The 71,719-nt window shown below is 47.1% G+C and overlaps 1 long non-coding RNA gene and 1 other non-coding gene across 2 annotated transcripts; one reads left to right on the top strand and one right to left on the bottom strand.

Annotated features, from left to right (window-relative positions):
* Positions 1-42,386: 42,386 nt before the first annotated feature.
* Positions 42,387-67,745, bottom strand: LOC118497857. The gene is made up of 3 exons (XR_004900366.1): positions 67,568-67,745; positions 54,173-54,178; positions 42,387-42,397 (listed from the first exon to the last, which is right to left on the bottom strand). It is a non-coding gene; the product is annotated as an uncharacterized LOC118497857 (long non-coding RNA).
* Positions 54,610-54,716, top strand: LOC114510524. The gene has a single exon (XR_003685686.1). It is a non-coding gene; the product is annotated as a U6 spliceosomal RNA (small nuclear RNA).
* Positions 67,746-71,719: the final 3,974 nt, after the last annotated feature.

Below are 71,719 nucleotides of genomic sequence, written 5' to 3'. Positions count from 1 at the left end.
CCAGGCACTAACTGAAAACACCTGTGGGGGGCTGAGGCGCATGGAGAGACTCCCAGCTTCACAGGAGAGGTCATTGGAAAGACCCACGGGGTGCACAAGCTTATCCACATGCAAATTAGCACCAGAGGGGCCCAGTTTGCTTGGGGGAAGCGGTGGAAGAAACTGAAGTCCGACGTAGAGCAGAGCAAGCGCCACTGTTCTCTTTTGGACCCCACCCCCACATACAACGTCACAACCCAGCAACGTGGGTTGCCCTGCCCTGGAGAACACCTAAGGCTCTACCCTTCAGACATAATAGGTGTGACCAGACCAAAGGGGAAAAAAAAAGATGGCTTAAACAGAAGAACAAATGAAAGCCCCAGAACCAATACTTTTAAGCGACTGAGAGATAGCCAACCTATCAAATGCACAGTTCAAAACACTGGTGATCAGGATGCTCACAGAATTGGTTGACTTTGGTCGAAAATTAGATGAAAAAAATGAAGGCTTAAATAAGTGAAATGAAGAAAAATGCACAAGGAACCAATACTTACGGAAAGAAAGCTGGGTCTCACATCAATGGAGTGGACCAGAAGGAAGAAAACAACATACAATCAGAAAATCATGAAGAAATAAGAATTCAAAAAAAAGAGGAGAGGCTTAGGAACCTCCAGGACATCTTTAAATGTTCCAACATCCGGATTATAGGGGTATCAGAAGGAGAAGAGGAAGAGCAACAAGTGGAAAAGTGATTTGAACAAATAATAAAGGAGAACTTCCCCAATCTGGCAAAGGAAATAGACTTCCAGGAAGTCCAGGAAGCTCAGAGAGTCCCAAAGAAGTTGGACCCAAGAAGGAATGCACCAAGGCACATCATAATTACATTAGCCAAGGTAAAAATGAGGGAGAGAATCCTAGAAGCAGCAAGAGATAAGGAGTCAGTCACCTACAAAAGAGTTCCCATCAGACTGTCAGCTGATTTGTCAAAAGAGACCTTACATGCAAGAAGGGGCTGGAAAGAAGTATTCCAAGTCATGAAAGGTAAGGACCTACATCCAAGATTGCTCTATCCAGCAAAGCTTTCATTTAGAATGGAAGAGCAGATAAAGTGCTTCCCAGATAAGGTCAAGTTAAAAAGTTCATCATCACCAAGCCCTTATTTTATGAAATGTTAAAGGGACTTATCTAAGAAAAACAGATAAGAAAAAGAAGATAAAAAACATGTATAGTAAAATGACAGCAAACTCACAATTATTAACAACCACACCTAAAACAAAAACAAAAACAAACTAAGCAATCAACTAGAACAGGAACAGAACCACAGAAATGGAGATCACATGGAGGGTTAGCAACAGGGGAGTGGGAGGAGGAGAGAGGGGGAAAAGTACAGAGAAAAGTGTCATAGATGGTAGGTAGAAAATAGACAGGGGGAGGGCAAGAATAGTATGGGAAATGTAGAAGCTAAAGAACATATGACACATGGACATGAACTAAAGGCGGGGAATGTGGGTGGGAGAGGGTGTGCAGGGTGGAGGGGAATGAAGGAGGGAAATGGGACAACTGTAATAGCATAATCAATAAAATATATTTAAAAAAGAAAAAAAGAAATACTACAGTGATCACAGTAGGCTCATGTACTGGTTTTCCTTTGAATGGACATTATTTGCTCCAGTGGGGTTTCTGGCCTCTCTGCAACCCCCATTCTATGGGGAATTTCATGTTCCCTGCCTCGGCCTGGCTCAGAACTTGGCAAGATCTCTGGGGCATTCATTTTTGTCACCCAGCCTGGGTGGGAGGCTGGACGGGTGGGAGGGAGCCATTCTGGGAAAGAGTGTTGGGGAGTGTTTATGTGTGTGATGAGTCAGGCCATGGAGCTCAGAACCTTAATCTCTGCTCAGCTCCCTCCGTGGGGGCAGTTCTCACCAGTCAGTGTGGGGTGGAGGACCACCAACTGTCTTTGGAAAGTTTTCTTAGTCATAGCTTATACCAAGTCAGCTGGAGCTTTATGTAACTGTGCCTTTATTTTGGAGACAAAAAGGCTTCCATGGGGTCAGAGTGGCTGCTGCTCTTTCTGCAACACTACTCACCTCTTCCAGCCCCTCCTAACCCCAGGGCCAGGTGCCTGGCCCTTAGGAAGTAGCACTTTGAGGGCTAAGAGCCACAGCTTCACTGGAAAAAGGTTTAGGTTATCTTCCTGAGCCCCATGGGAATACCACAATGCCTTCTGGGGGTGTTCTGTTCCATCAATTAGCCCAACATCACCTGGGGGCGATGAGAATGAATCTGGGCCCCACAGCACCAGAGGACACTGGCCTCTGTGTGAACTTGAGCAGCAGGTGACCCCTAGGGTGCTGGCTGCCATTCCCTGGCTGCAATTTCCACCCCCCCCCCCCGTCCCCCCCCCCCCCCATTGCTGGCAGCCCTATCTCTGCTCTCTTATCGCCAGGCAGAGAGAGTGCAGCATCAGGTTCCTGGCTCTGACACTGGAGCCAATTTGCCTATCGCAACATGAGTTCTGTCAGAGGCAGCTCCAGATAAGGCCTGAAATGACTGTGCACGTGCCCCTGCAAACAGGGAAATCTATTCAAAGAGAAGGAAGAAAGAAAGAGGAGAGGTCTGGATGCTGATGACTAGTCTGGTCATTGGGTCCACTGGGAAGAAAGAGCAAAGCTCAGTAGTCTGCGGAGACTCAAGGGCCTTCCACAGGGCTTCAGAGTGGCCGGAGTTTGTCCTACCTTGTTCCTTACTGGGAAGAAGGTGTTCTTTCTTGTGCCTTAGGGCCAGGAAGCTGGGGCCATTAGCTTTGGAAAGGTTGGGGCAAAGGAGCTGCTTTTGTTTGGGGTGGGCCCTAAGGAGCAGTGCCATTGCGGTAGCAGGCTCTGCCACCCCCAGAACAAGAAGGAATAGATGCGTTTCAGAAATGAAGCTGGGAAATGAGAATGAATTTCTTGACAGTGAGGGTGGCTACTCTGGCTCAATGGCCTGGGAAGGAGGAAGGTTCTTTGAAGAGAGTTACAAACTCAGGCTGTTAGCCAATGAGCATGTCTCGGACAGCAGGAGTGAGAGCTTTGCCCAGAGGGTGGTAAGGTAGGCGTGGCAGGTGGTTGGTGGGAGCCTCCAGCCTGCCACTGCAGCTGTGCCTCTTCTCCAGTGCTAGGGAGTTCCGTGGGGGCCAGAGGCCTCGCTGAAGCCAGATGGAGAGACCAGAAGGAAGGACGTCAAGGGGGTCCTGAGACTGAGCGAGACCAGCTGAGAAAGAGGGCCAGGGTCAGGTAGCAGAGAGGGAGGCTGTGAGAGAGAACTCGGGAGTTCCCAAGCTGGCTTCAGGCTGCTCCCCAGGTTTCTGAGCCACGCTTGCCAGGCATAGATGCTGCTGCTGGGTAGAGGGGATGAGAGGTACGATGCTGATGGGAAAACAAGCAGACAGTAGCCCCCTACTCTGTCCTGGGCCCCCCCAGGTACTAAGAGTCCAGGCTGGGGAGAGGCTAGGGCTGTTCCTGAACTGGAGAAGGAAGGAACCAGAGAGCGCTAGAAACCCTAGAAACTCAAGGTGAAGGAACAGAAGTTCCCTAGCCCACCACCAGGTGCCAGGCAGGGACAGAGCTGGCCAGGCTACAGCCCTGGGTGCAGCAAAGATTTCTGAAATGAGGTCTCCATTAGGGCTGCTGCCTTCTGTTTCTGGACTTGTGCTAAAAGTGGGGTAGGATCTATTTCTACCCTTACACGCTGAGCCCCAAATTCACCCTGCTCACCCCCACCCCCCATCTTATCTGCAGTGTTGGGACATAATCCATTCGACTATTGGGGCTTGGGGAAAGTCTCTAGGAGCTTGGACCCCAGGCATTAGGGATTACTGTGACCTGTATCCATGTTGCCTCGTTCTTGGCTTGAGTTTGTGCGTGTGATCTACCTCCGAGGTCCTTCTTCCCCAGATGCAGCTCTCCCTGGCCTCTTCGGGACTGCACAGAACCTGCTGTGCTATCTCAACAGCACTGTTCCCTCGCTACCCTGCTTTTAAGAGGAAGGGAGGCAACAGAGCAGAGGTCATGCCTGCAAAGGTCAGGAGCACATTGCCTGCACTCATAATTCCACTCTACTACCACTAGCTGTGTGACCCTGAGCAAGTAACGTCACGTCTCTGATTGCGTGTCCACTTCTCTAAAAGAAGGCTAGTAATAGGACTACCCGGAGGGCGTGCTGTTGGAATTGGATGAGATAAAATGGGGGAAATCATCTTTGTCCTATGGCCCCCCACAGAGTAAACTCTCAATAAATGCCGACTCTTGTTTTTATATGTGACCGGCCTTGCATATATAATCTTATTTGCCCCAAACAAAGACAGTGCATTCCAGCGTGCTGGCTCCCTCCTCCCTGTACCAAGGACAGCCCGTGCTTGGCCCCATTTGCATGCACAGAAACGTCTTCCCACCTCCAGCTGCTCACCCCCACCCCCCTTGGAGGCCTACCTAGAGTGCCGCCTCCTTTCCAAAGCCTTCCCTGATGATTCAAAGCCACGCACATCTCTCCCTCCTCTAACTTGGTGTATTTCCAGCCAGTCCCTTGAAAGTTAATGTTTAAATCATAGAGTTACAGAATTTGAGAGCTGGAAGAGTCCTTACCAATGACCCCAGTCGCTGCTCTTAATCAGGCATGGTTAACAAGTAAAAATCATTGCCACAGCCTCCTTCAGCATTCACCTTGGGCATCACTAATTAAATACAGCATTTCTGCCAAGTCTGAATGCTGCCTCAGAATCCTTCTCAACACAGAGCTCCGGGCAGAAGGGCTGCCGTCATCTGAAATCCAGACAACTGGAACTAGTCTACATGGATGAGGTGCAGGGCCCTGCCTTCGGCCTCAGGGCAGCAGGTGCAACGTGTCCAATCCCTACCCAGTGCTTTCCATACCACTCTGGTGCCTCTTGAGTGGTCGTCAGCGCTTGTTCAAAGGGGTTGGGGGATGAGGCTGTAAGGCGGCTCAGGCTCAGTGTTGCTCAAGTCTGCCCTGGCTTCCGGGTGCTTCCCCTGCCCTCTGCAAGCCACGGGGACTCTGGGCATTTACAAGCTGAAGACAGGTGCTGGGCATCAGGGGCCCAGGGCAGTCATCTCCGTTCTTCTACTTGTCTGCTGAGGGGCCTCGGGAGTCCTATGGCAACAGTGGGTTGGGCACTATGAGGGCCTGAGAGAGCATGGTAAGGGATACTCTTAAAGGGCAGCCCTTTGCGCATGGTGTGGGGGAGACTGGGCATGGAGGGGACACGGCTGACGGTCATTGGAGATGCTTTCAGCCCCAGCTAGTGCTCCTGGGGCCAAACAGGTCTTCTCTTCAGAAGCTGTTGCAAGATGGCACCACCCAGTCCCACAGGCTGAAAGCTTTGGAGCCCCCTGACCCCCCATGCCTGTTCCTCGAGCTGCTGCCTGGCAGGTTCTCTCAGTTCTTTCCTTCTGAGCCCAAGTCTGTGCCTTCCTCCTGGCCTCACAGCCACTCCAAGTCCCTCTCACGGTCTCTTGATTATCTGCGGGTCTGCAGGGGCCTCCTAATTGAGCTCTCTAGTCATGTCACATCTTTGCTGGAATTTTCTTTCCAAATCTTAGATTTCATTATGTCGTCCTCTGCTGAAAAGTCATTATCACTTCACCGTGAGCAGAACAAAGGCAGACCTCTCAGCCCAGCCTCCTTGCTGCAGCACCGGACACTTCGGAGGCACCCTCCATTGAGCTGAGGCCGCCCAGTGCGCTGCAGGATGACTGGCACCGTCTGCAGCCTCTGCCAACCGGATGCAGTAGCATCGCTCCCCCACTCCAGGCCCTAACAACAAAGAGTGTCTCCGGACATTGATAAATGCCCCTTCCCCTCCCCCAGAACCTCCAGATTGTAGCTAATGAGTGAGAGTGTCCTTACAGAGCTCCGTGCTGACAACGGTCCGTGGGCTCTTTCGTGGAACATCCAGAACATCACCTACTGGTGTCCCTGTTTCATAGATTCTGAGAAGACACCTGCTTAGAAGGTATCCAGATCTTCAGGAAAGGTGAAGACTTTTTCCTTCCATGTGGGGTAAGAAGAGAGGGAGATGATCTAAAATCTCACCTCCCTGAGGCGGGGCCACTGAGCGACAGACCAGCCAGGGCAGCGCAGGAGCCTGGGGCACAATGGGAGTGGGCTGGCCAGATCTGGCCCCGTCCCCTGTCCATCCCGCTCCTTCTCTGCCACTCTCGTGGGTACCTGTCCTAGTCACTGTCCTCTCCCCAGCCCCACACCTTCACTTAGCCAGTCTCTCTACCTCAGTTCTTCCTCCACCTGGTGAAAGGTATTCATCACTCAAGGCTCAAGGCCCAGGGGACACCCCTGTCCCCTTCTTTGTGAAGACTCCAGGCCTTAGCAGGAAGAAATAATGACTCCCACTCTGTGGTTGATGCAGACCCAGCCTCCAGCACATCTGTCTGGGCAGCTCTGTCTTCCCTGCCAGACTGAAGGCTCTGGGGCTCCTGCTGGCCCCCCATCCTTGTGGTGATGACCTGCACAGTGCACAGGCTCCTCGAATGCACACAGAACAGATGAGGTGGGTTGGCGGGTGGCTGGCCGGCTCCTCCAAGGGCTCATACCCAGGGTCCCCCCAGATACTAGGAACTGCTGAGAAACTGGACAAGGCACCCTCCTCTGAAAGGATGCAGGCCCTCGGCAGAGCACCTGGTTTGGGGAGACACATATGGCTGGGTTTTGGGCCCCTGGGCTGGTGGGGCTGGGGGCCTGGGAGCCGTGCATGAACCGTCTTAGGGAGCCGTCTTAGGGAAAGCCTGGAGCCCGACATGCTGGAATTCCCACAGTGGCCACTAGGTGTAGGCATACAGGTGTGCGATCCCAGGGGTGTTTGTGTCAACATGCCTGTCTGTGTGGGGAGGCAGGTTGGGGGCCCATGCCAGTGTGTAGTGATGTTGAGAGCACTCGTCACGTACTGAGCCTACTTCTTTGAGCATATGTGCATTTCTGTACTGTGATGCTAGCACACGTGTGCACATGCGTGGTCATATTAACATGGGATCTAGGTCAAGGGACATGCGGGTGTTCTAGAATCCTAAAGAATGCAATCAGCCTTCCTGCCTCTCCCCTTTGAGAGTGGAGGCAGAGAAGGGCACTCTGGAATGTCTTCCCTGGAAGCCACACTGGCCACTGGCCAATCTCCGCGGGGGCAGGTCCTGAGGCAGAGCAGTCTGAGCTCTCCCTCCCCTCTCTGCCAGCTTCCTGGAGCTGCAGGAAGAACAGCCTCTTTCAGCAGCGGCCAGGCCCACCAGCTCAGGCACAAGTTGGCCCCAGGTAAGCTGGATGGCTGCTGGACTGGTGTGGGTTTCAAGAAACCCAGTGTAACAGCTGGTGTTTCTAGTTCCCAACAGACAGTCAGAACAGAGATAGGCTTCCTGGTAAGACGGCAATATTTGGGGGTGAGGATGGCTAAGCAGAAAAGAAAGAAGATGCAGGGGCCAGACCCACACCCTGGGATAGGGACCCAGGACTCTGCCTGTGGCTATGTGTTCACGGCCTGTGCCCACCTGGCAGGTGCGAGGGGGCGTGGGCTAGGCTGGGTGGTAATGGTTTGAGTACCCAGAGTTCTACACTAGCCCCATCAGAGAGTCCAGGCAGATGGTGTGGAAACATCCAGGAACCTTTCTTTCTTCACTGACACTTACTTGTGAGCCATGCACAGACGCCCCAGAGAGGGATATTCTGTGTGTCAGTGCCCCGCTGTGTCCAAAGAGCCCACGCGTGGGCTTGTCCCTGCACTCCCAGGGGTTCCCACCTCTCTGCCCAAGCTTAGAGTCACACAACCTTCAGAGCCTCCAGTTCCTCCACATTTGAAAAAGACAAGGTGGGAAAAGGGCCAAGAAATGAGAGGAAACAAAAATAGTTGAAAATAGGCTCTTCAGATAAGAAACTCCCCTTTTAGTGAGTCACCAGTTTCCAGACTGAGAGCACTCACACTCACACACCCCATGAAACACAAACATCCAGGCATGCCACTGAGGCAGGCACATGTCCCCACATGGATGCCCTGTCTCATACCCTCTCACATGCTGTCCCCCAGAGTAAAAGACCTCCCAGAGGGATGCTTCTGTGGGCCTCTGGGTCGTTGCTCATATTTTCAGCTTGGAAGGCATGAACTCCTTCCCCAGCTCCCTGCAAACACATATCATATTCACCTTCCCTCTCTCTGCTTCCAATTTCTTCAGAGAAGAAGAGAGAAATCGGAAGAAGTTGGAAGAAGCCCCCACCCCTTGTAATGGGGTTCATGTAGGGACAGGGTCTTGATGTCCTGTTACAGGTTCCTCCACTCTCTTCTGGAGACCCTGACCCTGGGCTGGTCAGAGAGGTCTGTGTAGGACCTGCGGGGCTGGCTCCGTGCGTGGGGAGAGGAGACAGCATGCCATGCAAGATTTATGGATGTGTTTTGTTAATTGCATTAGTGGCTCTGCAGGAGGAGAATGTGTGCTTTGGCCTTAAACAAGACAGGTCCTACGGAGGCATCCGGAGAGCAGACAGGACTAAAGCAGTGTTTAAGAGCTCCTGAGGTCCAGTGGCTGTCATGGCCCCCTGTCCCACTCTTTGCTGATGCCGGGGCTCTCTCTCCACTGCTGCTGTTTCCAGCCAGGCAGCATGAGCCTGCCCTCGCTGGGCTGCTGTACTGTGGACGGGCAGCCCGCCTCCCGGAACCCGCTGCCTCCACCACTCTTTTCCTCTCCCCTTTCTTCTTTCTTCCTCTTCAGCTATCTCCCTCCTCTTCTCTCTCTTTCCCTTTATAGCCTCCCCTCTCTCCACTTTCATCCCTGTCTGTGAAACTCAAATCTGCTTTATTCTAAGCATCTAAGTAACTCAGGATGGAAAGGTCCTCAGCTGTGCCTCCCGCCTGTTCCAGGGAGCAGCATCCACTGTCTGTGCCTTCATCTCTCTGAGAGTCTGGGATCCCTGCTCCTTGGACAGCATGTTCCTGCGCCTTTTCATAAAATGGGAAGCGGCAGCCTGCGAGGAACAGCCAAAAATAGGGACAGCTAGAGTGTTTACCTAAAAATTTGAAGAGACTCTGAGGATGTGGCTACTGAATGGTGGGCTGAGGACCACATCACGTGTCTAGGATTATAATGAGCTCTTCAGAAGGCGGGCACACCCTTCTCGCACCTTCTGTGCCTTGGGTGGGCTGGGACATGGGTGGGGGTGGGGGCTCTGTGCCTGGGCTGCCTGCTGTGAAATCCGCCCCCTACCTTTATGGCTCTGTGAGTTTGGTGAGTTCGTCTCTGTGCCTTTGTTTCTGCAACTATTAATGGGAATAATAATAACCACACCTTCATCATTGGAGGGCCCTTTTATGCCTATGGTGCCAAAGGCAGTGAAACAGGCCCATTCTAAGTCTGTCATAAATATTATTAGGTTCCTAAGTCCGTCAGCCTTCCCAGCCTCTCTGTGTCCCACTTTGCTTCCAGAAGGGCAGGGGAGAGGAAGACTCTTTCTTTCCTAAAGGAGTTTCCAGGGTACAGAGAAGACTGGGGCCAAAATGCAGGACCCAGGACAGGGCCCTTCTTGCTCCTGTCTCCCAGGCCTGGGCCTATTTTGGGGGGCATGTGTGCCTTGCCTCACCTTTTGCCCCCCTCTGCCCCCCACCTGTGAGTTTCCTCCTCAGCTCTGCCTGGCTCTGAGCCGGACATGGGAGGAGAGAAGGCTATTTTTAGCTTCAGACAGAAGCAGCAGCAGCTGTGTAACCACCTCTCTGAGCTCATCTCTCCCCAGGAGGGCCTAGTCTCCATGGGCAAGGCTGAGGAAGGGGAGAGCTGATAACCCAGCCCCTCCTCCTCCATCTTCAGGAAGCCACCAGCTTCTTAACCTCCAGGGTCTTAGCAGCAGAGCTGTGGAGGCTACCAAGTGGGAAGGAAGGAGATGAACAGCAGATAGAGAGGCCAAGGAGTAGAAACCTGTCCTCAGATTGAGGTCTCTCCTTATCCTGGTCATGCTTAGAAATCTCTTTTTACACCTGAGAACTGAGACCCCAGGGCTCAGCCGCACAGCAGCTCCTGCTCCCAGGAGCGCTTCCTTCATGTCTAACGGAGCGAGCTTCCCCACAGGTTCTTGGGCGGCTGTGGGACCACACAAAATGTGTCAGGGGATCTGGGCTCAGGATTTGGTGGACTGCCTTGACTTCCCCAAATGACTAGTCTTTTAATAGTAGACCAAAAAAGGTCCTTTAGTTCAACATCAAATGTTAAAATAGTTCTTGCAGGTTTGGCATCAGGTTTCCCCTAGTTTGTAATTCTTGTGATTTTTGGAGACCAAGTAGGAGTGGGCAAGGGTGAGAAGTACTGTACAGATTAGGAAGTTAATTAGATCTTTATTTGCCTCAGGTCCCAACCCAGGCACTACAGAAACCTTAGATAGATGAGCAGATAGACAAATACCTTCTTGCCCTTGAAGAACTTACATTCTAGAGCTTAGAACTTCTTTCATAGCACAAAATATATACTCATAAATCCAGGGAACAATGGTCCAACACTTCTGCGTCTGTGGGTGCTGCTCTAAGGTGCCTGGCAACTGTTGGCTAAAATCTGATTTCCCATGAGCTCTGGATTCCTGATGCTTTTAAGGCAAGGATTCTCAACCTTTTCCATGTCATGCATCTGTTTGTAAATTGGTTAACACTGTGAACTTCTCTCCAGAAAAATGTCCAGTGCACAGACACTCCAAAATCCACCTGCAATTTGAGGGGCTTAGGAGCCCAGGATGCTGACGCATGGACCTTGGATTCAGAGCTGCTGTGTTAACAGTGGGACGCAGCTGCTTGGCCTGAACTGATGCCTCTGTCACTGCCTTTCCCAGCAAGAAGTATGAAGCTGAATTTTAACCACAGTACTCTAGCAGTGCAGATTAGGCAATGCTGGCCCAGATGAACTAGCCTTCTGAAAAATACTCAAGTTCTACCAACCTATGGAAAAACCCACTTGCAGGCTTCTATCCAAGATGGAGTTGTAGGTAGATACACTTCACTTCCTTGCACAACCAAAAGGATAATAACCAATTTAAAAACCAAAAAAACCACAAAACTCAGAACTGCCATAATATCAAACTGTATGGAAGTCTGACAACCAAGGAGTTAAAGAAGAAACATTCATCCAGAATGGTAGAAGGGGTGGAGACAGGAAGCTGGGATGGAGAGGATGCATGGCAAGGTGGTGGCAGGCAGACCAGGAGGTCCCATATTCGTGTGCAGAAAAGCAGGGAGGAACAACTGAGGAGCAAGACAGACTGCACAAGCCAGTGTTCTAGCATGGGAAACTAAAGCCTCAAAACTTCTGACTGGTAAAACCTGTGCAGCCTGTGGTGGTGGGAGAGGCTCCCAGCCTCACAGGAGAGTTCATTGGAGACACACAGGGTCCTAGAATGTACACAAACCCACCCACCTGGGAATTAGCATCAGGACAGCACCTGAAAGGGCACAATCTGCTTGTGGGTAGCAGGGGAAGTGACTGAAAGCAGGGCAAGAGCTGAGCAAGTGGCATTGTTCCTTCTCAGATCCCTCCTCCACATACGGTGCCACAATGTAAAGACATGGGTTGCCCCGCCCTGGTGAATACCTAAGGCTCTGCCTCTTACAACATAACAGGTGCACCAAGACAAACAAATATGACCCAGATGAAAGAACAGATCAAAACTCCAGAAAAAGAACTAAGTGACAAGGAGATAGCCAACCTTTCAGATGCAGAGTTCAAAACACTGGTAATCAGGATGCTCACAGAAATGATTGAGTACATCATAAAATAAAGGAAGAAGTGAAGGCTATAGAAAGTGAAATAAAGAAAAATATTCAGGGAACCAACAGTGAAGGGAAGAAAACCAGGACTCAAATCAACAATTTGGAGAAGGAAGAAATAAACATTCAACTGGAATAGAATGTAGAAATAAGAATTCAAAAAAATGAGGAGAGGCTTAGGAACCTTTGGGACAACTTTAAATGTTCAAACACCCGAATCATAGGGATGCCAAAAGGACAAGAGGAAGAGCAAGAAATTGAAAACTTATTTGAACAAATAATGAAGGAAAATTTCCCCAATCTGGCAAAGGAAATAGAAATGTAAGACCAGTAAACTCAGAGAATCCCAAAGAAGTTGGACCCTAGGAGTAACACACCAAGGCACATCATAATGAAATTACCCAGGACTGAACATAAAGAGAGAATCTTAAAAGCAGCAAGAGAAAAGGAGGGAGTTACCTATAAAGGAGTTCCCATAAAACTATCAGCCGATTTCTCAAAAGAAACCTTACAGGCAGGAAGGGGCTGGAAAGAAGTATTCAAAATCATGAAAAGAAAGGACATACAACATAGATTACTCTATCCAGCAAAGCTATAATTTAGAATGGAAGGGCAGATAAAGTGCTCCCTAGATAAGGTCAAGTCAAAGTAGTTCATTATCACCAAACCCTTATTATATGAAATCTTAAAGGGACTTATCTAAGAAATAGAAGATAAAAAAAGTATGAATAGTAAAGTGACAACAAACTCACAACTATCAACAATTGAACCTAAAAAAACCAAAAACAAACTAAGCAAACAATTAGAACAGGGATAGAATCACAGAAATAGAGATCTCTTGGAGGATTATCATTGGGGAGGGGGGTGGGAGAGAATGGGGGGAAAGGTACAGGGAATAAGAAGCATACGTGGTAGGTAGGAAATAGTCAGGAGGAGGTTAAGAATAGTTTAGGAAATGGAGAGGCCAAAGAACTTATATGTATGACCCATGGACGTGAACTAAGAGGGGGAAATGCTGGAGGGAGAGGGGGGTGCAGGGTGGAGGGTAATGAAGGGGGTAAAAAATGGAACAACTGTAATAGCATAATCAATAAAATATACTTTAAAATAAAAAAGGACAAAAAAAGAAAGAAAAACTCATTTGCAAAAACCCTATTGTCATCTTGGTGCCGTTGCCATGAGGTTTAGGACCTTGCTCAAGTCTTCTCCTTTCCCCAGGGGTCTCGTCTCAGCTTTCTTCTTTGTGAAGTGAAGGGGAACTGGGACACTGAAGTAGTGCTGAGGTTCCTTTCAGCTTCGATGTGCCTGCATCTCTGTCATGGTGTCATACAGGTGGGTACCCTTCAGGGGAAAGTGGGAGAAAGAGCCTCCCAATGCTCCAGCCCTTAGAGGGGCTAGGGCTGGAACCTGGGAGAGAAAAACTCCCAGCTGCTGGTCTAAGCTGTGCCCACGGCCACCCCCAGGCCTCAGGCCCTCCTCCTTGGAGAGTGGAGAAGCACCAGACTCAGTGGCTTAGCATGGAGCACCAGGAAATGCCTCTACCAGCAGGTGCTAGTTTCCTTTACATACACCCCTCACCTGTGCCTACAGGTGGGCACATACCCTCTCACCTGCACCTACACACAGGTGCATACTTGCACATACACCAGGCTTATGCTAACAAACCCAGCTGTGAATCTGTCTGTATAATTTTTTTCTTGGTTCATCCAATAAAATATATACAGACCGTGCTCATGTCTCCACATAAACACATTCTTCTTATTCTGCACACATGTTTACCATTAGTTTACATGCTACTGTAATAACTGCAGTATGAGTTATGTCAAACTCAGGATATACCCTTTCCTAAGTCAGTCTTTTTTTTTAAGTTTTTATTTATTATTTCTTCTTAGAGAGAGGGAAAGGGAGGAGAAAGAGAGGGAGAGAAACATCAATGCGTGAGACAAACATCAGTGGGTTACCTCTCATGCATGCCCCTATTGGGGACCAAACCTGCAACCCAGGCATGTGCCCTGACTGGGAATCGAACCAGAGACCTCTTGCTTTGTAGGATGATGCCCAACTAAATGAGTTACACCAATCAGGGCTAAGTCAACCTTTAACACACTATGTGTGCCCATACTGAGACTGGACTGCACAACATGTGTGCACACGCTGTGTACTCCCTGCCTTGTGCTCTGTACTTTATGCCTTCCCCAAACAACTCTGCAGTGGGTAGAAACTTCCTCCCCTAGTCCCTCTGAGGATCTCTTCTTTGCAGGTGAATGTTCCAAGCAGTGTCATGGAGGGGAAGGACTGTGACCCTAGGAGTCTGGGAGCCCAGGCTGTCAGCTCAGCCAGGTTCATAAGAAGTTATTTTGCTCATAATCTAACATGTCTTGTGAAACCTTCAATAAATATATGCTCAGATTCAGCCTTAGCTCCCTCATCTGTAAAATGGACAGAAATACCACGTGCTTTATCTCCAGCCCCGGCAGCACTGTGCAAACCTAATGTACAAGAAAAGCACCTGAGAAGAGCAAACGCATGATCACGTGGGCCGTTAGGGCAACTGGTGTCATGTGTAAGGTCTCGGAGCTGGCAAAGAAAGGGGGTCTTAGTGCTGGTCTTGCCAAGGGCCCCTGGCCCAGGGGTCAATGAGTCACAGTAAAAATTTCACACCCAGTCCCTCCTTTCTTCCTGCGAGTCTCACCCTCATCCTCACTTCTGTCTGTCCCAGACAACATGGCCACAGAGCCATCAGCTTAGTAAGGGCCAAGAGGGCTGTGGCACTGAGCCAAGCACCTGCCCTGGGCATGTGGGCACGCGTGGGCCTGGCTCCCAGACGTGCACCTGGAGAGCTCCCGTCTATTCCCCTGGCCCCAAGGCTCTGCCAAGCAGCTGAGTCTGGAACAGGAGGCTTTGTGGTTTGGTGAGTTTCACAGAACAGGTCAGGCCTGGTTCTTGCACCTATGTCTTGGACCCAGGACCCAGCAATGTATGTGGGTGCCTGTGGTGTGCCCCAACAGCACCTTGATGTCCGAGGTGGGAATGGGAAGGCCAGATTTTTGCCTAGCTCAGGGACCTCAGTACTTGCAGTGGCTAGGCTAGGGTATCCTGGAGGCAGAGAGGCAGAATGTTGGGGCCAATGCCAGCTTTGGAAGGGGGCCAGCAGCTGGCACCAAGCTGGCTTATGTCCAGCACGGGCATGCAAGAGGTGAAGGGACTGTTCTGTGGGAGGCCTATCTGGCTTTGGGGCTTGGAACAGTTGCAGATTCAACTCACAGCTTTATTTCTTTAGCTCAGCATTAACAAACCCAGGGTAGTGCCCATCTACCTCAGTTACCCTTGCCTGGAGTAGTATTCAGAGAAGAAAGTTCAGTGGAACCCTTTGCAGTGGAGAAGAGCATTTCCCGATGTGCTGTGGGTTGAGAAGGCTGGGGTACCAGAAAATTGGGGTCCTGCCAGCTGGCTCAGGGGCTTTGGAAGCTCAGGGCTCCACTAAGTGAAATTGGGAAAGAACGTGGATGTGGTAGATGAAGGCCCCAGGTAAGCCCAGCCCCTGCTTGGGCCCTGCTTTTGCAGGTGATCCTGCTTGACCTTCCCCCTCCTCTTGCTCTGCAGCAGCTCCGGGCTTCCAGCAGGCTGTGCGGGAAGCCTTAGCCAGGAGGGGGATGGGCAGACAGGGCCCAGAAGCCTAGCTGGTCTGGGGGTGGAGCCTGTAAACCCCGCAAAGCCTGGGCCTGGCTCCACCCCTTCTCTGCCAGGAGCTCAAAGGAATGACATCACCCAGACTGAGGCTTCAGCCTGGATGGGCTTCAATAGCGGAAAAGCCGGCACCTGCAGCGTTCAAGGACTTCCCGGGTTTGCCCTGAGGCGGTTGTCTGCTCTCCCGAATCCTGTTCAGCTCGGGGGGGCTCCGTGCTTTGGGGTCTGGGAGATAGTGGCTGGCTATTTGGACTTCCAGGTCTGGGACTCTGGTTCTTCCATCAGACACCAATCCCTTGGGCAACCCCGCCAAGCCCTGCCTGCCTCCCCGCCCCCTCCCCCTAGCCCCCATGTGTTTTTTCCTTGCCAGCACTAGCTGAACTCCACTGTTCTGAGGCTCCCTGGACAAGGACAAGATCCCAGCTCTGATTTAGCAGCAGTCAGCCCGCAGGGAACCCACGGCCCCCTCCCTGTGGGCCCACAGCCCCGCCCCACCCAAAACCCTACTGGGTGCTTGTGTTGCCTGCTTGCGGAGCATATGCTTGGCGGGTTCCTTGGTGTCTGCTGTTTATCCGTCTCTTCCTACTTAACTTCTGTTTCTGCTTTGCCCATCTGGCTCATGGTACCTGCCTTTCTTGCGCTGTGCTTCCTCTCCGCCTCTGGGCTCCCACCCGGCTCCCCTCCCTCTGCCACTTCCTCTTGGGGCAGGGCTCTTGTCCACTCAGCGGCCACTGGCAGGAGCCCTTGACCTTGGGTGGAGGAGCAGTGGGAGACTCCTCCAGCCTGTGGAGCTGCCTAGGTACATTGGGGAGCCTGACATTGGGGTCACTTCCATGCCCTGGGGATGCCAGTGGGGGGTTGAAGTGCGTGGTGGAGGGAGGGTGGGTGTGGCCTTTGCATCTGGCAGAGGGCCAGGCCCTGCTGAAAAGCGCCTTCTGAGCTTTCTTCCTACCAGAGGCCATTCTTGGGGTGAGGGTGCGGGCGGGGGGGGGGGGGGGTGTCCCAGAAACCAGAGTCTTGTAGATGCTTCTCCCTGTCCGCAACAGTGACAGGAAATTTACCTTTGAGTGGCAGCAGGAGCGAATGAGGCCAGGAAGGCCCCAAGGTTCTCCTGCCTCAGAATCCCAGTGTGGCAGGCTGGTGGCTTGGACTCAGAGCTGGTGGCGGCAGCTGCAGGATGTCCGCAGTCACACCGAGGGGAGAAGGAAGGCCCTCCCCTTCCCCAGCAGAGCTCTGCTGAGGCCAGCCCACCTCAGTGCAGCTGGAGGCTGGGCGCTCGGCTCCCGGCCCCAATAAAGGCTCCGCCCCCCTGCCCCTCTCACTGCGCACACGCGCCAAGGCTCACACTCACCCCTCCAAGCAGCACCTTTCCTTCCCAATATGATGTGGCAGCTTAGGGCTGTCTTGGACCAAGGAATGCTGGAGTTGCTAGGAGGAGGAGGGAGAAGAACTGGAGCCCTGCAAAGCCGACTGCCCTTCACCTGCCTCTCTGGACCTGTTTGCCCCTCCGGGCTCAGGCTAGCTGCCGAGGAAGTTGGGAAGTTGCGCTGGGCCTGGAGTCAACAAGGCTCCACGTGCTCCCTGTAAGCATCTGCTTCCCACGGAAACCCGCGGGGCTTGGCGGCCAGGCCTCACCGCGTGCCTGCTCCGCCCCGGCTGTGCTCTCTGTCTCTGTTGCTCCATCTGCTGCTCCGCCAGATCCTGGCTCAGCTCTCCCGGCCTCTTTATTTCTCTCACAGAGCCTCCTTCCTGCTCTTCGTTGCTCCCTATCCTTTCTCACGTCCCCCCCTCCCCCACCCCATGCAGCCACATTCACACCACTGTCCCTGAGGTCTTCCTTCCTTCCACCCTCTGTCTTTTGCTTCTCTGTTGTTTTCCTCCATATTCGCATTCTCACTTTCTCCCTCATACATATTCTGTGGCTCCTTGAAAATCCACCTAGATCATTCCCTGTGCTAAAAGCCTAGATCTGCTTCAGGAAAACTTAGATGCCAGCTCCTGGACTCTGTCTCTGACCTCCATCTGGATTAATTGCCTAGAAAGTGTTGGTGAGCCCACCGATCCTTCCACTTAAACGTGGCTCACTCTCCGCAATGTTCCCTTCTCTGATTTGGAACAGAGCAGCTGGAAGGCGTTTAGGAGCAGCCAGACTGGCCGCAGTGCCTCGATCAGGTGCCCTGTCTGGGGCAAGGGTTGGCCCTCTAAGGATCTGAAGAGTTCAGTGCTGGAAATAACTTAGGATTTGTAAGGTCTGATCCTTTAGTGCCTTTACAACTATTTTACATCCACTCTATTATCCCCTTTCAGTTCTCATGGGAAGTGCATTAATGAGGAAACCGGTGTTCAGACTGGAAGCCACGCCTCCAGCACTGCCCGGTGCTCAAGGACCAGAGCTTGAATCAGAGTCCCAGCTTCGGGCCTCCCAGCCCTGGACCGAGGCAGGTGTCTGAACAGAAAGGACCTGAAAGGTGTGCTGTGTGTGGTGAAAGGATAAGGGGTGGGAAACCGGGATGACGGGGAGAACAGGGAAGGAAAGTGTGGCTAGGCCCAGCGTGTTGTCTGTCATCTCCTCTGTGCCTGCTGGTTTTATGACAACCATCGGTGGCAGGTGGTGGGGATGGGACACTGTGTCCTCTTGTCCTCACACATTAACGAGTTAGTCCCCCACCCCTGTTGTTCCCATCTCCTTTCTCTGTCTATTATTATCTGACCTCAGGATTCCTTCTCTGCTTTCTTCTTTTTCCATCCCTCCTTATAGTCACCTTCCTGTTTTCCCCTGCATCTTTGGGGTCTGGCCCTTCTTCTGCCCAGTTCTCTTCCATCTTTCCCATTCCCTGGCCTCTCTTTGTCCTCTGACCACCTTCTCATAAGCCCTACTCCCGGTGTTTGTCTTTCTTTGATAAAGTGTTGGGGTAGTCTGAAGGTGGCAGGGAAGGCACAAGAGCCAGCCTGTCCCGTTCCTCCCCTACAGCCCAACTCTGGTCTAAAGTCACAGGGTTTAGACAGCACGGGGCGGTTAGCTTTGTCCACCCAACATATACTTGCAGCAGATTTACTCCCCAGACATGTAGACTAACCTTGAGGCCACACTGTGGGTCCCTTCAGCAGGTTCTTTCCCCAGGAGATCTGCGACACCCCCTCTCCTGGCCACATGCGCCACCTTCTGTTGGCTGAAGAGAATGGCTCAGCCCTGAGCCCCCTGCCTTCTGCTTCCCCCGCTTGGTCTGGCTTTTCTTCTATACCCAGGTATTTCCTTGTTTTCACATGGGACTCATGGGCCAATGTCTTAGCTCAAATGAAGTTTTTCTGTCCAGAAAAAAACAAACTAAACTAAACTAACAAATCCTTCAAAGCCCACTTTATGTTTTAAACACTCTCTCCCACCAGGGAGCTCCTGTGGATCCAGTCCTCAGCTGGGGTGTGCACCAGCGCAGCCCTCAGCTCTCTGTCATCTGTTCTCATCTTCTCTCTCCTTTACTGAACCCTGTCTCTCGTGTCTGGAGCTCTGGGTCCTTGTGCAGAATACAGGGATGGAACCCTCCCTGGCCAGTTGTCCCTGGTCCTGGTGCATTAGGAGAGTGGTGATCCCTTCTAAGGACAGAAGGCCACTAGGGTATATCTAGGGCCAAAGTGCTCAGGAAAGTCCCAGCTCAGTTCAGCCGAGTCTAGCTCTGAGGTCTTGGGCAACTCACTCAGTCTCTCTGAGCCTCAGGCTCTTATCTGTAAAGAAGGAGCAATAATAATCCTATCTCACAACATTGTTGAGAAGATTAAATGAGAAAATACAAGTGCGAGCTGTTTGTAAATAATAAAGAGCTCTAGAGAAGCTATTATTGATGGAGCAGATGTGGAGTATTGAGCGTGGGACCAAAGGAAGAGAGGAAGGCAGCGGGCGGTGCTTACGCTGGAAGAGGCTCAGTGAGGGAGTTCGGAGACAGCATGCGGACCTCAGGAGAGAGGCAAGCCACTCCCCACAGCCTCTAGCTGCAGCCCCATGTTTGGCTCTGGCAGACACGACCCGTGTGCCACAGCCCACAGACCCTTTCCTTTGGGTTGCAGAGATGTGAGAACACATCCAGGTATAAAGGTGAGGCCCTGGCAGGAGAGGGGATGGATGTCCTAGAGCAGCTTGACTTTCTCCATAGGTAAGAAGACAGAGGCAGAGCGGTTTGGAGATAGACACCTGTCTTTGATATCATTACAATAGCAGTGGGTGAAGGAGACATTCGAAGGCATTGAGGAATCCTTTGTCCTTGCCCACTGCATGAGGGCAGCAGGCTGCCTCTGATGTCCCCGTCTGTATTGGATCCTTTAGGAACTGCAAGTTCCTCCTGGACAAGGACCTTGTTGTTTTGGATTACATTTCTGCTCTGTGCTTTGCAGACATTCACTTAATATTACCTGTTACTTGACTGAGTGATTGGAAAAGAGCAAGAACAAAGAGAAGTAAGAGGTGAGCTGTTTTTATAGACTCCATTGTGTGGGAGACCTGAGCATCCTAGTTTTTGTGCTGATCAGGGCACAATTTAAATTCAACTTCCTGCCTGAAAAGAAATCCTAACACCAGCACCACTTGCCTGTGTCTTTATATTTTGGCAGGATCTGGACAGGATAGGAACATCTGACGGCCGGGGGTGGAAGGCATTGCTGGGTCTGGGAGGGAGACATTGAAAAGATTTAAAAACAGCAGAGCTCAGAGAAGCCATGTAGAATGTTAAAATGGACCGATTGGTTGAATGATTATAGAAGAGGAAACTGAGGCCCCCAAACACTGTTACTTGCTCAACATCACCCAGCTGGTTGGCAGAGAAGTAGGAACAGAACAAATGTTTTCTGACTCCCAATCTTGAATTCTCCCAGGACTATAAACTACCTTCTGAGAAATGATTCCAAAAGGAGACACAACACCAAAACCAGGCTGTGCTGGAGGTCTACTAATGTGGAGGGGAAGACAGCAGATGCTGCGACCATCCATCCCTGAAAACGGGTTGTCCCCTGAGGGTCTTGTCTCCCCACCTGTAATCCCCACAGGGCCTACAGCTGGGAGGACTTTCCTGGGAAGCAGAGTCAGGGGCAGTATTTGGAGAGGGCACAGCCTGCATCGAGGCCAGCTGAAGCATGGAGACCCCATCACGAGGCTTCCCTGAGGACCCCTCTTTGCACTCAGGCTTGGGGAGGGCTCCAGGTGTTGGAGGAGGAGATGGAATGAGAGCCTCGCTCGGGCTTCTGGCTTGTTGACTGTGACTCCTGGTCTCTTGCTTGGACAGAGCCAGGAGGGTAAGAAAAACAGAAAAAAAGAAACAAAAATAGCTGGAGAATGAAAGATGCCCATCTGCTGTGTGGGCGAGGGAGGGCTGAGGAAGAAGGCTGGTTGGCCTGTCAGTTAAGAGGCTGAATTGGGAATTCCTGGCTTCACCAAACCATGAGGAGGTCAGAGAAAAGACTAGAAACCAGACACACTGGGGGACCAGTTGAATTTGGGCTGTAGTCCTGCTTGGCTTGGGCCACACTACCTAACCTCTGTGAGTTAGGTAGTGTGGCCCTTCTTTTCCATAACTGCCCTTCTTTTCCTTCTTTTCCATAACTGCAGCCAGGCCCGGCCACCTCCCTTTGCTCTCCCCAGCTTCTGAGAGCAGAGAGACCAGGCAAGCTCCTCGAGCTGCAGCCTCTGCTATTTGGGCAGCAGAATATCTAGGGATTCCTGTCCAGGGTCCTGCTCCTGTGGGAGCCTCCTGGGAGTCACCGTTGGGTACCTAGAGCCCTGGGTCACAGTTGGGATCTCCCTGCCTTCATACACATGTTTTAGAAACAGTGATGCAAAGTGATCACCGTTGTAGGTCCTGGGGTTCAAAAGGAACCCAAGTGCTGCTCTAACACCACTTGTCGCAGGATGCAGAGTGGCAGGAGGAACCTTCATCCACAGGGCCCTGAACCCACAGCCCCACATCAAGGAGCTTGCTCTTGTCTTGAGAAGTATACTTGGCTACCTGATGGCACATCAGGAAGGTGTGGGATTTGTAGCCAGATGGACACAAGTTCAAATCTCAGCCTTACCACTTTCTGGTTGCATGACTTGAGCAAGTGACTTGACCTCTTGAAGCCTCAGTTTCCTTATCTGTAAAATGAGGATGGTACCTCACTCAGAATGTTGCTTCAAAGAGTAAATTGCGATAGATACACTCTTTAATCACCACCCCATTATTGGTAACAAGGACAGCACATTTATTTATTTATTTCCTCACCCAAGGATATTTTTTCATTGCTATTTAGAGAGAAAGGAAGGGAGAGAGAAACATCAATGTGAAAGAAGCATTGATTGGGTGCCCCCTGTACATACCCAGACCAGGGTTTGTAGGCACCTAGACCGGGGACGGAACCTGCAACCTAGGTATGTGCCCTGACCAGGAATTGAACCCACAACCTTTTGGTAATGGGAGGACTCTACAACCAACTGGGCCACACCGACCAGGGCAAGGACAGTGCTTTTAGACAATGAGAATGCTAAACAGACCTTAGAATCAGACTAGTGAATTGGTCCTGGCACTGCAGAGGCTTTAATCTGCTTCATTAACCTCTGACCTCATCTGTCCCTTAATGTCACTTAAATTAGACCCAGTGACCATCAATTCCCAATCTCTCAACCCTTTTTACCAACTTGACTCTCCACAGTCATTGCATCATCTGAATGACTCTGCTGGAAGTGACCACATCCCAGCTGGTTGCTGGCTCACCTGGCACACAGCAGGTCTTCCTGGGATGGCTCCTTGAGCAAGGAGCGAGAGCTGCTGAGCAGGAGGAAGGGCAGCCTTCCTTGGAAAACACATCTTTGTGTTTTGGGGCTGCCTCCTCAGCAGTTGGGCCCTCTGCTTGGGGTTTGGCTCAGACCTGCTACTGGCCTCTCAGCCCCCAGGGAGCCTGCTCTGGGCAGCACACACATGTAACCAGCCCTTTGCCCTTTGTGCCCTTGTCCACTCACAGCAGACCCTTTCACACCTCAATTAGCCACTTAGGGAGAAGAAAGAGCAAGTGCAAGCTGGGGAAATCTGTCCAGACCATGATGAATAGTTTCCCAAGCCTGCTGTTGCCATGGCAGCCAGCTGGGAACACCGTTTCCAGGGCCTGAGGCGCTCAGACATGCATGGGTGGGGGGGCTGCCCTGCTGGGCTGCTGCCCACTTGCCTTCCCCCACCCTGGCCTCCCGGCTCCCTTAGCAACAGCCATCGCCACTGCCATCACAACCACCACTGCAGCTTCGACTCCTGCACTGGCCAGGAGCAGTGTCCTAGGAAACTTTGGTGGTGGGGGGCGAGGAGAAGTAGGGAGCATCGGGATGTGTGTGTGTGTGTGTGTTGTGTGTGTCAGAGTCATGGTACGAAGTTGGAAGGGAGAAAGCTTGGCTGGCTTCGCCATAATAATGATAAGGACGCTTCCTGATTATATAGGAAAGAAGCTCGTAAGCTTGGGGTCAAAATGAGACCCCCTTGGCGGTCTCACGGTTGTCCCTGAACTTCCAAAAACAAGTTTGTGTTTCTGTGCATATGTGAATTTTTCTGGAGAAAGCGTTTATAGTTTTTATCAAATTCTCAAAGATGACTAAGTCCCTACTAGGTAAGAACCTTAATTACAGAGCCTTTTGCTGTTCAGAATCAGAAGGATGTTAGGGACCAGCTGATCAGGCAGGTGCAGAGATATACTTAGAAGAAGGAATGAGTGTTGCGCAGGGTGGGAGCACTTGGCATGCCCCTCCCCCCAGCCCTATCCACAGAGTCCCCCAGATCTGCCATTGGCCCTTCTGTGGACCTCTGGAGGTAGTAACTGGGAGTATTTCTGCTAATGCACCCTAAATATTCCCCTTCCTGCCCTCCTCTGTCATGCATCTTTGCCCAGGGCGAGCTGTGCGAGTCACTAGTGGGTACTGTGTGCCAGGCCCTGCGCTTAGTGTTTTACAGACATTCTGCCCATCCTCTCATTTAACCCTCACACAACACTAGGAGGAAGAGTCTCTTACTATTGCCATTTGAAAGGTGAGAATATTGAAACCCCCAAAGAATGTAAGTGATTATTAGCTCAGGTTTATAGAGTGAGAAGCTGGAGAAGTGAGGGCAGCTTGGCAGAGGGGCGTGGGGTCTCAGAGCACAGCCCTGGACCAGAGCTCCTGAGTCTGACCTCATCGCACCCCTTGTTACCTATGTGGCCTCAGCCTCTGTTCCCGTAGCTATGCATTGAGGACATTGATCATTCCTGCCCTGAAGGACCGTTGTGGAAGTTAAAGAGTTGACATCGGATTTGAAAGTGCTTAGAACAGTACCTATCACCAGATCAATTCGTGTTAAATAGAGAGTAGGATTCGGTCACAGGTCTGTCTCATTCCCAAGTTCATGTGCCATACAAAGGTTTTCAGGGGGTGTTCTGTCGTCCTGATGCTAGGGCTGGGTCATGACACAGGGGAGAAACATAAACTCTAGACTTGGTGCCACCACTTGTTGAGTGAGTGGAGGTAAGCTGGGTTGGCTCTCAGAGCCTCAGCGTCCCCTCCTCTAAAGAGGAGTCAGAATACATCACATTTTCTCAGGGTCAAGTGTGTGTCCTAGTCACTACTGATTACACGCAGATCAAATGAAACAAGACCTGGGAAAGTTTGTACAAACTGAGTGATGCTGCAGCAATGTCCTCAGTGCCTAAGCTGAGTCCTGCTTCATGTCTGCTCAGCTGGCACTCAGGGCAGGGTGCCCAGTGTGACACCCCTGGAGGCGGGTGACTGGCACGGTGCCTTCGGGTACCCATGTGTGTGCCTGGGTCAGCAGCCAACTCGAGGATGCTTAGGAATTCCACAGAGGGAGCAGAAGGGACTGGGGCCAGCTGCCCCGGGCTTGGTTGGCAAGGTGGCAGGGAGGCAGGTGCTCGGCTGAGGCCATTGATGGGAACGAGGGGCGGAGCGTGGAACATCCTCCAGGCCACACCAGGCCTGGTGGCATCCTTCTCTGTGAACGGGGGTAATTAGTGGGAACAAGTAAAAGCTTTCTGAGTCGCTGCGGAGGAGAAACACAGCAAGTATTATTCAATCAGCTAATGTAGGGTTCACAGTTGTCTCTGGGCTGCTGGGGTGGGCAGCAATTTCATGTCCCCTTTTGTTTTTGCCCCCAGAAGTCTCAAAGTGCTGAGAGCAGATGGTGAGGGGGAAGAGGGTGGGTCCTTACTCCTGAGTCAGTGGCTGCTGGGGTACCTTTCTGGGGCACCAGGAAGTGGGGCACGCAACCAGCATATTGGACAAATAAGTGCCTGATGGCAGGGAGGCGCGGGTCAGACAGAGGAGGGGGCGGCGTGAATGACTGGCGGTCCAGTCAGAAGCCATAACTGGAGGTGATTAATGTGTGGAGGAGAAAGCCCTGGGCGTCATCCCTGAGTCAGGGCTGGGGCTGGCTCACAGGGCGGCTGCTGCTGCGGCGCCCCCCTCTTGGCCCCACTCGCAGCCTGAGGGGGCGCTGGTTGAAAAGGGAGTGATTCAGAGGCTGTTTAAAAAGCAGCACTTCTTAAACTGAGGAGCTTCTGAGACTCTGACTCAAACCTTTATTCTTTAACCTTTTAATTTTCTGATGGTAACATGAGGAGGTGGGGGGCTGTTCTTCTCTGAGAACTAGGGGCAGGAGCTAGTGCCCAGGAGGGACACTGCCAGTGCCCATGTCATAAATGGGGGAAACTTCCTACTGGGAGAGCTAAGCTGAGGCTATAGCACAGTGAGAGACCTGGGTTTGAATGTATTCACTATCTCTGGGCAAGTAACCCAGGCTTTCTCATCTCAGTTTCCTCAAGTACAGAAAGAGAATGAAAGTTGTGTTCGGGGGCGTTGTGAGGACCCAAGGAGAGGGTATCTGTGAAGGAGTCGGTAGAGCTGGGATGAGACCTGGAATAGGAGCAGCGACTTCTCTATCCCAGGCAGAGGCAACACCAAGCATGTGCTTTGGAGAAGAAAGGTTAACTGTTCTTGTCTTTTGAAAAGATTTTATTTTTAGAGAGAGGGACAGGGAGGGAGAAAGAGAGGAAGAGAAACATCATTATGAGAGAGAAACATCGATCGATTGCCTCTTTCACTCCCCTAATCGGGAACTGAACCCGAAACCCATGCACGTGCCCTGGCCGGAAATAGAACCAGTGACCTTTCACTTTGTGGGATGATGCCCAACCTACTAAGCCATACCAGTCAGGGCGGTGTTAACTTTTCATCAGTTTCTCTCTTCTCTAATTCCTAAGAGAAGCAAGAAACACTGACTGGCAGAACAAGGTTTAGATTATGTATTGTCACAGTGAACAGTAAGACAGTGACACAAAGATGCAAATTGCCAGAAAAATACAGCAGATATTTAATAGAAGAGGCTGTTTTATTATTGGCAACTACCTTTGGAAACAGGACCAAAAGTACACAGGCCTTGATAATGCCCAGTTGGCTTTTGAGGAGACCTAGGCGGTGCTGCTCTCTGTCTTGGGTTCAGAGTTTGATTCATTCCTCAGCCAGAGAACAAGGAGTGATCCAAGAGCTCAGTGTAGATTCATCAAGGTGAGCACATTGGTGAGAACAGTCCACTGTTCTCATGGTGTCACTCGGGGAGACCAAGCAGATGATAATGGGGTTGGGGCTAGGTCTTCAATGGGCTTACAAATAAATGCTCCATGGTAGGCTGGGGAAATACCAAGCATATGCCTTAAAGAAGGTCTAATTCTTTTCCAACTTTTCTTTACCCTGAAGAATAAGAAAACTTGATTTTGTGTGCTTGCCAGAATGCAAAGATGGGATGATTGACATGAGATGCAGATGGACAGAATTAGGGATGTTATTTTTTTAACTTCAAGGACATATAAGGACTTCCGGCCAAGATGGAGGCATAGGTAGACACACTGTGCCTCCTTGCACAAACAAAATAAGGTCAGCAACAATTTAAAAACAAGATAACAACCAGATCTGACAGAAAACTGAACTGTATGGAAGTCGGATGACCAAGGAGTTAAAATATACACATTCATCCAGACCGGTAGGAAGGGTGGAGTCAGGCAACTGGGTGGAGAGGGGTCGTGGCACAAAAAGTGGTGGCACTGGGCGTGTAAGGCATCCCGGGTACAAGACCACAGTGGGCGGACCCTGGGCACACAGGTGGCTGGCAGACCCAGTGAGGCAGTGACTGTGAAGCAAGGCACTGCGTGCAAGGCACCTGGCTTTCTGGGCGATCCCACATTCACATGCAGGTAAACCAGGCGAAATAGGGCAGGGAGACAGATTGTGCAACCCAGGGTCCCAGTGCCGGGAAATAGAACCTCGGAACACTGGTTGAAAACACCTGCAGGGGCTGAGGTGCAGGGGGAGACTGCCAGCCTCATGGGAGAGTATGTTGGAGAGACCCACAGGGTCCTAGAATGTGCACGAGCCCACCCACATGGGAATCAGCACCAAAAAGGCCCAGTTTGCTTGGGGGAAGCGGCAGAAGGGGCTGAAGTCCAACGGAGAGCAGAGAAAGTGCCATTGTTCCCTCTCGGACCCTGCCCCCACATACAACATCACAACCTAGTGACTGGACTGCCTCTCCCTGGTGAGCACCTAAGGCTCCACCCCTCATACATAACAGGTGCAACCAGACTGGGAAAAAAAAAGGCCCAAATGGAAGAACAGATCAAAGCTTCAGAGCAAATACAACTAAGCAACCAAGAGATAGCCAACCTATTAGATGCACAGTTCAAGGCACTGGTGATCAGGATGCTCACAGAATTGGTTGATTTTGTTCACAAATTAGATGAGAAAATGAAGACTACGATAAGTGAAATGAAGGAAAATGTATGGGGAACCAAAAGTGATGGGAGGAAACTGGGACTCAAATCAATAGAGTGGACCAGAAGGAAGAAAGAAACAACCAAAAAGAAAAGAATAGAGAAATAAGAATTCAAAAAAATGAGGAGAAGCTTAGGAACCTTCAGGGAATCTTTAAACATTCCAACATCTGAATTATAGGGGTGCCAGAAGGGGAAGAGGAAGAGCAACAGGTGGAAAAGTGATTTGAACAAATAATAAAGGAGAACTTCCCCATTCTGGCAAAGGAAATAGACTTCCAGGAAGTCCAGGAAGCTCGACCCAAGGAGGAACACACCAAGGCACATCATATTTACATTAGCTAAGGTAAAAATGAAGGAGAGAATCCTAGAAGCAGCAAGAGATAAGGGGACAGTAACCTACAAAGGAGTTCCCATCAGACTGTCAGCTGATTTCTCAAAAGAGACCTTGTAGGCAAGAATGGGCTGGAAAGAAGTATTCCAAGTCATGAAAGACAAGGACCTACATCCCAGATTGCTCTATCCAGCAAAGCTTTCATTTAGAATGGAAGGGCAGATAAAGTGCTTCCCAGATAAGGTCAAGTTAAAGGAGTTCATCATCACTAAGCCCTTATTTTATGGAATGTTAAAGGGACTTATCTAAGAAAAGAAGATTAAAAAAAACATGTATAGTAAAAGGACAGCAAACTCACAATTATGAACAACCACACCTAAAGCAAAACCAAAAACAAACTAAGCAATCAACTAGAACAGGAACAGAACCACAGAAATGGAGATCACATGGAGGGTTAGCAGCAAGGGGGTGGGAGGAGCAGAAAGGGGGAAAAGGTACAGAGAATAAATAGCATAGATGGTAGGTAGAAAATAGACAGGGGGTGGGCAAAAATAGTATAGGAAATGTAGAAGCTAAAGAACTTATGACACATGGACATGAACTAAAGGGGAGGAATGTGGGTGGGAGAGGGTGTACAGGGTGGAAGGGAGTGAAGGAGGGAAATGGGACAACTGTAATAGCATAATCAATAAAATATATTTAAAAACAAAAATAAAAAACCTAGAGGCAAAAAAAAAAAAAAAAAGCTGCTCACAGCTGAGTCAGTGCAGTATTTTCTGGCATCTTATCTCCTTGTTCTCTGAACTTGAAAGAGAAATGCCAATGACCCAGGTCCACTTTGAGTAGCTCAGGAACTGACTGAGCAGGGACTGGACAATGCTGGCTAAGAACAATGGTTTAAAAAGAACCACATACACAGGAATGAATCAAAATGCAGAGGCAGAATGGTAGGTCATATACATTCCAATCAGGTGACCAAAGACTTTAGAGCCTGAAAGGACTCACGGCGTCATGAGTCAGTTAGCTGGTCTACCCCAGCAGACTTTCTTCTCCACACCTGTGGATTTCCCTTCTAAGCTCCCAGACTAGGCTGTGGCTGTCGGCAACTAGGACAGGACAGGAGGCACTCATGTTCATTCCCCACCTGGGCATTGGGACTTCACTCTGTTCTCAGATGGTGACAATGGCCAGAGACCTGTATTCAAGTTTGATGGCACAAGGTCGAGTTGAATGGGACAGTGGGGCGGGGGTGGGGGAGTTGGGAATGACATGTACACAATGAGTGGATGTGACAGTGGGAAATTCCCCAACCTGACAAAAGTGCTCCCAGCAAGGAGCTGGGATCCCATTCTAGTGGCAGTGGGATCTCCTCCGTGTCACCCGGACTGCAAGTCTCCATGAGACACACACATGCGAATGCACAAAGGAACCTAGGAATGGGCCGGAGACTGGTCACATAAAGATCGTTACATTTTCTCTGATAACATCTGCTTTTCTCCAAATATTAAATAACACATGATACTTAGAAAGAAAATGTTAAAAAAGGAAAGAAAATTTCACCCATAAGTCCACTACACAGACTACTGAAAATTTAGGAGGCATTTTTTCTTTTCTTTTCACACACATTAAGAGTATATTTTATTATCAATAAATATGCATCTAAGACTATTTTGTGTTGACAAAGACTATTTCTTGTGTAATATCCTTTTTTCCTATTTTTTAATTGTGGTAAAGTGCACATAACATAAAATTTACTACCTTAATTATTTTTATGTAGTATAATTTCATGTTGTGATATCGTATGGTTAAAGGATAAAAAGTTCTTAGATTTAGGTCTTAGATTCTACCACTTTATTAGTTATGGGACTTTGGACAAGTCACTCAATCTCTTTAAGCCCAAATCTGATCATTTAAGAAACAATCCAAGTTCTGCCTCCCTAACAGGGCTGCCATGAATCTGAGTGGACAACCATTATCATGAGTGGGCAGGATTCCTGGTAAGCTCAAGCTGGTGGGGGAGCCTGAGGATCCAGGCCCTGGGTGTTTCTTTCCTCCTGTTGCTTCCATTATTTTCCTTCTTTCTTTGTGCTATGAAAATAATAATAATAGCAGTAACAATAATAAAAGCTACCATTTGTTGAAAAAAAAAGGACATATAAGTTAGAGACCGCAATGTGCTCCCCAACAGAGCACAGCTCCCCAGGTGCCCCAGGGCTCTTGTGAGGACCCACAGCTGAGGGTGGCCCACTCGCAGGAGTTAGGATTCTACCAGAGCCAACTCCAAGACCCCTCTCTCCATTCCCATGCTCTGGTTTGCTTCTCTCATCCCGATACAAAACCCCAACGGCCTGATGGTTCTTGGAACTCTCTTCGTGAGCCAGCCTGATCAGCAGGTGCAAACCATTTACCCAGAGCTTGCTTTCCATTCCCCAGTGTTTACTGTGAATTTGGGGAGAGCAGAGGTCATTTTTTCCTCTGCCCTCCAGGGGTGTCCCTGGGCAGGTCTGAGCTTCAGATCTGTCTGAATTCTGGATGCAGACTGTTGGCCATAGAGCTCTGAAGACCAGAATGATTTAAACACCAGACTGAGTGTCTAAATAACTAAGATTCTTACCCTTAGAGGTCATCAGAAATAAATCTCCATTCTCAGACCTACCTGGAGGTCTGCCCCTCCCTGGTAGGGGAGGTCTGATAGCATGCATTGTCTTTCATTTCTCCCAGGAATCCAGTTCTTCTCCCAAAGTTCTACTCCTCACACAAGCTCAACCTCTGTTAGCTGGAGAGCAATAAACACTCTCCCCTGAAGCTTCCTCCCACTTACCAGTCATGGGCTGCAGCCCCTTGCCATTTAATGCATGGGTAACAACAATCAGCATATAGATTAAGCTGCTAATGTAACAAGAGCAAAGCAAAAAAGGAGGAAATGTCATAGAACTGAGGTTGTCTCTTCTAGGGAGAAGCTAACTTCTTAGAGGAGGGGTTAATCAGCTGCCAGTAGAAGGTTTGGTCACAATCTCTTCCCCACCGCCATAGAAGCAAAAAGTAAGGGGGAGGGAAGACATAAACTGGACCCAGGCTGCTGGCCTTCTTCTCTGTCTCCTCCCTTCATCAGTCAGTCGGCAACATACTCTCCAAAACCTGTCCTCTTTGCTAGAAAGATATCTGCTGTTCAATCTCGATTTGTGGTTTTGGATCTTGGTCCTCCTAGAATCCACCTATTTTGTATTTCTGCCATAACCAGATCTCTGCTGAGTTTTGTCACTGTAAGGCATTGAAGATGCAATGTTAGCCACCCCAGGTGTGGGGGACATGGCAGAGGACTGGGGCACAGGATCACACTCAGAGCGGGGTAGCTTGAGGGGCAGATGACCCTGGATGCACACATTTGGAATATATATTTGGGATTCCAGACTAGGGAATGGACTTTGAGAGATGAAATGGTTTGCCAAAGGTCTTGCTCCTTGGTAGATGAGGAAGAATAACACTCAGGTCACCATCTCGGTCCCTCCTGGTTTCTGACAGCACAGCCTTGTAGTTGCACAGCAACCCTGCCAGACACAGTTACCTCGAACTCATCTCAGACATCTGGTGCCTGGACCAAGGGTCAATCATCCTGATGACTGCTGGGGCCCGACAGCATCTTGGGAAAATGCACGAAGGACATGGCACTTCGAGCATTAAGTTTGATCAAAACTCTGAATACAAAGTCACAAAAGTTTTCTGCTCTTTTACCTTCCTGGTTTTGTTGCTTGGGCTCCAGGCCCTCTTCCTCTCAGCCTTCTTGATGTCTCCTGCAATCTGGGTGGCTCACGACTTTTGTGGTGTCTGTTGGCATTTCCTTCCCCATAGTCTCGTCATTATCACTACTCCCACAGCGATCTCTAGAGTGCTCCCTCTGCATATCCACCTCCATGGTGCCTCCTCTTCTACAGGCTGCTCCTTGCAGAGCTCTCAAAGCTGTGCTGTCCCCATCTGGCAATGCTCTTTTTCCCAAACTGGAGGAGAGCATAGGAAGGCTCCCTAGTGCCCAGACCAGAAACCTGCTGGCAATGGGAACACTTCTGTGTACACTCAACAAACTTTCCTTGCTTACCTGCTATGTGCCAGGCACTATGCTGCAAGGCTCTGTCACCTGACACGGGGTCTGCCCTCAGAGGAGTGCTCAGCTGAATGAGGAAGCTGTCAGGTAACTCAGTGACTTTACCACCATATAATGGACCTATGAAAAAGGAGGTTTAAAGCCAAAATGGAGGTACAGTCAAGTCAACCTGGGGAGCAGGAAGCTGTAAGAGGAGGTGATGCTTGGGGGCGGGCAACGGAGGATGAATAGGGGCTAATAAGGCTGAGAAGAGGGCACGAGGGAAGACTGCTCCTGCTCCCACCTGAGGAAGTGGGAAGGAAAGGAGCCCTGGCAAGGGGACTTGTTGCCTTAATTCATCGGCACTCTCCCTACTGAGTAGATGACTGGGCTCCCAGGGAGCGATCTTGTCACTGGGGAGGGGACATTGTAGTGGGAAGAGCCCTCCCACAAGGAAAGTCGGAAGACACAGCTATGGGCCTCAGGGGCTATGAACTGGCTATAGGACCTTGGCATGTCACCAAAACTTACCTAAAGAAAGATGAAAGAATTGGACAGTATGACCCCTAAAGTTCCTTTCAACTGTAGCACTATCCTCTCCCTTTAAAACATTCATGAAAAACCAACGAAAACAAGTAAGTTTCATCTACACTGAGACCTCCTTCTAGGAGTCAGACTGAGGTTGTAGAGATGGTGGTGAGGGAGGCTGCCCCTTACTGATGGATGGAGTGCGCTGGGGGCTGGGGGAAGAGAGGCTCATTCTCCTTTGTCTGGTCAAGAGTCCCTCTGCATGTGAGCAAGAGGACGTTGAGCCAAAAAATCACGGTTGATTGAGATGCCAGTGGGAACACTTCCTGTCACGATGTTTCACTCCAGCGCCTTCATTGCTATTATTATCCCAAGTGATTTATTCCAAACACATCAACCAAGCAGCAAAGCAGTAGCTGGCTCCATAGGGCTCTTCCTCTTCCTCCTCTCCGGCAGGCCAGGCCGGCTCCTGGCTCTGAGTACCTGCCCTCTGCCACGCTGAGGCTGCTCTCCCGTGGGAAGAGGTGCAGGGGTGGTTAGAGGGAGGGGGCTTGAGGGTTCATCTCTGAGACTGCCCAGAAGGCCTGGCCTTCACAGTTCTGACTAAGCAGCACTCTACAAGGTTCTACTCTAGTTTATTTGAAATCTGGGTTCATGTCATTCTCTACTTTGTGCTGTAGTTTCCTCATCTCCAAAATGGGGAGGAAAATTCTTGACAGCTTCCCTTCACAAACCAAGGGAGCTACTATGACCTGGGCTCTGGCCAGGTGATTGGTTAGGTAGAAACCATGCCCTCGCTTCTCTGCTGGCTGGAGTTCCCCACTGAAGAAGATGAGCTGTGAGCAGTGCCCCTTCTCCCACAAGGCCGTCATGGGAATCCCATTACCATTGCTCCCCAAAACATATGCTTTCATGGACGGCCTGAGGACCACTTGCTGAATCTTTGAAAACTAAAAACTTAAGTGTTTTTTTAAATCCTCCCAATAATTCATTTTTCTTGGCTTCCTCTGACCGAAATGGATATCGGTTAAAGTCAAGTGGAGCCCCCAGTCATGGGGGGATGGGATGGGCATCCTGAGTAATCATTTCCTCTTCCAAATCCAGGAGAATGGTTTGCTTCTACAGTTCTATCCATTTGCTGTTTGGCATATGCTAGCTTATATTTTAGCGATAGAAAAATATATTCCCCATCTACAGTTCAAGAGAAAGAGTAAAGTGATACATGATAGGTTTTCAAAAACTACTTGGTTTAGTAATTGCTGATGATTAGAACCCTAGCTCAGGATTTGAGTCTATGAAGAAATAGAATTGACAGCTATTAGAATGTAAGGGGTCTTAATGTCCCAGGCCAACTTCACCACAGACATGTGTGGCATTAGTTATAATATTTTATCTTTGAAATGCTTAAAGATGTATACATGAATGGAAGATCTACCCCTTTCACCATCTGAGTCTCACTTTGTGACCCCACAGTCAAGCACTTAGTAGTGCCAGGGCTTGGATTAGATCATCTGATTTGAGGCTTCTTTTCTTTCTACTACCTCATGACTCCTCTTGGTGAATGAACAAAGGCAGTGATTTCCCAGCAGAATTCTGTGACCTCTGTTACAGGTCAGAAGACCAAGGCTTTGAGAAGAAGGTGACTTCTCAGGGTGACCCAGGAAGGAAGAGGCTGAGCCTGGCGTGGAGCTCCAGTCTGGTGACTGCTGGGCAGGCATCATCGTCTGCTTCGGGCAGCCCGCATACCCTCCAGCTTCACCAAGTTCAAAGGTGCTGAGAAGAATATGCACAATCTGCAAGCACCATGCAGATGTTCTAACAGGAGGCAGTCAGGCTCTTGGGGCTCTAGAGCAGGGACAGGCGCTCCAAGTTTCCCTTGTAGCCACTTTTCCTTCTGCCGAGCGAGTCTGGCAGTACAGCCCTCTGAACAACCTCTTGGGGAGCCTTGTGTGTATGTATAGCATGGGGAAATTGTGGGATTAAGGGGGGCTTTCTTTTCTCTTGCCAAAGGGAACTCCCCACAAAGCAATAAAATGGAAAGGGGCTGTAAAGAGGGCTTTCTAACCACCACAGAGCCAGTCCTGGATTTCGGTGCTCTGTCATTTAGCACAGTTCCTTTCCCACCAACTGTCTACTATGACACCGTGGAGCTCACTAGCAGAGCTGCTGAAATAACAGTTAAGGAAGAGGGAAAGTAAGACACATAAGCAAGGGAAAAGAGTTTTTTTTTTTTTTTTTTTTTTTTTTTTTAAGCAAGGAAGGGAATAAAACTGCAACCAATAAAACAGAGAGAAGCAAGCTATCTCTTCCAGGTGGCGAGAGGCAGAGAAGTGTGGCAACTAAGACTAAGATGACAGAGATGCACTCAGCAGAGAGGGCAGGGATAACAGCCTGTAATAACATGGAGTTTCTCATAAATATTCTTTTATTTGATCACATTACCACCCTATGAAAAGAGGCCAAGAGTAACCTCCATTTGACTTTAGGGGGTAAGCATATGGCTTACAAGCTTGGAAGTTCTGATTCTTTAACTTCAACAACAGAAGGCTAGACCAGGGGAGGGGTGAGAAGGCCATGGGGAGGACAGATTTGCTTTTTTGACCTCTGTCATTTCCCATGTGAGAGGGAGCGGTGAGCTCTCATGACTAAAGGCACATTCGCATCTAGTTCCCCATCACAGTGCTTTCTAACCAGGTGGCACGGCTCTAGCCAGTGCCCATGTATTTGACTGAAGGGCACAGCAATGGGTTTTCCAGGTGAGGAAGGGCGATGCCAAACAGGTACAACACACATATTTGAGTGGCCAACAGGCATATTAAGACCCTGCCATGTTTTCCACCCAAGTGACCACACTCTGCAGCAGGAACACCTGTCACTGCCATGGAGCAGGGGGTCTGCCTGCCCTGTCACCTACCTCATGTCTAAAAGGGACACTACAGACCTGGGCATGAGTAGTATGACAGGGTCAGTGTCTCTCAGCTCATTCTGTGATTGTGGAGGAGCGTGAATTAATATGCACGAGTTTCCTTTGCACACAGTCTTCTCTCCTTAGATAGGCATTTCCTCATCATCCCTTCCCAGTGCCAAGGTGGAGGAGTGTTCTCAAAAGAAGGGCTTGGTTTTCTGCCATATTTTACTCTCTCTGTCTCCCCAAGCCCCACCCTCTCCACTAACCCCTACCAAGTGAAAAGGCCTCCATTTAATCGGAAGACTGGATGTCCATAGCCATGTCAACAGGGCTTTCTGTGGGCCTCACTCTGCCTGGCCGTGACCAAGTCTTCCTTGTGGCATCCAGGACTCCACTCCACCACAAGTAACTGGTAAAACTGACTTGTCAGTTTCTAGCGGTGTGACCTTAATCCCAAAACTCACTGTTGAGAATCAAATTCTTCTCAAGCTGCATGTGGACTCCACAATGTTAGAGTTAAAGTGGTCTTAAAGATTTTCCCCTAAGCTCCCTTTTTAGTAGAAGAGGAACCCGAAGTCCAGAGATCCCCAATCTCTAGGCCACAGACCGTACCATTAGGAACCAGGCCCCATAGCAGGATGTAAGCTTCAATGTAGATCTTGAATCATCCTGAAATCATCAACCCCCATCCCCACTCCAGTCCCTGGAAAATTGTCTTCCATGAAACCAGTCCCTGGTGCCAAAAAGGTTGGGGACCACTGTGTCAAAGGGCTTATCACTTCAAGTCACTCCTTCCTCAACATTCTTCCTACTACTCCAACTCACCTTTAGTTCACCCTAGCCTCACTTTTCAGTATAATTGCTTTTTTAAGTCTTCTCTCTTTTTTTCCAAACATTTTATAAGGGAAAGTGTTTTTAAGCTTGGTATACAGAAAATGACCAAAGTGTTTCTCAATCTCTTAAGATGCTATCAGTAAAGTCTTTCCATCTAACTTTCATTTGTCTTGCTGCCACATTTTTAAAACTTTTCCAGCAAATAGAGAGGAAAGGGGTCTTGTCCTATGTATTTTTCCATAGTTGTCAAATAAGCAACTGTGACCTCTCTATGTCCTGGCTTTCCTTCCTCTGGTTTAGCCTTCTCTTGCTGAAGTTTACAAATTGGAACTTCTAAGCCCATAAGCCATATGCTTACACCCTAAAGTCAAATGAAGGTCAGTCCATTGAAAAACTGACTCTTTGCCTAATGACAAAAAAGTAATAACTTTAAAAGCTTTCTCTTGTATTTTATGCCAAAGTTTAGGTTGATTTATTAGGCTAGATCCAGCCTGGGCTTCTGGTACTCAAGCACATCAGAGCAAAACTGGGACAGAGAGCAAGCTAGTGACCCTCATGTGTGGGGGATGTAGAATAAAATGCAGTGAGTAGGTTTCGAGAGAACTCCCCAATATTGTACTACGTAGCTCTCAATATGTGCCCAAAAGCATTCTGAAAAGTATTGGAGAAACTGCCAAGAAGCCAAGCTAAAAATACCCATGAAACAGCGCAATCAAGGAGGAATGCAGAAATGGGTGTGAGCTCTCCATGGAGGGTGTGAGCCTCAGGGCAGGGAAGAAGCCAGGCTGCAGTGCTCATCTCTTGCTCTCATTCCAGGAGCCTGAATCTACCAGTCAGTTTGATGGAGTTGGGGAGAAATGAATGCATCTGGTTTTAGACTCATTTTTTTTTAATCCTCACCCGAGGACATTTTTTCATTGCTTTGGGGGTGGAGGGGGAGGGAGAGAGAGAGAGAGAAACATTAATTGCTTACCTTCTCATAAGCATCCCTCCTAGGGATTGAACCCCCAACCTAGGTACGTGCCCTGACTGGGAGTCAAACTCACAACCTTTTGGTCTATGGGACAACACTCCAGCCAACTGAGTCACACTGATTGGCTAGGGCTAGACTCAGTGTTTTATTTTTGAATCAGTCCAGTCTAACAGTGTAGCAAGTATCTAATGAGCATCTGTCATGTGCCCTACAATTAAAATGATAAAAACACACCCCCTACTTGGGAAAATTTGCATGAATTTTTGATGGCTCCCCATGTCCCATAATGGTTTCCTAGTTCTCTGTCTACCCCAGTTCCAGGATCTTAGTTTTTCGTAACACTTACTCATGTGTCCATGACAAATATTTTCTCTAGTCTCCTTTTTCCAGTTATGAACTGTCTGTTCCTAATTACTGGAAACATTTTACCATTGGAACATTCCCTCCATTTCCTCCAGGGTTTCCAAAAGCAATTAAATAATACTTAGCCTCTTGCTCTTTAGGCAGGAGGATCCTACTTCCTTAAACCTTGTTTCTAAATTTCATAAGGCTTCCATCAAGGCTTCTCCTCTTAGGAGAAGGAAAGGATGTGACGGGAGAGGATGGTGAAGAGGGGACAGTCAGGTTTTCCTCCTGAGGGTGCACCCAGGATCATGTTGTCACTCTTGATGAAAGACATTCAGAATCACGTACTGTGCATATTTTTAAATAAAACTGTTATTTGCAACAAAGACTTACTTGTCTTTGAGGAATAAGCATCTAAACAGACATCATAATATGGGCAAGCCTCCACAGGACACAAGGAACTGAGTTTTAAAAGGTAACACGATACATTAAGCATTTATATCACTCATAGATCAAGGTAAGTGTGTTTGTCACCCTGATATGATTTGGTTAATCTGTCCCTGGCTTGTCCCTCAGACAACTCTCCCTAAAATATTTTCAAAGTCTGTATGTCTTCAAGGACAGAGGTACAGATCAGTGTGACCTTGCAATTGTAGCATCTTGCCTCTAATTTGTGAGGGGTGATAATGTGATGTTGATTTTTAATTTGTGAGAGATGGATTGAGCTAGACGTCATCAAGTGACTCATGAAAACTGAGTGCTATTGAACTTTTGAGCAGGTTTTGAAAAATGTAATATACCTCTCTTATTTGCTCAGCTTTGACCAAATTGTGTAGTTTTCATTTTGAGGGCTACATGGTAATATCCTTTGTGCACAGTATATATGTAATCATGACTTAAAAGGTTGACACTCAAGTTTACTTTGTGAGTGGGTGGGCTTGGCCTTACCTGGAAACTCTGAAGTGCTTCACGTTTCATGGATGGAGAAATGGTAAGGCCATCGGAGGCTGGAACCCAGGGAAGCTGAAGTACATCTGCCTTCCCCAGAGCCAAGATCCCCTTGTGGCCCCCAGTGTCCCATAATCATTAGAGAAGAGGGCAGGAGGGCCCGTGGGACAGGGCTCTGAGTTTAATCACCTCTCTGCCTTCAAAAGCAGAATGTCTCCTACTTTGCTAGACTCTTTAGATGGGTTGCCTTCAACTGAGCAGGGCAGTTATAAAGCCCCAGTAGGAGAGTGACATTCAACCTCCGTCTGAATGCTCTGACATCACCTATAGGTCCCAGATCCCTGAGAGAGACAAATGATTGTCTCTGGATCCCATATTCTCTTGGGCTTCTTTACTGGGGGTGCTGGTTAAACCTAGTGCAGCCCCCCCTCTGACCACTATGCCCCATCCAACTCTGGCATTGATATTTTCCACAGATTTAGCAGAGATCTATGCCTTGGGCTACCTGGACTCCTGCCACTGCATTCCCTAACCTCACCTCACACAGCCACACCAACCCTGTGCTCAACTGTGGCAGAAACCACAAACTCAGCAGTGTCCCACCTGGGCCATTTAAGTGGGCTGTATCTCTTTTGGGAGTTCTTGTCTGAGGCAGAACCTGGAGAAAACCTCCACTGGAAAATAAAGGCCAGGAGAAGAGAGGTTTTTGTTTGTTTTGTGTATAGAAGGTGTTTAATAAATATCTATTGCATGAATGAACAGTAATGAATGAGTGAATGAATATGGGGGGAAGAGGAAAGGTAGAGAATAAGAGTTCCTCGACACCAAGCAGAACAGATGAAGAAAAACATGTCTGCTCCCACCAAGGATCCCAACTCCTTTCCTGATATTTTGTCTTTCGGGAAACTCCTATAAGTACCAGAGTGGCTTACATTGGAGTTCAGTTGAGGAGCAGAACCCCCAAAATTCCAGCGTGAATGATTGTGCCAAAGCAGCCATAGTGAGAAAACAAGCCATTAGAGAGAGTACTGAAGAGTTAGAACCATTGAGAGTCATGGGTGTGCTGTGGAGACAGCAGGTCCTGCACTTGAACTTGCCTATTTAACGTGTACGTTTTTACAGTGGGTTTGGGAAGGTGTGAGTTCCAGGGCTCTGGGAAAACAGGGGACTGAGCAAGAAAGTGCCAAGCAAGGGAAAGATGGTGATGTGATGCCTTGGGATGGAATTGCCATATATCATCCTTGATCAAGCATTTATGCTTCTTGGCTTCTTGGTTGAAGAGGATGGTTTGAGTTATTTATTTTGACCACTGAGAAACACTTTTTTGACTGCCTTCTCTGAGACTCATGTTCTCTTCCTTCTGAAAACTAAAAATATGCCTGAATTCTAAATGCCCATGAAACACTAGCCTCTGTACTAAGGGCTTTATAAACACTTTCTCATTTAATTTTCTCAGCCCTTTTGTCAAGGAGGTCCCAGTTTTCTCCTCTTTACAAATGAGAAAGCTGTGTGTCAGAGAATAAACAACTTATTTCACATCCATCAAACAGAAGCAGAATTAGGATTTGGACTCAGGGCCATCTGATCCTAACTCAAGTGCTTTTCTCACTATAACGTAAGTGCCTGGTTCCATCCTTTCTGGAGCAGCCATATGGCATAGATCCTAGGAAGCAGGTGATGTCCATAGGAAACATGTGGTGGTCTAACTATGACATAGCTAGGCTCCAAGATCACAGAATTAGATACAACTCTGGGTGGAAACAATATTAAAGTTAACATCCATGTTGACATTGAGCATGTTTACCATGAACCACACATTCTTTCTGATAGGACCAGTAAAGATGGTACTATTATCTCCAGGTTACAAACAAGGAATCTAAGAGACAGAGGTTTTAAGTAACCTCTAAAGGATGCGCAGAAATGAGTGATAGAATAAGAATTTGAACTCAGATAGCACTCTTAATCATTTTGCAAGGCTGCCTACAATGCTAGAGGGAAGGTTTTCGGAATTCACATGTAATCTTAGTGGTCCTAGAACCCTTGAGAGTTTTCAAGGATGGCTGCAAATTCTGTGTCTTTATCTCTTCAATAAGGGTAGGTTTGTGATTGCTTTGACCAACAGATTCTGCAGGAAGCGACACTAGATGATCTCCAAGGCCAGGTCATGAAAAGCAAATGGCCTCTGCTGTATCCACTTGGCTATTCCCTTTTGAGGCCTTAAGGTCACTATGTTTTGAGGGCCAGGCGGGGAGGTCATAGACAGGTGCTTAATTGGAGACTGTGGCTCCAACTGAGCTCCCTGCCAAGAGCAAGCATTGACTGCCAGCAAGCAAGTAGGGCTCTTGGACATGCAGCCAAGTTGAGCTTCCAAATGACTGCAGCTTCAGTTGACATCTGAATGCAACTGCATGAGAGGCCCCTAGTGAGAAATGTCCAGTTGACCCACAGAATTATAAGACAAAGAAAATTGTTGTTTTCAGCTGCCAAGTTGTGGGCACTGTGAAGGTTATTTGTGACAGGTAATCAGAACAGCAACACAGTCTTCTGGGCTAGTCTTTTTTCCTGCAGCCCTCTTCCTGTAGTTCCTCCCTAATGGATGGTCCCAAGTTAAAAACAAAACCTCCCAAACTACTAGAGAAAAAACTTGGGGTTCTCCTGTGTTCCCATGTTGCCAGACATGTTCACATGTTAGTTAACTTTATCTTTTTTAAGAGCTGTCTGAGCTAGGTAGTATTTATCCCATTTTATGTATGTATTTATTTACTTATTTTTATTTTTTATTTATTTTTAAAATATATTTTATTTATTATGCTATTACAGTTGTCCCATTTCCCTCCTTCACTCCCTTCCACCCTGTATACCCTCTCCCACCCACTTCCCCTCCTTTAGTTCATGTCCATGTGTCACGCTTATAAGTTCTTCAGCTTCTACATTTCTCATACTATTCTTACCCTCCCCCTGTCTATTTCCTACCTACAATCTATGCTACTTATTCTCTGTACCTTTTCCCCCTCTCTCCTCCTCCCACTCCCCTGTTGCTAACCCTCCATGTGATCTCCATTTCTGTGGTTCTGTTCCTGTTCTAGTTGATTGCTTAGTTTCTTTTGGTTTTGCTTTAGGTGTGGTTGTTAATAATTGTGAGTTTGCTGTCCTTTTACTATACATGTTTTTTTTAATCTTCTTTTCTTAGATAAGTCCCTTTAACATTTCATAAAATAAGGGCTTGGTGATGATGAACTCCTTTAACTTGACCTTATCTGGGAAACACTTATTCTGCCCTTCCATTCTAAATGAAAGCTTTGCTGGATAGAGCAATCTGGGATATAGGTCCTTGTCTTTCATGACTTGGAATACTTTCCAGCCCCTTCTTGCCTACAAGGTCCCTTTTGAGAAATCAGCTGACAGCCTGATGGGAACTCCTTTGTAGGTAACTGTCCCCTTATCTCTTGCTGCTTCTAGGATTCTCTCCTTCATTTTTACCTTAGCTAATGTAATTATGATGTGCCTTGGTGTGTTTCTTCTTGGGTCCAGCTTCTTTGGGACTCTCTGAGCTTCCTGGACTTCCTGGAAGTCTATTTCCTTTGCCAGAATGTGGAAGTTCTCCTTTATTATTTGTTCAAATACATTTTCAATCTGTTGCTCTACCTCTTCCCCTTCTGGTACCCCTATAATTCGGATGTTGGAACATTTAAAGATGTCCTAGAGTTTCCTAAGTTTCTCCTCGTTTTTTTTTTTGAATTCTTATTTCTCCATTCTTTCCTATTTGGTTGTTTCTTTCTTCCTTCTGGTCTACTCTATTGTTTTGAGTCCCAGTTTCCTTCCCATCACTATTGGTTCTCTATGCATTTTCCTTCACTTCTTTTATGGTAACCTGCATTTTTTCATCTAATCTGTAACCAAAATCAATCAATTCTGTGGGCTTCCTGATTACCAGTGTTTTGAACTGTGCATCTGATAGGTTGGCTATCTCTTAGTCACTCAAAAGGATGAGTTCTGGGGCACTGATTAGTTCTTCTGTTTGAGCCATTTTTGGGGGGGTGGGGGTCTGGTTGCTCTGCTATGGTGAGGGGCGGAGCCTTAGGTGTTCACCAGGACTGGGCACCCCAGTTGCTAGATTGTGACGTTGTGTGTGAGGGTGGGGTCAAGAGGGAACAATGGTGGTAGCTCCGTTCTCTGTGGGACCTCAGTCCCTTCCCTGGGATCCTTGGCTGCGAGCTCTGCCCTGCTCCACAATCGCTGCCTCACTGGGTCTGCCAGCTGCCGCTTGTGTACTCAGGGTCCACCCACTGTGATCTTGCGTGACCCAGATGCCTTACGTGCTCCCAGTTGCCTTATGCGCTCAATTCTCCCTGTTCTCCTTGCTTCGACCCATGCCCACCTCGCTGCTTGTCTCCGCCCCTCCTACCGGTCTGGATAAACAGGTCTATTTCAACTTCTTGGCTGTCTGATTTCCATTCAGATAAATTTTCTGTCAGTTCTGGGTGTTATTCTGCCTCTAAATTGTTGTTCCAATCTTGGTTGTGCGTGGAGGTACGGTGCGTCCACCTATGCCTCCACCTTACTTATTTTTATTTTTTAAACACTCACCCAAGGGTATGTTTGTTTTTCTGTTTATTTATTTACAGGGGAAGGAAGAGAGAGAGGAAGAGAGAGTGAGAGAGAGAGAGGGGCATGGATCTGTCACCTCCCATTGGTGTCCTGATTGGGGATGGAATCTGAGACTTAGGCACATGCCCTGACTGGAAGTCAAACCCACAACCTTTCAGTTTATAGGGCAATGCTTCAACCAACTGGCCACACTTGTCAGATCATGTTTATTAATTAGAGGGAGAGAGAAGGAGATTGGTTGCCTTCCATATGTGCCCAGACCGGGAATTGAACCTGCAACCTAGGTATGAACTCTGACTGGGACCTTTTGGTCCATGGGACAGTGTTCCAACCAACTGAGCCACATGGCCAGGGTATATTTATCCTGTTTTAAATATAAAGTAACTGAATCTTGAAGAAGACAAATGGCTTTCTCAAGTTAATCCCAAATTCATAGTACTTTCCACTCTCTCATAGTATAAGCAGAATAGATCAAGGCAGAGCAACATGCGACAACTGCTGCCACTCTGCCCGCTCTCCGCCACCATTCATGAGTACCGTCCCTGTTCTAGCACCTTGCTGGGCTCTCAACATGTTCTAGGACACCCCACCCTGTTATGCATCCTATTAATTAATTACTATTATCTCTGTCATATGCAAAAGGAAACTGAGGCTTACAGAGGTTAATATCTGGCCCTGGCAACATAGGTGGTAAAAAAAGAGCCTTGATTTAATCATGGGTGGATCTGAGCCCACCTGTGTCCTTAACCCACCTCCCATAAGGAGCATGTGGGGCTGGGAAGGATAATTTCTTCTTCTTTTTAAAGATTTTATTTATTTATTTTTAGAGGGTGAAGGGAGGGGAAGGGAAAGAGAGAAACATCAATGTGTGGCTGTCTCTCACACAACCCCTACTGTGGACCTGGCCCACAACCCAGGCATGTTCCCTGACTGGGAATCGAACTGGCAACCCTTTGGTTCGCAGGCTGGTACTCAATCCACTGAGCCACACCAACCAGGGATGATTTCTTTAATTTACTGTTTTTATTGTTAACTATACACACAAACAGAACAATGTGAAAAACAAACATGGTCAGCCCAATGAATTATTAATACAGAGAACAAATTGATGGCTGCTGGATGGGAGAAGGGCTGGGAGAAGGGTGAAAAAGGGGAAGGGATTAAGGTGTATAAATTGCCAGTTACAAAAACAGTTATAGGTATGAAAAGTATAGCATACGGAATATAGTCAATACTATTGTAGTAACTATGTATGGTGCCAGGTGGGTACTAGATTTATTGAGGTGATCATTCTATAAGTTATATAAATGTCTAATCACTATGCTGTACACCTGAAACTAATATATTGTATGTCAGCTGTAATTGAAAAATAAAAACAATTAAAAAATAAAAAAGAACAACCCCTGCCCCAAATATAACAATCCAAATATGCACCAACCAAAGTGAAAATAGTGTCAGTTCCATAGCAGCCAATCTCTCCTCCTCCCTTCCAGTCACCCCCTCTCCCACCATCCCAGAGGTAATGATAAATATTTCTATTATAAAACCCACCCAAGCTTCTATCCCTAAGGACTAGTAGGTTTGCTTATATGTACATAAGTTTTATAAAAATGGCATCACTCAGTATGTATGCTTTGCATGTACTTTTGTTTATTGATAATTATGTTTCTGGGATTCATTCATGTTGTTTGTGTAGATGTACTTTGTTAATTTTCATCGGTGAAGAGTATTTCATTATGTGAGTGTGATAACTTGTTTGTATCATTGGTGATGAACCTTTGGGTTGGTTTTAGTCATTATTCAGAAGCATGCTGCTGCTCTGCCGTTCTGGTGTGTGTCTCTGGGAGGACATGTGCACGCACCGCTGCAAGGCTGTGTCTGGCAGTAAGGCTGCCGAGTCACGGAGTACGCGTGTGGGTTCGGTTTCACTAGAGGCTGCCAGACAGCTTCCTGCCTCGGCCGTACTGTGGAGGGGGGGAACTGCTGCCAGCAGCCTGTGAGATTCCCTCCGCTCTACGTCCTGGTGAAAAGTTTATGTTACCACTCCTTTTAATTTTAACTTCTCTGATACGTGTGTGGTGGTGTCTCTTTGTGGTTTTAATTTTCATTTTCGTGATGGCTACTGGAAGCTGAGATGTTTTTGTACGTAGGGTGGGGTCTAAGTAGGTTTACAGCTGTGAGTGCGCAAGACAGTTTATTCTCGTGTTACTACTTATTAATTGATGTCTTGTTTTCCATTTGAACAACTGTAAACCTCCTTTGGCCCTACTCTGTGTTTAATGGCCTTTGGATACTCCGTTCTGTGAACTGCCTATTTAGGTTTACTGTTCATTTTTGGGGGGATGTCTGCCTTTTAAAATATTCTTTAAATATATATTTTTATAATATATTATTTCCTTAGAATTTGTGTATATGTATCTATATCTATCTATCTATCTATCTATCTATCTATCTATCTATCTTCTATTCGACCCCTTTCTCAGGGCAGAGGCCTTTGCTAGACCATTAGGTAAGGGATTATAGACAGATATCCTTCCTCTCTCCTTGAAGAGGAAAATATGCAGATACTTGTCTTTCGGAGCATTATGCTGGAAGAAACAAAGTGAATAGTGGAGACAAGATGGCTGTAAATCAGGGCAAAATTTGAACCCAGAGCAAGGTGCCCAGAGTAGAGCTGGGCACCTTCTTAGAACTCCCAGGAAAAGTGCGATGACTGCGTCCATCTTAGGCAGCAAGGTTACACAGAAGGGAAAACGCAGAGGCCACGGTCTCCCATGTGAGTCTACGGTGATTGCCAGGCACTGGGGCAGAGGCTGGGGAGCTGGGAAGCACCTGGCGGCTTCTCCAGGCCACTAAGATGCTCTGTTCCTGAATGAGGACTGCTGTGTTAGGTGAATCATCTTTCTGTTGGGCCAAGGACTTAGGGAAATGCTGTCCGCTGTCCTCTGTATTTGCATTTCCACTTATCCTCTGGCAGGTCAACTATTTGCATAATGTGTTTTGGGCTGGATTCACAGCATCCTGGCCAGTCCAGACTGCTACCTTGGGCCCTCAAAGGGTGTGGAAGCCAGTTGGAGAAGCCCTCCCCCCAGGGGAGCTGAGGTCAGAGATCTCCACAGGTTTCTTTTGTCAAATGACATTATTTTCATGAATGACAGGGTTCCAGCTGCCCTTGCATCTCCCGGTCAGCTGCCTCTGCCCGTGTTCTCCCTAAGGAAAGAATCCGGGTGGTTCTGAGCAGATCGGCCTGATTTTATTATTCGCCAGGGTAAACAGCGTCAGCACAACCTACCAATCTCTCAGATAAGATCTCTTTTCACAGAGCTGGGGATCCCTGGGGATCACACCAGCTCTCTGCTGTCAGCCTTGAAGGAGAGTAATGCACTGACTGGCAATTTTTTCTTCTCCTTCCTTACCTTTCTTTCATGTGGGATCTTTAGGGCTGGACCAAGTATAGAGAGAGGGGGTCAGCTTAATTACTTGTCAGCTTCTCAAGGAGGCAGCTGGGACATAATTACCTCTGCTCATTGGATCAAGTGACCCCCTACATGTGGCCTCACTGCAGAGCAGAGACCATGGGATACCATGCAGCACTAGCAGTGTGGGCAGCCCCATGACAGACTTCCAGATGGGGCCTCTAGGCCAGGAGGTGCTCCCTCAAGGATATGCCCCAGGTGAGGCAACAGAGCCTGAGGACACCAAATTGATCTGCTTAGTGGGAAAACTGGGCCATAGGAATGGTGCCTTACAGGATAACACTATTATAATTTCTTAATTTCGACCCCTACTGCATATATTACTAAAGGGAAAAAAAAATCTGGCCAGACCCAGTTTCAGGGTCCAAGTTGATGGGCCCCATGTAGGCTGATGTCCAGGTAAAACTTCCCAATTAAAGGTCTTATAAAGGCTTCATTTGGGGGAATGTCCTAGGATCACATGTGGAGAGAAGACTTTGGGGCTTGGGATGTAGAACAAAGGAAGGAAGACCAGAACTCCAGCCTGGGGCTGGACTAAAGGCAAGGGCTGAGCTCTTTCCTTTGATGAAAGACGGCCACTGCTGACAGTCTGGGAGGTGGGCCCCTGTCCACCTGCAGACCCTCCCATCTCCCCTCTGTGCCCCAGGAGCTTCCTTGCAGACAGTTGCATTGCACACGTTCTCCTTTCTGCTGCTGCCCTCTCTGACCACAGCCTCTGACCCGCCACAGTCTCCTTCCTGCCTGTCCTCCCTGTATATGTGTGTGTGTGTGGGTGGGGGTGGGGGTGGGGGCGGGGTGGTGGTTAGGCTGCTGGTGGTCAGGACCCCTGCCTTCAGGGTGAAACTTACTGGAGAGTTTTGACTTTTTTTCTGATCTGCATCCCAGTAGATAGCTTTGTTCCTTTCTTCTTTTGTCTTTGGTTAGACTTGAGGCCCCAGCGTCCCTCTCCATGGCCAAACGTTAGGATTCTCTTTCAACTGGAGTGGTGGTCATTCTCCCAGAGAACCCTTAACGATCCACACTTGCACCTACATCTTTCATAGTCCCCTCCTGCATGGGTTTGACCTCTGTGACCAGTAGGAAACTGTAGAGTAACAGAGTGTGACTTCCAAGACTAGGTCACAAGAGGCATTGTGGCTGGCACCTTGCTCTCTTAGATAACTTCCTCTGGGGGAAGCCAGCACAGGTGGTTCCTCCAGCCCCCATCAAACCTGTAGATGACGGCAGCCCATGCTGGCATCTGACTGCAGTCTTGTGAGACTCTCTGAGCCAGGACTCTCTCACTAAGTGGTTCTTGGATTCCTCCTGGAGTCTACAAGCTGTGGGAAATAATAAATGCTTTTGTTTTAAAACACTAGGTTTTGGAGTAGTTTGTTAAACAGCAATAGATAACTAATAGAAGGTATTCCTCTAGCACTAGGTTTCTTTCCTTGTGTCCTTTCCAGTAATGTCTTTTAATGTAGCCAAGCCCATTGACAAATCAGAGTTCCTTTATCCTACCAAACCAGAGCAATATACCTCTTATTTATTTTGAATGCTTAGCATAGTGCCTGGTAAGTAGTATGCCTCAGTATTCAAAAATATGGAGTAGGCCTGGCTGGTGTGGCTCAGTGCGTTGAGTGCCAGCTTGCAAACTAAAGGGTCGCAGGTTTTATTCCCAGTCAGGGCACATGCCTGGGTTGTGGGCCAGGTCCCCAGTAGGGGGCACATGAGAGGCAACCACACGTTGATGTTTCTCTCCCTCTCTTTCTCCCTTCCTCCCCCTCTCTCTAAAAATAAATAAGTAAAATCTTTAAAAAAATATGGAGCAAATGCCAGTAAAAGCAGATGAATTAATTCAATGAATTTCAGTGTCTATGTCAAACAAGGGGGATCACATTACAAATAAAGTTAAAATAAAATATTTCTGGATATCTTTGTGTGACTTATAGAAGGAGGGGAAAGTCAGATAGTAAGGTCCACTCTTTATTGCTAGATTAGTATTAAAAGATAACTGCTGTTCACTAAACACTCACCACCCGACGACAGTAGGGCATCAGAGGTGCCCTCGGCACAGAGGATGGCCAATTATAAGTTAAAAGGGGCATGGATGGTCTTTCAATTAAGTGACTAGTCCTGTGTGTGACTGGATCTAAATCCAGACCTTCGACAGTGCTTCAGTGAGTTAGGCGTCGTCCCGCAAAGTGAAAGGTGACCAGTTGGATTCCCCGTCAGGGCACATGATTGGGCTGTGGGTTTGGTCCCCATTTGGGGCATGTACAAGAGGCAATCGATTGATGTTTCTCTCACACATGGATGTTTCTTACCCTCTTTCTCCTTCCCTTCCCCTCTCTCTAAGAATAAATAAATTTTTTTAAAAAGTTGCCTCAGTTGACTAGAACGCAGTATTGATGAGGTGAATGTTGCAGGTATCCCAGTTGCTAACTGTCTCTCATCTCATCTAGTTGTATCTGCTGGCTTCCATCACAAAGAAGAAGAAATTAGAAGAAAGATGGACTAAAATCACATTTTACTCTATGTCAAATGCTTTCCTTACATAACTGCATCTAAGCTTTATAGCAACCTTGTGAGATAAGAGTTATTATTTTCTCTGTTTTACGGATGACAACCAGAGACTCATGCTATTAAGCAACTTGCCCAAGTTTTAAAAAAAAGTGAGTAAATAATGAAGCCATCATTGAAGTTCAGGTCTGTCTTGATTCAAATCTTGCCACTACTGTCTTTCACAGAATCCAGGATCTGGAAGGCAACTTTGAAAACATGTGGACTCACTCTACTGATGTGAAGTAGAGACTTGAAGAGGTTAAGGGACTGATCAAAATAGCTCAGCTATTAACGGTGTGACCCAGATTGGTTTTGGACTTCTGGTTTGATTTTCTTTTCCCTTCACCATTGGAGACAGTAAGATTGATTTGGCTCATTCCCTCACAGCTCCTGCAACACCAGCTCAAAGTGTATGAGGACGTTCTCGCGATTGGCAGAATTTTAATCTTCATTTTTAAATACATCACATTAAAAAATAAATTTAAATGTTGCATTGCTGAGAATGGAGTAAAGCAGGATTCTGATTTTCCTGCTGCCTTTTGTGTCCACGGTGCTTTCGGCAAAGGAGGAGGAGAAGCGCGCTGGCTCTGGCACAGCTACGCCATCGCCATCGCTGGTGGCGCTGAAGCTTGGGCACCACGTGCGTCCCGGGCTTCCGCAGTCCCGAGAGACGCAGTGGATCGTGTGCTCTTCTCGGATAATAGCACCAGTTTAATTATAATCCCGAAGTGTTAATTCCAGTTTGCTTACATCTCTGCTATGTTTCATTTCAAATGTGACTTTCCAGCTCCTTGTCTCTCTCTCTCTTTTCTCTTCATGCCATAAAATATTTGCATATTTGAATGTCAAATTTTCCAAGTGCTGCAAGTAACAGGTTCTGGTATGTTCTTGAGCTATTTTGTGTAGCAGCATCTGTCTTGTTTCAGCAGCCACAAGAGCTGAGAAGTGACCCAGGAGCAGCCTGGCAGGAAGAAGGAATGTGGGATCCAAGTGGGTTTTCTTATAATACAGAGCTCAACAAGGCCTGGGCAGGGGGTGGGGTGGGGAATCTCTTCAGTCCCAGGTAGCTTCTTAACAGATGTTTCCCCCCAGTTTATTTTTACTGTTATTTTTTTTTAGAGAGGCAGATAACCAAAGGAAACAAATACTGAATGATGACTACAGAATGTATCTTTGGAACTTGCTAGACTAATTACTGAGGCTCCAAAATCACTTTAAAAGCAACACATTTTGTTTGGCAATATACATTCTTGTTGCCAATTTTTTTTTTTTATAATTTCAATCAGAATTCACTTGAAGTGGATAGTTGATTGCGGGAGGTGTGGAATTGGGAAGGAATGCTCTCAGGACTGCACATTTCAAGGAATTTCATGATTTTTTCTGTATATACATTTTCCTACTGTAAATTCTCTGAGCTTTAAATACCTTTCTTCTAAAATAATGCCACTATTTAAGCACTTATAATAATAACTGCTTACTATGAGCCAGTTAATACCTAATTTAATCCTCTCAACTTTCCTAGGTAGTAGGTGTTCTTATTACTTTCATTTGTAGATGAGTAAACTGAGGGTCAGGAAAGGTATTTTCCAACAGACATATCGTGAAAAATGGTGGAGACTGAATGTGGATGAGATGATTTGTGCTTTTTGTGTGCATTGTATTACTGTTGTTTGTACGGAGTATGGCAACAAGATCTACCCATTCAATACCCTGAGGTGCGAATGCTCAGACCCTGGATTTTCCAGGGAGATTCCCAATAATTTGCAGATCCAGTTTGATCAAGGAAATAGTATTCTCGCTTAAACACAGAAATGTGACTGCTTTGAAACCATACCTGTTAGGAACATTTATTCATTTAACAAAAATATATTAAGTATCTACCATATGTCAGAGACTGTGGTCATCACTAGAGAAATAATTGTGAGCAAGAAAATCAATTTTCTACTTTTTATATTGTGGTGTCAGCAACTATTTTGAAAATTCAGATTACGATATGGAGCACTATTAGTAGGTTCTGATCTTCTGGTTGGTGCCCTTTTAAAGGTCTCATTAGCAATGTTCTTTTACCTTAATCAGGGATGCTGTCAGAATCCTGATAGGTAACCTCGTTAATTTAGGGATCTGTTGATCATTCATTCATTCATGTAATTCATATTTATTTTGTGCATCTTATGTGCCAGGGACAGTCATAGGTCAGGTAGTTTCTGCTCTCACTGAGTCTAGAGGAGGATGACAAACAAGGACAAAGTATATACTTTTTCCTCATTCATACAGTTACCCTGTGGGTTGGTGGTCCCTGAGGACGCACCAGCCAAGTATGTGGCTGGGTGGTAAACGCTTGGAGAAGAGGAACAACCATACATGAAGACACTGTGAAAGGAAAGGTCTGGGTGGCATGAGGAGGCCCTGAGGAAGCCAGCAAAGTTGGGCTTGGTGAAGGGCCCCACAGGCTATGCCAGGCTCAGTGTGTTGAGAAGGCATGGGAGGTTTCAAGCAAACTGAGAGAAATAATCTCCGTCTTTGGCTCTCTAGTCCTGCCTTCATCCCCAGTCTCCCCATGACCTCTCTAAGCCTGTATTTCCTCATCTGAAAAATAGGGATCAATGTCATTAGTTTCAGGCTTTTTAAAAAAGGTTAAGACAAAGTAATACATGTGAAACCCCTCTGAATACCTCAGCCCATGCACTCTGTGCATAGTAATAATAACAGCCAAGATTTATGGGACATATTCTACAAGCCAGCACTCTTTTAAAAGGTCCGTTTGTTTTCAGTCATCTAATTCTTATGACAATTCTATGGGCATTATGTAGAACCCCAATTCATGAAGGGGAAACTGAGGCACAGACTTGAATCTCCAAGCCCATCCAGCTTGTAAGAGAAGGACCTAGGGTTCCATTCAGTTGGCCTGAATTAGCCCCCTTGCTCTAAACAATGATGCTCAGTGTGTGGGGATTGAGGCCCATGGGCCAGACTCTCCAGTTTGCCGTCAAGGATTGTGCTTTCTATTTAGAATAAGAATTGGTCTAGATCCAAAATGGCAGTGGAATAGGTGGAACTTATACTTACCTGCTCCCAGGACCAAACTGGAATTACAGCTGAAATAGAGAGCAATCAACCAGAATAACCAAATTAAAACAAACTGAAGTCTTGTAATTAAGGATTTATAGAAGAAACCTCATCAAGACAGACAGGAAGGGTGTAGACACAAAAAGGGCTGACACTGTTCCCAAGAGTGGAGGCTGAGAGCCTGGAGGGATATGCGGAGAGGCCAGAGCTGGGAAGAGGTGCTCACATAACATCTGGCTGTGAAAATCAGCAGGCTTCTGTCCACCAGGGAGAAACAAGAGTCTGCTAGTAACCCAGGGGTCCTGTTAAAGGGCCAGCACACACAATTTGATTCACAGACACTCACTCTGGGCTCTGGTGGCGGGAGAGGAGGTTGGAGTGGACAAGAGTTGTGTGAGGAAAGACTGGGCTGTGTGGCTTCAGGGAGAGAGCTGAAGAGACAGCTGTCAGAGTCCCTGTGCTGAGTCCCTCTCCCCCACATGCCACAGTCGTCATCTTTCTTGGGTCAAGCACTCCCCTCCAAACTGCATCAGCCTGGGGAAATGCAATAGCCCTCCCTCCCTACTCCTGTCACACTGCCCTGCAGAGCTCACACCCTGAAGAGGAGTCAGTTGCCTGGGCCTAGGGTGTAGAGGTCCACATGGACTCAGGGCGGGTCAGAGACTGGGTTGTGTGGCTCTGGGGCAAAAGCCTTTCTGCTCACCTTCCTGTGAGCCTGACTGGTACTATCCATCCAGGAGGCATGACCTCACAGAGCTCAGACTCTCAAGGAGGTCCAGGCAGAATCTGGAACAGACTGTGTTGTGTGGCTCTAGGATAGAGGACATTTTTCTCTCAAACACATGACTGATGCAGAAACCTTCCTTCACAAAATCAACTCTTGGTCTGTTTAAGCCTAATAAATGCTGCTGGCCTCTCCCTGATGACTCCCTGAGACCCTGTCCCACCACAAAGGTCTTTGGAAACCCAGCAGGGGGCAGCTGGCCTTGGTGTGCCCTGGGACTTTTGCTGAGTGACATAAGACCCTCAATATGGTGAATCTGGTGAATACCACTTGCCCCTACTGCCAACTTACTGAGAAACTACCTCATGTAACTTGTGTCCCACTAGAAGCTCTTTCAGTGACTGAGCCTAACAGGTAACCAGCAGGTGGAAGCAGAACCCAGGGTGCATTGTGCCTTTTGCTGACTTGCCCCTGGGCTTGGTGATGGTGGAAGCTGGCCTTGGTGCACAGCTTGGCTCTTCCCATGAATACCAAAATCCTGCAAAGGCAGTCACAAAACTGGATCACTTTATAGCTCCAAACAGGTTGAACAAGACCAGTCACACACAGGCAGTATCTGACATTGACCTACACAGAAGTCCCTCTCAAGAGGCTCCAAGACCAACACACCCAATGGCAGTGTTCAGAAAACATCAGAGCAGGATCTAATTAGCTCCACAAGCAGCATATCTAAAAGGTGATCAGCAGCACATCCAAAAGAAGATCTCAGCAGGGCACCAGACCCTGCTGAGGCTAATTCTGCTTTGTGTATGTAGTCTGTACCTGTACAGCAGCTTGTATGCTGTGGTTGAGGTGGATCCCCATAGTCAGTTAGCCTGAGGGTAGACCCCATGCATGAACAGACCACAGCAATCAGGACTCAAATACAACATGAAGATTCACATAACCCACACAAGAGACATTTCTAGAGTGCCCAGCTTAGGGGACCAGGGATGCTGAGCCACTGGGTTCTGACATAATGCTACCCTATCAAAACTGAAAGAAGTAGCAAACCAATGTAATATACCAAAACAAACCCAGAGAGGCAGCTAAAATGGGGAGACAAAGAAGCATGCCCAAATGAAAGAACAGAGAAATCTCCAGAAAAAGAACTAAATGAAGTGGAGGCAAGTGGCCTACAAGATACAGGGTTCAAAACATGGGTTATAAGGATGCTCATGGAACTTAGTGAGGATTTCAACAGCATGGAAAAGGACATAGAAACCATAAAGAATTAGTCAGAAATGAAGAATACAATATCTGAATTGAAGACTACACTAGAAGGAATGAATCGTAGGTTAAATGAAGCACAGAATTGAATCAGTGATTTGGAAGACAAGGTATTAGGAAGTATCCTATCAAAGTAGCAGAAAGAAAAAAAATTAAAAGTGAGGATAGTTTGAGGGATCTTTGGGACACCTGAAGTATAACAGCATCCACATCATAGGGGTACCAGAATGAAAAGAAAGAGAGCAAGGGGCTGAGACTCTATTTGAAGAAACAATGACTGAAAACTGTCCTAAACTGGTGAAGAAAAAGAACACACAATTCCAGAAAGTGCAGAGAGTTCCAAAGAAAATGAACATAAAGAGGCCCATACCAAGACACACGATCATGAAAATGGCAAAAGTTAAAGACAAGAAGAGAATCTTAAAAATAGCAAGAGAAAGACAGGTAGATACCTACAAGGGAACCCCATAAGACTATCAGCTGATTACTCAATATAAACATTTCAGGCCGGAAGAGATTGGCACAAAATATTGGAAGTAATGAAAAACAAGGGCCTACAACTAAGACTACTTTAACCAGTAAGGCTATAATTTAAAATTAAAGGAGAAATAAAGCTCTCCAGATTAAAAAAAAAAAGCCAAAGGAGTTCATTACCACCAAGCAAAACAAGAATTATAAGAAATGTTAAAGGGTCTTCTTTAAGAAGAAGAAATAAGTGCTTGCTTTGGCAGCACATATACTAAAATTGCAATGACACAGAGAAGATTAGCATGGCCCCTGCGTAAGGATGACACGCAAATTCGTGATGCGTTCCATATTTTTGACAAAAACTAGGGGGAGGGCGGTAATGGGAAGGAAGTGGGGAGGGTTGAATGGGTGGGCTGGAATGGGAGTAAAAGGGAGAAAACTGTACTTGAACAATGATTAAAATAAAAAAATAGAAAAAAGAAAAAAAGAAGAAGAAATAAAAGAGGAACATAGTGGTAAAGAACAAAATAACAATAAATAAGTACCAAAAAAGAATCACTTTAAGTGTAAATGGCTTAAATGCTCCAATGAAAAAACATAGGGTAGCTGAATGGATAAGAAAACAAGACCCACATATATGGTGTCTAGAAGAGACCCACCTCAGAATGAAATACACACACAGACTAAAAGTAAAGAGGTAGAAAAAGATACTTTATGAGAATGAAAGTGAAAAAATAAGCTGGGGTAACAATACTTATATCAGACAAAATGGACTTTAAAGCAAAGGCTATAGTAAGAGACAAAGAGGGTCACTACAAAATGATAAAGGGATCAATTCAAAAGAGGGCATAACACTTGTAAACATTTATGGACCCAACATAGGAGCACCTAAATATATAAAGCAAATCTTGATGGACATCAAGGGAAAGGTTGACAGTAATATGGTCATAATATGGGATTTTATCACCCAACGACATCAATGGATTGATCTTCCAGACAGAAACTCAACAAGGAAACAGCAGCCTTAAATGTCATACTATATCAGATAGATTTCATTCATGTCTTCAGAGCCCTTTTACCCCAAACCAGCAGAATATACATTTTTTTTTCAAGTGCACATGAAACACTTTCTAGGATAGACCTCATCTTAGGACATAACACAAGTCTCAAATTTAAGAATACTGAAATCATATCAAGCATCTTCTCTGACCAAAATGTTATAAAACTAGAAATCAATTACAAAAAAAACCCCTGAAAAATAAACACACAGAAGCTAAACAATGAATGGGTTAAAAATGAGATCAAGGAAGCAATCAAAATATAACTTGAGGCCAATGAAAATGGGGACACAATAACAAAAAATCCATGGGACACAGCAAAAGCAGTCCTAAAAGAATTCATAGCAATACAGGTGTACCTCAAAAAACAAGAAAAATCTCAAGTAAACAACCTAACCTTACCCTTAAAGGAACCAGGAAAAGAACAACAAAGCCACAAATGAGTAGAAGAAAGGAAATAATAAAGGTCAGGGTGAAAATAAACAAAATAGTCTAAAAAATATACAAAAGAGCAATGAAATCAAGAATTGGTTCTTTCAAAAGATAAACAAGATTAAGACATTTTTAACCAGACTCATCAAGAGAAAAAGAGCAAGAATCCAAATAAAATCAGAAATAAAAGAGGAAAAGTAACAACAAACAACAAGGAAGTACAAAAGATTGAAAGAAAATATTTTGAACAACTATATGCCAACAATTTGAACAATCTGGAAGAAATGGATAAATTCCTAGAAATATACAATCTCCCAAAACTAAATCAAGAAGAAACAGAAAATATGAACAGATCTATTACAACTAATAAAATTGGAGCAGTAATAAAGAACTCCCAATGAACAATAGTCCTGGACCAAATGGTTTTGCAGGTGAACATTACCAAACATTCAAAGAAGTACCTACACCTATTCTTCTCAGACCATTACAAAAAGTTCAAGAGAATGGAAGACTCCCAACCTTATTTAATGAGACTGCCATTATCCTAATTCCAAAACCAGATAAAACACTAAAAAAATAAAATAAAATTATAGGCCAATATCCCTGATGAACATAGATACTAAAATCCTCAACAAAGTATTAGCAAACCAAATCCAGCAATAAATTTAAAAGATATACACCATGGCTCTGACTGATGTAGCTCAGTGGACTGAACATGGGCTGTGAGCCAAAGGGTTGCTGGTTTGATTCCCAGTCAGAGCACATGCCTGGATTGCAGGCCAGGTCCCCAGTGGGGTCCACGTGAGAGACAACCACACATTGACATTTCTATCCTTGTCTTTCTTCTTCCCTTCCCCTGTCTCTAAAAATAAATAAATAAAATCTTAAAAAAAAGACATACACCATAATCAAGTGGGATTTATTCCTGAGATGTAAGTTCGGTACAATATTCACAGATCAATTAATGTGATACACCACATAAACAAAATGAAGGCTAAAAATTATATGACCGGTCAACTGCTGGGGACAGAGGGGCAGGGAGTGCTGGGATCCCCACACAGGGTGCAGTGTGTCCGGGGTGTCTTGCTATTCCTTAGTCCTCTGGCTTACAGGTGATGTCCAGTTTTCAGGTTCCAGCCAAGAAGGAGGCATAGACAGAAACCCTTCACTTCCTCACACAACCAAAAGGAGGTTACAATTAATCTAAAATCAATAAACTACCAGAAGCACCAGAAAATGAAACTGCATAAAACTCTGACAACAACCAAGGAATTAAAAAAAAAATCAACCAGAACAACCAGACCAGTAAGGTGGAAAACTACATGGGCTGGGCCAGCTCAGAAAAACCAAGGTGAGGTGGTGGAGTGGGCGGGTGGGGCTGGCTGAAGGCAAAACTTAGACTCAGAGCTGACTGTGGACCATGGTGGTTGCCATGGTGGGAGAAACTCCCAGTCTCACAGGAGAGTCCATTGGAAAGTGGGACTAGAGACAAGCCAAGGGAGCTGTAGTGTTCCTTCTCTGGCCCCTCCCCCACAGGCTGCAGCGCTGCAAAGAGGGTCGTCCTGTCCTGGCTAGTACCTAGGGCCCCACCTCCCTTACAACTTATCAGGTGTGTCAAGACAAAGAAATACGGCCCAAATGAAAGAACAGAGCAAAACTTCAGAAAGAGAACAAAGCAATGAGGAGATAGCCTACCTATCTGATGGAGAATTTAAAGCCCTGGTAATCAAAATGCTCACAGATCGGATTGAGCTTGGTTGAAAAATGAAAAAACAAAGGAAAGATACCCAAAATGAAATAAAGCAAAATATTCAGGGAACCTACAGTGGCAGGAAGGAAACCAGGACTCAAATCAACAATTTTGAACAAAAGGAAAAAATAAACATCCAACTGGAACAGAATGAAGAAATAAGAATTTAAAAAGTGAAAGGACTTACAAACCTCTGGGACAACCTGAAACACTCCAATATCTGAATTATAGGGGTGCCAGAAGGAGAAGAACAACAGCAAAAAATTGAAGACTTATTTGAACAAATAATGAAGGAAAACTTCCACAATCTGGTGAAGGAAATAGACTTTCAGGAAGCCCAGATAGTCTTACAAAAGTTGGACCCAAAGGGGAACACACCAAGGCACATCATCATTAAGTTACCCAAGATTAAAGACAAAGAGAGAATCTTAAAAGCAGCAAGAGGAAAGGAGAGCATTGCCTACAGAGAAGTTCCCGTAAGGCTATCAGCTGATTTCTCAAAAGAAACCTTGCAGGCAAGAAGGGGCTAGAGAGAAATATTTGAAGTCATGAAAGGCAGGGACCGATATCCAAGATTACTCTATCCAGCAAAGCTTTCATTTAGAATGTAAGGGCAGATAAAGCACTTCCCAGGTAAGGTCAAGTTAAAGGAGTTCATCATCACCAAGCCATTATTATATGGAATGTTAAAGGGACTTATCTAAGGAAAAGATAAAATATATGAACAATAAAATGACAACAAACTCACAACTATCAACAAATGAACCTAAAAGAAAAGAAAAACAATGAAAACACAACTAAGCAAACAAGTAGAACAGGAACAGAATCAGAGAAATGGACATCACATGGAGGAATTTCAATGCGGAGTGGGAAGGGAGAAGTGGGGGGAAATGTACAGGGAGGAAGAAGCATAATTAGCAGGCATAAAATACATGGAGAGAGATAAAAAATGGTATAGGAAACAGAGGACTCAAAGAACTTGTATGTACAACCCATGTACATGAACTAAGGGGGGGGAATGCTGGAGGGTTGGGAGGGCAGGGTGGGGGATAAAGGAGGAAAAGTTGGGAAAACTAATAGCATAATCAATAAAAAATACTTAAAATTATATGTTCATATCTATAGAGGTAAAATAATTGATAAAATCTAGCATTGGGTTATGACAAAAATTCTCAGCAAAGCGGGAACAGAGGGAACATATCTCAATATAATGAAGGCCATATGTGACAAATCCATAGCCAACATCTTACTCAGTGGGGAAAAATAAAAAGCATTCCTTGAAGAACAGTAACAAGACAGGGATAGCTACTTTCACCATTGTTATTCAACATAGTACCAAAAGTCCTCTCCAGAGCAATCAGATAAGAAGAAGAAAGATAAGACATCCAAATGGAAAGGAAGAAGTAAAACTGTCATTATTTGCAGATGACATGCTACTGTATATAAGAGAACCTTAAAGATTCCACCAAAAAACTACCAGAACTGATAAATGTATTCAGTAAAGTAGCAGAATAAAAAATTAATTTTCAGAAATTGGTTGCATTTTTATACATCAATAATAAGCTATCAGAAAGGGAAACTAAGAAAATATCTCATTTACAATTACATCAAAAGTACCTAGAAATAAATTTAATTATGGAGGTAAAATTCCTATCCTCAGAGGATTATAGGACACTGGAGAAAAACATTGAAGAAGACACATGTAAGTGGAAGCACATACTGTGCTCATGGATAGAAGGAATTAACATTTTTTAAATGCCCTTACTATCCAAAGTAATCTATAGATTCAAGCAATTCCTCTCAAAATACCAATGGTGTATTTCACAGAATTAAAACAAATACTTCAAAAACTTATATGGAACCACAAAAGTCCTTGAATAGCCACAGCAATCTTGAAAAATAAGAAAGTACACAAAGTTGAAAGTATACTACCTGATTTCAAACTTTACTACAAGGGTGTAGTAATCAAAACAGCATGGTAATGACATAAAAACAGATACATAGGTCACTGTAACAAACTAGAGAATTCAGCAATAAACCCATGCCCACGTGGTCAATTAATATTTGACATAGGAATAAAAAATATAAAACAGGGTAAAGACAGTCTACTCAATAAAATGTGTTAGAAAAATTGGACAAATACATGAAAAAATGAAACTAGACCACCTTCTTACACTACATAGAAGAATAAAGTCAAAATGGGTTTAAGATAAAGGTAAGGCTTAAAATCATAAAACTCCTAGAAGACATAGGCAGTAAACTTTCTTAGTAACTTTTTTCCCCTGATATCTCTCTTTGGGGGAGGGGAAACAAAAGAAAAAATAAACAAATGGCACTACATCAAACTAAAATGGTTTTGCACAGCAAAGGAAATCATCAGCAAAATGTAAAGACAACACATTGAATAAAAAAAGATATTTTCCCATGATACATCTAGTAAGGGGTTTATACCCAAGGTTTATAAAAAACTTATACAACTCAACACAACAAACAAACAAACAAAAAACAATTAAAAAATCAGCAGAGGACCTGAATAGACACTTCTCCAAGATGACATACAGAAGACTAATAGACATGAAAAGATACCCAACATTACTAATCATCAGAGAAATTCAAATTCAAGTTAAAATTACAGTAAGATATTATTAATAAATCAACAAACAACAGGTGTTGGTGAGGCTGTGGAGAAAAGGGAACCCTCATTCACTGTTGGTAGGACTGAAGACTAGAATAGTCACTATGGAAAAAAGTATAGAGTTTCCTTAAAAAATTAAAAAAATAGAACTGTCTTATGACCCAGAGATTTCACTTCTGGAAATATATCCAAAGCTCCTCACAACAGTTATTTGAAAGGATATGAGGTGTGTCCAGGGAGCATCCATTCATGTAATAGAAAAAATAGATACATTTGTTGAAGATACAAGATATAAGAAACATTGTACATAGAACAATGATGCCTCAGTCCCCTTCAAAGTAGGCACCTTGGGACCTCACACAGTGCTCCCAGCGTTTCTTCCACTCTTCAAAACTCTCTGCAAAATTCTTTGTTGGAATTGCCATCAGCTGACCAGTTGTTTTCACCTGAATCTCATCAACAGTCTTCGCTCTTTTCCCTTTCAAAGGTGATTTTAATTTTGGGAAAAACCAGAAGTTGAGGGGTGTAAAATCTGGGCTGTAGCAGGGTTGAGTATCCTGGGTGATTTGATGTTTCAACAAAAAAACTGCACAAGATGTGATGTGTGAGAGGGTGCATTGTCCTGATGAAGCTGCTAATCACCAGGTTCCCATAGCTGTGGCCTTCTATATCATCGGAATAATTTCTGAGGAGGAATGTTCAAGCTTCATGTAAAATTTGATGCAGATCCGTTGCTCTACTCAGTCATTTTGAATGTGACAGCCACATGGTATACATGCTACCTCAGCGGCATCTACTGCCCCCACTGACTAGTAAAGTGAAGTTGTCATTGTTCACACATGTGCGTTCCAGTCTGCTCTCCTTGGCTGCCAGGTTACATTGATGTCATGCAAACTGTTCTTGTTGTATTAACAATGGCTGGACTGTTCCCAGACAGACCTCACATGTGCACCCGTATGTTTACTGCAGCCAAGCAATGGAAGCAACTCAAGTGCCCATCAATATACGAGTGGATAAAATAGCAGTGATACATATACACAATGAAAAGCTGCTTGGCCATAAAAAAATGAACTCTTACACAGCATGGATGGACCAGAGGCTATTATGCTAAGTGAAATAAGTCAGTCAGAGAAAACAAATACCATATGATTTCACTGATATGTGGGATCAAAAGAATAAAATAAATGAACAAACAAAACAGAAGCAGACTTGCAGGTACAGAGAACAGGCTGGCAAATGCAAGTGGAGGGCTTGTGGGGGATTGGGTGAAAAAGGTGAAGGATTGAGAAGTATGGACTGGTGGTCACAAGGTAGTCATGGGGATGTAAAGTACAGCACAAGGGGTGTAGTCAATACCATTCTAATAACTATGTGTGGTGCCAAGTGGGTGCTGAAAATTTCAGGGAACGCTTTGTAAAGTGTGTGATTGTCACTGTGCTGTACACCTGAAAGGAACACAAAATAATATTGAATGTAAACTGTAATTGAAGAGAAAAAGAACGGTTCTGACACAATGATTCAAAGAAGGTCCCAGGAATTGACTGGGGGCCCCGATTCTTTACATCTGTCTCTCCTTTAGAGCTGGGAGACATGTTCTGCGGGAAACACCGTGTTTTCTTCCACTCTCAACACGGGCAGGTCTATATGGACTTTCCCCTGCTCTTATGTACCAGGAAGTGACTCAGAAAAGCTAATGCTGCTGGAAGCTTTTTTAATGTGGAAAAGCTCTAGAAAACGCATCTTCAAAAGAGCTGATACCTCTGCTATGTTTCAGTACGTGTTGGAGAGAGCGCAGGTGTTTAGAGACTGCTGAGCTCTTGCCCACAGGTCTGCAGGTGCAGTCTGTTCTGTAATGTGTTTCCTCTGGCTTTGGGCTGGGCTGTGGGGCTAATGTGGGGCCACTGGGGGTCACACATCCAGACCACATCTCAGGTCATCGGTGCCTGTGACACTGCCCTCGTCTGCCTGGGCCACCTCAGAGCCTGGAAGGTCTTGTTTGCTGATGGCGTTTATAAGCAAAGCACAACAGCCCAGAAGGAGGAGCAAATGGAGTCCTGACCACAGTGTGGCTCCTCCGTATGACCTTGACCCAAGCTCTGGGAGCTCACGGGGTTTGTGAGGGACAAGAGGTGACATGTTCAGGGTGTACAACGTGTTGATTTGACTTACATGACGTTATGTGTCAACTATTTCTCAACGAAACTGACAAAAAATAAAACTCTTCTGAAAAAATAAGAGAGGTGGTATGTGAATGATAGCTCTTAGAAAGGCCTAAAGTGCTCTAAAAGTAGGAACTATGATTCTTTGACACAAGTTCTGACCTGGGCAGCGGAGCCCTGCTCCTGGACCCCAGCTCCCTGGGGCAGGGAGGACTTTCACTGGGTGTGAAGGTCCTCTCCTGGGGGAGGGGAGTGTGGTCCCCCTCGCTGCTGGGTCTGAGTTAGATGTCTCTCTGCCTCAGCTGTCAGCAGAACATCACTGCCTTCTCAGGTAAGCGAAAAAGCAGGAACAGGCAGAGCCCCGAAGGGGAAATCTTGGGACTCTGGGCCCAGATTTGTTTTAAAAAGTGGGTGGTACTTAATAAAATGGCTCAGGGCTTTCTTCTGGTTTCCCACCCACCGCTGGGTGCTGCCTTCATCCCTTGTTGCAGCTCAGCTGCTCAGATAAGAGACACTAGTCCTGCCCTGAAATTGTCCTTTGTGCCCAAGACACAGGCACAAACTTTCCCCACCCTCTCTCTTTGGGGCTGGTGCAGGTGCTGCCACAGTAGGAGTGGAGGGAGATGTTGGGGCTGAAGGGCTTCCAGTGAAGTCCAGGGATTTGAGAGAGAGAGAGGGCTGGTTTAGAATAACAAAGCTGTGGTGCTGTGACTGGGAGCTGCCTGGCCCCCTGGTGTGCTCAGGGCTGTCCCAGTTTTAGCACTGAAATCCCACCCCTCAGTCCCTGGCAAGCAGAGAGGGCTGGTCACCCAGAGATTCCAGTGATACCTATGATAGGTCTGCACCCAGCAGACCAGCTTTGTCTCAGCCTTTTCTGGCAGACATGCCTTTGTCCCTCCCTCTATGATTTCCTGGGCTCCAGGGCAAGTGGAGAAACAAGAGAAACAAGGTGTGATGGGGGTGTGGTGGGACATCCCTGTCAGTGTCCCCATGACACCCTCAGCCCCCTGCTTCCGTCCGGCCCTTGGCACAGCTTCTTCATGTGGAGCAAACAAACACGTAGACCTGAAAAGAAGGTCCAGAGAACCCCTGGCCTCCACCTCATTTCGCCAGACAGCTGCCCCAGAAACCTACTGCTCGTCCTGCTCCCTCCAAGGGGACAGGTACTTCAGACCAGGGCGTGGTAGCTGGCCCGCTGCCTGGGCTTCCCCTCTGTCCCAAGGCCTCTCCTTTGCACCAGACCTTGTGTCAAAGGTGAAAATCAGGACTGGAGGGGCAGGGCAGAGCTGGGGGTGGGCATTCATCCCTGTCCCGGACAGGAAGGCCGAATCTCCTCCCCAAGGGCACTGCGGCACCATGAGGGGTGGGGTGGGGGAGCGATCAGTGTGGGTCATTCCCTGTGGGGTGGGGTCAGGGCTGCGTGGAGGGGCCCGGGTCCATGCTCGGCGTCTGTGTGTAGCACCTCATCTGGTCCTCACAGTCTCAGGGTGTGTCCTCACCCCCCTGGAGGTGAAAACATGAGCCCGAGGCCCACAGTGTGTCAGCAGTGACACAGCTGGAAATAGAAGCCGTCCCTTGACTCCCCGCCCAGGGCTCCTCAGCTCTGTGTGGGTGTCTGTGAAGCCCTCAGAGCTCTGGTGGGCGGGTCTCCAGTGCTGGAGTCTGGAGGTGGCCCCCCGCCCACCTCTGTCCTGCCCAGAGAGGCTGCAATGACTTGCCTGGCCTCTGTCCATGCCACTGGGGCCCAGCTCTCTGTTCTTCTTGCTCTGGGCTCTCAGGAACACCGGGTGTGAATGAGGGGCTGCAGCTTTGCTCTCTCTGCTGCCCATCCTGCAGCGGATTCTCTGCTTGGAAGGCAGTCTTTGCTCCAGGGCTCAGAGACCACCCTGTTGACAGTGAATGATCTGGAAGATCTGCAGCCATACCTTTCCAGACCTCTCAGGGCAGCCTTACCTCTTTCCCTGTTTAAAGTTCCTTGTGTAGAGACTTGTACCTAGTGTCGCTGGGGTCAGGCGGGGATGAGGGCATTGAGGGAGATGAGCCAATGCCAGTCAAAGGCATTGCCCTGCAACTCCAAACCGAGGTCCCAGCATGGAAAATGGAGCTTTCTGCCTCCTCTTGCCATGAAGGTCCTGATGTTCAGTGGTTATCCCCTCCTGGCCCACCCCAGCTTACTCGGGGAGGTGGGCAATATTTCATTGCTTTTTCTTTTGAAATGTACAAGGTGGGGTAAAAGTAGGTTTATACTTGTTTGCCCTGGAAATAATGCAATAATTAATAAATAATAAAACAAGGAAGGATAAACTGTTTCACATACTCACAACCATAAACCTCCTTTTGCCCACCCTGTGTGTAATAAGCTTCTACTTACTATGTACTGGGCACTTTTCATTTGGAAATATCTTTTAAAATATTTAAAGAAATATTTCTCTTAGAAAGCCACTTTCCTTTGGATGAGGAGAAAAGGAAGTGAAATGGCCTTTCCTGCCCTTCTCCCCGCAGCCTCTGACACCCATGGGGTGATGAGGAAGGTAGATGGGGAGACAGTGCTGTGGAGGGCAAGGGGCAGTCATTTCCCTGGAAAAAGTTCCAGAAGGAACCAGGGAGTGGGAAGAGGTGGCCATCCCTCTCTGAAGGAGAGGAAAAGAAAACTCCTCACCAGCTCCACTCCCTCTGTTTAAGGACCCTGATGCATGGAGGCTGAGAATGGTGAGAGTATTTCCTGCTTTTGTTCTGGAGACAAAATCCTCTCTTGACATTCAGCATCTGTTCTGCTCAGGAGGGCTCCATAATATTTAGCAGACCCAAGCTTCACGACAAGGCACTCGAGTCAACATTTGGGAGATCACAGCTACAGCCTGCAGTAGGGGAGAGGCACAGCAAGGAAAGGAGAAAGGATCTGAAGAAGAGGGACCAGAGCACCCCTTGGGTGTCCCCTGCACCCTCTGACCCCTCCTCATCCTCTCTACAAATTCATTGGTTCACTCATTCATTCAGCAACACATTTTGTGTCCCCACTAAGTACCTGGTGCTGTTCTAGGCATTGAAGATACAATGTAAAAGAAGAGAGTTTATACTTTCATGAAGCTTATTTGCTAGTGGGGAAGACAGACAATGAACAGAAGATGAACTACCAAGTAGTGATAAAGGAAATGGGGCGGAAGGAAGGCAAGGTGAGAAGGATTAGAGATGGCACGTGTGTGTTTTGGGTATGTGTGGTGTGGGGTGTGCATGTGTGTGTGGCATAGGGTGTGCGTGTTGTAGTGTGTGTTATGGTTTGTGGTGTGTGGGATGTGTGTGGTATAGGTTATGTGTATACGATATGGTTTGCAGTGTGTGTACATGGCATAGGGTGTGTGGTGTGTGTAGTGCAGGATGATTATGTGGCGTGGTATATGGTGTGTGGCATGTGTGTGTGGTGTAGGGTGTGTGTATATGGTATGAAATGTGGTATATGCACATGCGTCATGTATGGTGTATAGGTAGGGTGTGGGGGGATGCTATGTGGTGTATGGTATGTGTGTGGTGTAAGATGTGTGTAATGTTGAATATATGTGTGGCATGTTTGGGGTTAGGGTGTATGTGTGGTGTGGGGTGTGTGTAGGGGGTGTGTATATGAGATTACATTTAGATTGATTAGGGTGGTTTCACCGGAGAAAGTTATTTTTTATTTTTTAACAGACACAAGCCCTATGGGATCGGAGGAAAGAGAATCCCAGGTGAATGAGCAGCAAGGATAGAGGCTGTGAGATGGGGTCCATGGCCCACAGGCTTATGCAAGGACAAGGAGCCTTGGTTGGCTTGGAGGTTCTGAGGAAAGGCGAGAACGAGGAAATGAGGTCTGCGAGAGTGCCTGGCGGGGCCCGGGTCACGGAGGGCCTTCCTTACACACCGAAACAAGGACCCTTCCTTCCACGCAGCGAGTTCTGGCTCGGCGTCGGGAAGGTGAAGAGCGGGCTGCGGTATTGTCCGCTGAACACATAAAGCCATCGTTCCAGCGGCTGCGCGCCTTCCTCCTCCTGGGGCAATTGTGGCAGAGCAAGCACTGTCAGGAGACGACGCTGGGATAGATGCTCCCTAAACTGTGAACACTTCACAAGGGATGTGCACCGTGCCTCTTATTTGGAACCAGTTGTGTGATGTGGTAGAAAGATCAGGGCATGTGGAGACAGAACTGAGTGAGGCCTGGCTCTGTGACCCTGGGCAACTTAACATTTCTGAGCCCGTTACCCAGTTCATAGAATAGGGATTATAGTGCACCCCCACGGCAAGGCTGTTGTAGGGGGTCAAACAGCAGGACTGGGGTGAAATTGCTTTAACATTATAAGACACCACATCCTTGTTACATCTGTGACCCTTAAAAATGGTCATTTCTCCTAGGGAGTCCCTTTCCTTTGGAGGGGAAAAATTCTGCCAGCAGACAGAATTTGGACTTGAACTGTGACACTGGCTCTTCTCTGGGTCTCCAGCCTGCCAGCCCACCCTGCAGACTTTGGACATGTCAGCCTTCATAATCACATGAACCAATCTTTACAGCAGATCTCTCTGTCTCTCTGCTGTAGCAATAGACACATCCTATTGGTTCTGTTTCTCTGGAGAACACTGCTAAATACAGATGAGTATTATTATCCCCACGTTACAGACAAAGACATTGAGGCTCAAAAATAGTAAGTCACTTATTCATAGATAGTTCAGAGAACTCAGTTAGGCCTTCTAAGTTGTAAATGCCCTAGGCTTTTTTTTTTTTTAAAGCTTACAACATTTGTCACCTTTTAGCTCTGAAATTTTCAATATTTTTTTTTTACTTCTTAAGGCATCATATCTAAATTCCTTTTCCTAATATTAAGGTTCTTCATAACACAACTTTATTTTTTTCCTTTCCTATCAGGTAGTGCAGGTGGGTAGGAATTCTTAGGGAAGTGGCACAGCTTATTACTTAAATTGAAAAGGAACAGATTTTTCAGCACGTTAAAGGTATAATTAAAAGTTAAAGATATCAAACCAAAACCTTAGCAACTGAAAGTTTTTCAAAAAGAAAGGATTCATGGAGCCATATGCTAGGCAGAAAAATGACTAGGACCTGGAGAGACAATCTAAACTTTTGGTGGTAAAAACCAAAACAAAACCAGGTGTTAGAGCAGTGGCTTCGGACCAAACCTTGGTTCAGCAACCTCAGTTCTTGAGTTCTGACTAAGAAATAGTTCGGAGCCAAGACTCAAACTGTAAGAGAAAGTTTAGTTACAAATTCACAGAGGTAGAAGAAGTGAGCAGTAAAAGAAATGAACTCAGGAAGCAAGCTACAGAGGACATAGAAGGGGCCCTGGGAGCTTAGGCGAGAGAAAGGTAAAGGTAATGCACCAGTGGTGGCGGGGAGAAGAGGAGACAGGAAGAGTGGGGGCATGCTCCCCGGGCATGTGCTGCGCTGGGGCTGCACTGGGTCCTCTGGGCTTGAGGGTGTTCATCTGGAGGTCTCGAGAGAGGGTCCTAATGGAATATTCATCAGCTTCCCAGGTGTGTCCTTTCAGTGTTGTGGCCTCTACTGACTGCTGTAAGGGGTTAACTGCTTTCCTCCTGAGCTGACCTATGGTGGCCTGTCCCATCACCTCCTGTCATTGGATAGAAGTCACATGGGGCTTTTTAACCAGACCCCTAGTTCTCTAAAGGGGGAAGGGTCTACCGCATGACTAGCTACATGCCAGGGTAGAAAAGATCAGGGGCATGATCTGACCTGCATGACCTGAGATGATCTAGGGGAGGAAAGGGTGCCTCAGGGTGAGGTCCTCATTAACAACACATTTCCTATACTTGCTCTTCCATTTCTGACGCTGGTTGCTAGGTATCCGTTGCTAGGTGCCCAGGACTTTCTGCCCTGGTGCCATTCCATACCCGCCTGTTGTCCTGATCTGCTCATGCCTGTCTACCTACCCTAAAACCACCAGCAGCAGGGCTACATGGAGAAGACACATGTCCTCCATCCTGGGCCTGACAGGGCTCTTTTAAAGATGGAAGTTGCTTTGAAAGAATTTGCATTGGCCATAGATAAGGGGGCTGGTGCAGGAAAAGGTGAAGCAGAGACAGCTCTAGATTAGGTGCTTGGCCTGTAAGGAAGAAATGTTACTAATTTTTTGACTGCTTGTGGGCCACAGTCTGGAAAGTTCATGCATAAACACCATGCATGGTGTCTGGTGGTCTGCTGTTTCTTTTTAGATAGCTGCCTAGAGGTCGACTCAAAGCTCCAACATACATTCAGGAATGTGAATAGTCTTTTGTTGGTTTTGCCCCCCAGCTATTAACTGAATAATTACCCTGTCTCTTTCCTCCACTCTCTGGCCCACTGTGATTTAATTTAGGACATCTCAGAATTTTCCTCTTGTCAAAGATAAAAGTCTGCTTTGCAAGTATAATGAAAATAAGAAATCTCTTAGACTAAATAGAGATTTAAATGTAAGATCCAATGTAAGTGTTCTTGTAACTTAAAGGGTATGATGGGCAGGCCATTGCCATGAGGCAAAGAAGGCCAGGATACTGCTGGTGTCCACAACAGTGTGGTCAGTAACCAGAGCTGTGCTGTCTAATGTGGTAGCCTTGAAGCAGGGTAGAGAGCACGGACCTCCACAGCCCCTAGTTGGAGGGAGAGGAGAAGCAGATGATACAGGTTAAGATACTTCTTAAAACACTGGCAAGTTGGTAGCTAGATTATAGCTGGTTAATAGCTGCGCTACCGCCTTGTGGGTAAAAAAGGTGTGCATGACATGTTTAAGGATGTATCCTGACTTGTGATGTAGCCAGGGGAGGTGGTGGCCCCTGGATCACGCTTGCCCTGACTACGGATGGCTGCTGAGAGAAGGGTGAACAATTTGGGGAAACCGGCAAACGCAGCTTGTTGTAAGAGGAGTCGGAGGTGAGGTCACGGGGAAGCTCTGGGTCAGGACTGAGACTAAGGGAGCCGGGCATTAGTGAGGGAAAGAGCCACATGGCCAGCAGTGAGATGGGGCTGCCGTGAGGTTTGGAAAGGGTGTTGTTGTTACAGAACAGACCCGGGGGTTACAGGTCCTTCTGCCACTGTGGATTCTTCGCTCACCACCAGGGAATTGGAAATATGGCTCTCAATGCCAGAATTTGGTGAAAAGGAACTATTTATTCAAAAGTTATACAGACTTAGAGTAATGGCAGAATGTTGCTGTTAAATAATCCAACTCCCTTAAAACACCCACAAAAACACATAGTTCTTCCTTCCCCACTTTGCCCAGTCAGGCCAGTCAGGGGCACCGTATCTCAGGAAAAAAAGTAGAAATCTGTGGCTCGACCAGCCCCTGGTTCTTCCCAGTCACCCGTGCTTGGCTGGCAGGCATCCCACAGTTCCCAGCTCTATCAGCTGTGTTGCCAGGATAGATCTCCAGTTCTTAATCCAAAGCCACACGGCACCTTCTCAGGCCCCCCAGAGAGCATCCTTTCATCCCTTTCCTTCCTGCAAGGCCTCACATTGTCCCCGCCCCTAATCCTGCATTGTCTCTTCTGCTTCCCAAGCTGTGTGGTTAGCCCCCTCATTGCTGTCATGCCTGGGTTTAAATCCCAGCACAAATCTTCCTCTGCAACCCCATTTCCGACTCCTTCCACAATCGGCTACACCCGCCACATTCCTGTATTTTCTCCAGGTTTCTGGGCTGCCATAGTAAGTCCAGGCAGGCATGGCCCCGGGCTTGGAGTGAACCATCTCCAAGCTCTCTCCAAGCTCTCACATAGGCACTGTAACCGGCAGGGGGAGCTGCCTCCCAGTTACATCATGGGTGGAAGTCACTCCCATCTCCCTCTCAAAGCATGGCCAATGCTACTTAACATATCTATGAAGCTAGCCAGCTGTTGTAGAGATGTAAGAAACCATTTTTGTATATTGGGTGTGAAGCTGGCCAACTGTTGATATGCAAAATAACTCTCAATGGCCCTGCTCCATGTGTCCCATCCCCCAGTCCAGACTTGTGGGGATGGGGATAGCCTATATTTTTATATTTCCTGGACACCCCGAGTTCTGGACCCTGTTACATATCCTTAGTTTGGGGACCCTGACTGTACCCCATTACATAGTGAGCAGGGAGCCATGAGGAAGGAGACAATGATGTAGCAGTCGTGTGAAGGGAGGAGTAAGCAAGCAGATGTGTACTTTGTAGTCGGGATCCCACCTTGCAGCCCGGTAGAGTAAGGAAGGAGACATGCGGCTGCTCTGGCTGCTGCTGCTCTGGTTGAGGCTGCTCTAGCTGACTCAGAAGTCATCAAGAACTCTGCCTTGCAAGATGCTGACCTGTGGCCTTGCAGACCCAGACTCTATCTGGACTCTTGGGACTTGTGCCTTTGCTGGACTTCACCAAGATCCAGTGTAACATGGCACAAGCTTTCCTGGGCTATGACATGGAGGCCGATGACAACGATCCTGAAGGCAAGAGCTGCTGCTGAGGATGGCGACTCTGGTACTTTCCAGGGGGCCTGGAGAACTGTTTGCACAGCTGGGTTAAATTCAGATAAGGAAATGGGGAGCTTCTGTTTTGGGGGCTTTTGGCTTATAGCCTTTTGGGGAGCGAGGGAAATGCAGCGTCTCAGGGAAGAACAGGGATCTGAGTGTAAGTGCTCTCTGAGTTCCCCAGCAAGGTTGGGATATTGTACATAAAAAACCCATTTCTTCCAGAATTAATTGTTGGGTCATTCACCAAGGTGCCACATGAATGGCCCCTGTCTGCTCTGTTACAACCACTAGTGACATCTGGCTCTTTAAATTTAAATTAATCATAATTAGATAGAATTGAGAACTCAGTTTCTCAGTTGTATTTGCTCTTGTATATTTTAAGTGCTCAGAAGCCCTCTGCAGCTGGTGAGTGGTTACCATGTTGCACACCTCCATCGTTGTAGCAAGTAGAGAGGCTATGGATGAAAAGGGGGCCACACACTAACCCTGACAAGCTCAGGGGAGGACTGCATGGTGGCCTTACAAATTCAGAGGCCTAAAGTTACCACACAGGATAGTCTGAAACTAAAACTTTCCAGCTAAAAGCAGGTCATGGTGGATAGTCATGCCCTAGGCTGGTATCTTCCCTGACAAAGGTCAGTCTTTACTGGAACTGAGCCTGTCTGTTGTCTTTCTGTATCCAGGATAACAGACCTTGGGAATGTCAGGGCAATTGCCCTCCACCCCTTCCCTCAGGGCACAACCATGCCCCAGCACAGAAACCACAAACCCCCTCGTTGTTATTGCTATTGTGTTAATTGTTGGCTGTTAACTATCCTTTCCCCACCAATGTACAAGAAGTGTGTGCCTCTCTGTTTTACTTTTTATC

This window comes from Phyllostomus discolor, chromosome 13 (genome assembly GCF_004126475.2).
Source record: "Phyllostomus discolor isolate MPI-MPIP mPhyDis1 chromosome 13, mPhyDis1.pri.v3, whole genome shotgun sequence".
In the NCBI taxonomy this organism is placed as follows: domain Eukaryota; kingdom Metazoa; phylum Chordata; class Mammalia; order Chiroptera; family Phyllostomidae; genus Phyllostomus; species Phyllostomus discolor.
The sequence above is the reverse complement of the archived record's forward strand: the minus strand, read 5'-3'. Positions and strand labels throughout refer to the sequence as shown.